General features: G+C 40.9%; 1 protein-coding gene across 1 annotated transcript; it reads left to right on the top strand.

Moving 5' to 3' along the window:
- Window positions 1-44,348: 44,348 nt before the first annotated feature.
- Lyplal1 (lysophospholipase like 1) lies at window positions 44,349-69,450 on the top strand. Its single transcript, XM_057769843.1, has 5 exons — window positions 44,349-44,461; window positions 47,467-47,566; window positions 56,850-57,019; window positions 66,504-66,619; window positions 67,299-69,450. The coding sequence occupies exons 1-5, from the start codon at window positions 44,368-44,370 to the stop codon at window positions 67,536-67,538; spliced, it is 720 nt and encodes a 239-aa protein (XP_057625826.1). The 5' UTR covers window positions 44,349-44,367; the 3' UTR covers window positions 67,539-69,450.
- The last annotated feature ends 2,639 nt before the right edge of the window (window positions 69,451-72,089 follow it).

Raw genomic sequence — 72,089 nt, 5'->3', positions numbered from 1 at the left:
CCAACCTCTGGACTAGATGATCAGTGATCTGGGCTCTTTGTCCTACTAATTCCACCACAGCCACGGCAGCATAATATTATCTTTAGGCTTGTGATTATTTTATCTTAAAACATCTGTAAAATAAGTGATGAACCCATATCTTTGTTTAGTCATAAGGCATTTCAGAAAACAATTTCTATAAGAATGTAAAGTCCTTGCTTTCAAACCTAATTTTCTGTTGTGTAGCTAGTGCGTTACTGAGTGTGGGGGATTCACTTCATTGGGAGGCTTGAGAGGCTGAGTCAGGAGATAGCCATTCTGGTCTAAATAATAAGAAAGACAGTGTCTTAGTAAAAAGAAAATAAAAGATGAGCAGGAAGTCATGGAGAAAGTAGAGAAGGAGGAGGAGAAACGAGGAAAAAATGTAAAGCCAAAATCCATGATTAAAAAGAGAAGTACCCTTCATCTAAAATATAAATGAGGTTTGGATGACCACAAAAGTCGGGAAGCAAGAAAGGGCCCACAGGAAATTTAGGAGGTGGGGGTAGGGAGTCGGAAGGGACTTTAGTAGGGGACACAGAATACATGAGCTATAAAAGCAGATGGGGGAATTACAGGGGGTTGAAGGTTAAGTGAGGACTGGGGTGAGGAGAGAGAGGAGAGGAGACAGTGGGGCAGTGGAGTAACCCAAACTAAGGCTGTGTAAAAACACTTATGGAAACACACTATTTTTGAGTTAATTTAAAAATTGAATTATTTTTTAAAAGGGAATTTGAACATAGGTATCCTGCATTGGTGGACAGTGATTTCCTTAGAAGACATGAAAATCTCATTGCCCAGATGTGGGATGCTTTCCTATGAGTTACTAGTTGGGGACCGGGGAAAGTTTCAGGGCACAGACTTCCAAGATAACACAGGCTACTGCTGTGGTTCTTGGCTGCCCACCATAATGAGATGGGAAGACTGTATTGATAAAGCTACAGCATGCCTTGATTATCAGACATGGAGAAATCAAGCTAGAACTGACTCAAAAACTTCCTGCCTGATGATTAGTTTTCTATTGCGCTATAAAAAATGCAGCAGAGCACGACTTTAATCCCAGCACTCAGAAGGCAGAGGCAGGTGAATATCTATGAGTTCAAGACCAGCCTGGTCTACAAGAGCTAGCTCTCCAGGCTCCAAAAGCTCCAGGCTACAGAGAAACCCTGTCTCAAAAAAAAAAAAAAAAAAAAAAAAAGAATTATGCTGGCCACAGAGAGAGTGCTGTGTCCTGGAGAAGCTGATGCAAGAGCAGAGAAGTCAGCACTGGACTCTGCTTCTGGAGAACTTGGGAAAGCTTTGAAAGCTGGGCAGTAGAAGTAAAAGTAACATTGAGGTGGCTGAGAGTTGATAAGGAAAACCGCACCTAGGCCTCAATGACGTCATTATCACTAGGTTTTCAGCAGGCTACAGCACTGTATCTAAACCCTCCTGATGTAATGAAAGGGATCATTTAAAAGGATCAATAAAATAACCCCTTAAAACAATAGAGCAAACATATTCCACATGTTTTAGGGGAAATAAAAACAAAATTAGTTAAGACGTAAGCTTGTTTAGGTCTCTTATGCCAGGTTTGATTAGTAAAAATTCGAAGCAGAAGTAAATGTTATTCTTCTAAAGTAGGGAGAGTTTACAGATCAAGAAGATGCAGGCAGTGTGTACGAGAAAGCTGGCAGTCTTCCGGTTACTTTGTTTAGTGTAGGTACCACAAGGGGTGTGTGTGTGTTTTGTGTACAACTCAAGGTCTTTTAATTAACTTTCTATTGTCTATAATATTAATCATATTACAACCAAGTTTCTTCTTTGGGCTTCATAAATATATCATATGGAATCTAAATGTATAATTTAAGACATTTTAGTGATATAGCAACAAGTTCTACAATGAAACATAAAATATACCGTAGTTTAAGGAGATGCTAAATCTCGCAGACACGCACAACGATCAGAGAAAGCTGAGACCTAAGTCCTTGGCATAAATGAACTCATTTGTTCCCTGAAAGTGACTTACCCCCGTCTGATGAGTGAGGACACAGAGGCCTGGAGGCTTTGGTGAGGTTCTCCAGGACACAGAGATGGGAACTTAGGCTTGAGTTGGACCTCTGCTGGCACTGGGCTTTCAACCGTTACGTTGCATAGCCATTGCATAGACAGGAGCGTGAGTGGCCAATGGTGAAATCTCAGTTTAACATATAAAAATAGCATACTGTACGAGAAGAGGAGGCTGTGGTGACTTGTATGGGTGGGAGGGAAGTTAGGAGAGTCTTCCTTGGAAGTCGAGTTAGAATTTGTTGAAATGATAAGTCAGAGCCGGACATTTCTTGTAGAAATCCATGGTGGTGAGAGACGGCATGTGTGCATTTGGGGAGACAGAGATAATGAACAGATGTCTATGGTACACTAATCAGTGTGTATGTGTGTTACATGTGTTACGTATGTATGCAGGGGGATACAGGCATGTAGAGGACAGAAGGCACTGGGTGTCTTCCTTAGTTGCTCTCTGCCTAAGCTTCTGAACCCTGTTTTCTCATTGTCACTGGACCTCACCAATTCAGCTCCAATGGCTGGCCCATGGCCCGCACAAGCCCATAGACCCATCTCTATACTGGTATTATGAGGCCGTTGTCTCTGCTCCTGGCTTTTTCTCAGGCCCTCAGACTTATACAAGCACTTTACTGCTTGAGCTGGCTCCCTGACTCTGCATTTATTTATGTTCGTAGCTGCAGGAGATTAAGTGAATATTTATCTGTTATATTTAATCTCTTTAATATTTAATAAAAAATATTCCACTTAGGTACAGGAGACTGCCCTAGTAACTTTTAGAGGGAGTAAACAACTGCTTGTTGTTTTGGAGATAAATTTTGTCTCAATGGACAAAGTGATTGCCTGACATCTCGAATCAGCAAAAGAGAGTACCGGACTCGATTCATCAGTTTGTGTTGCTTGAAAATAGGTTTAGCATTTGCTAACTTTCACACACTACCTGCAGAATTCAGTCTTAGATATATTCCATCTTCTCATGGAACACAGATCCTTTGTTAAACAATCTCTGTTTTTAAATTATTTGAGCAATATTTAATATACTGCAATATGGCTTGTTTTCCTACCAACATTTTTAATACAGGGTTCCTCTGTCTGTGTTTCTTGTGTTCTCTCCTTGCTATTGTTTGCCTGTTTGATTGTTTTCCAGAGAGAGAGAGGTGTGGAGTTGGATGAGTGGGGAGGTGGGGAGGATTTAGAAGGAGTTGGGGGAAGGGAAAGAGGAGTTATGGGAAGACAAATTATAATCAAAATGCATTGTATGAAAAAAATAATTTTCAATAAAATTTCATTAGCCATTTTTAAAAAATAGGGTTTGTTTTAGCCTAATTGTTCTCTGGCTCATTAGCCCAGGATGACCCTGAACTTATGATCCTCTTTCCTCTACCTCCCAAGTGCTGTGATTACAGACACTGTGGGTGCCACCATAGCCAATTTATGAGGCTCTAGGAGGTATAAGTCAGGGCTATGTACAGGCTAGGCAAGCTTCTTACCAACTTAACTACAACCTCAGCCCAGATCCAGCTCGGGATGGCCTCAAATTCATGATCTTCTTCATCTCTTCCTACTGGCATGTACCAACATCTCCATCTATAATCTTTAATAAGAAGCTTACACTATAATAATTCTATAATAAGAATCAAACACTATAATGAAGATAGATTGTTAAGATAGGTTAAGTATCAACATATTAAAATCAGCCAATAACATTTTAAAATCTGTCAGTTCTCATCTTTAAGAAATCTAAGAGCTTTATATGCTTCTTTTAAGATATGAGATCATATTCTTAGTAAAATAGTTGAAATGCTTTGAAATTTCATCTAAGAAGACATAATGGTTAATGGTCTGGTGAATAGTCGGTGCCCAGAATTAAACACATTAGACAGTTGATACTAAGATTTACAAAATGTAATTCTCGCTTCCCATCACTCCCGGAAAGCCTGCCAAAACACCACTCCTATTTAACTCACTGATGTTTTCCTGCAATGAAACTGGGCCTCGAGTTTGGAGGCAAGATGTGGGATGTGATCTCTCAATTTAGGTCATCACATGGTTCCAAATAATTTCAATTACCACTGCCGCCTGTGCTGCTGAGTCTCTGAGCAGTATGGCCTCTGAGCGGAGACTCTGGGGTTTGCGCCCCTTGCTAACTACATCTCTGGTGCTGATTGCTCTGAACATAGAATGGAGAATCTGAGTCAGTTCTGTCTTTGAAAAGTTCCTAGTTTACGATTCACAGAAACAGCACCCCCGCCACCAACCACCTTTCAACACTGCCTCCAGAAGGGCTCTGAATGAGAAATTACACAGTTATTCAATAGTAATAATGAAAAGAATAACAAACAAACAAAAAACCCAACGTCTTGTCTGATTCTCTCTACAGATTGGGAATTGAAGGGCTCCGACCAGTCAGTCTGCAGAGGTGCTACTAGACCTTGCCGCTGGACCTTCTTAGCACACCTTCTAGCTGCTAGTCCCAACAATGTGGTTTCCCTATTACTATCCTCTCTTCAGAAAAATGGGCCAATCAGAACATACACCAGTTTGCCTAGAAGCCAATTAATGGCAGATACTTGTCAACCTGTTTTGCTATAACAAAATACTATGAACTAGATATTTAACTGTTGGAAGATCTATTGTGTAGCACAAACTCTACTAAGTGTCAGTAAAAACTCAGAGTTGGCTATTAGGGGGTGAAAGCTGAGAGATCAGAGAAGCAGAGCAACCATCCACCAGAGAGCCCTTTGACCTCTACAGAATCCTCAGACCAAAAGGGTGATCCTGCCCTCAGACTGTGTCCTCTGACTGCTTCAGACTGCATCTCTGGACTGTAGCCCAGGACTACAATGGAGTCCTATCTCTTCCCGCCTTGTATTTTTCTCTCCACATGGCCATATCCCTTCCTGTCTCTACTTCCCTAGTGCTGGGAATAAAGTTGTGGAACTCCTAAGTCCTGGTATTAAAGGTATGTGCCACCACTGCCTGGCCTTTAGTGGCTTAGCTATGCCCTCTGATCTTCAGGCGAGCTTTATTTGTTAAAACACAAACAAAATATCACTACACTGTTGTCTGACAAGGGTCTACTTGTTGGTTTGTAATGTCTTCTTGTGTTGATGAAAAGACAAGCAAAAGGCTCCCCAGGGTCTCCTTTTTTACATTACAATCTATTTCTAACCTCTACCTTCATCACATTAGGGTTCTATCCCTACTACATGGGATATACTATCCCATGAACCTGGGTAGAATATGATCTTGGAATCCCCCCTCCATGGTCTCCTGAAACACATATGTGTCTTATACACAACATGCATCTATTCCATCTCAACAGCTCTAACCCATTTCAGCCCCAATGCTGGATCCAACTTCTCATTCACTGATTCCCTCAATTAGACAGGGACAACACAAGAAACACAGCTCATCTAACACACACCTTACCTTCAGCAGTGAGCCTGTGAAATGAACCAAGAGAAGTGCCAGCAAGCAGAGCATTAATGTTGCCATTCCAAAGGGGAGAAAAGGAAACAAAAGCAAGGATAGGTTCTAACCAAGTCCCCACCTAGTAACATAAGCACCATGAGACGGTAAAGCTGCAGAATAACTCTCTGCGGTTCAGCATCCTGCCCACTAGGCCTATCAGCACAGTACCTCTATACTTTGGATGGTCCTTGCTCACCGTGCAGCTCTCTGCAGAAGGCTATACGTGGCTTGGTTCTCTGTCAAAGAAAGGTCCCAGGTATATAGTCCAAGTATCCATTCTGTCCCTCAATGACCAAACCCTCACAAAGGGACTCAAATCCAGAAACTGTCTCCATCATAGTCCCTTGGTTGGTGGATATTGTCAGACTACGATGTTGCCTTTGAAAAATAAACGATGAGATAAGAAGGAAACTGGTCCTCCCAGAACACCTGGACTGCAGTATTGTCATCCTCCCAGAACACCTGGACTGCTGTGTTGTCGTGTGGAGTCAAGTACAAGAAACTTATATATCTTTAAATAAGAAGGTATTGCTTGGTGAGAATATTTTAGTAATAATGCATTATTTCTGATACGTAAGGGGTATGTGTCTTTGCCTTTTCATCTTTGCATAAACTACAGTTCTGGGTGATTTCACACAAATTAGAAAACAGATAAACTGCTAATTTCCCCTCTTCTCATTGTACATCCACTCTGCCTGTACATGCATGTCTGTGTCTATGCGTGTGCACATGTGGAGGCTAGAAGTCTACATTGGATTTGTCTTTATACTGTTCTCCACTTCATCACCTTATCTTTTTAACTCAATCTATCATTAAGGTTTGATAATATCACACTTGGATAAAACACACTGTGATAACACTCACCCCCACTGTCCTCTCAACTCCCCTGCCCTTCTGCTGACCCACTTTCTTTTTCCCAACCAACCCCTCTCCTATGCCTGTTTCATAGCAATGGCAGAGCTAAGATGTGTATGTTTATGGGGAGACATCTAAAAACAGGGACAGTAAAACACATCTAATATGAAAGCAGAAGGAGGGAATCGTGGAGAAGGAGAGGCGTAAAGGTAGCTAGACATAAAGGGTAGGGGAAGGATGTGAAAGAGGGTCAAGCAAAGTCAAAGACAGATGAACAACCATATAGAAACTATAAGCTAACTCTTCCTGGGTGAGATAGACTATCAAAGTAGTTTTAATTTGCATTTCCATGGTTGTTAAAGATGTTTAGCAGCTGTTTTTACTTCTGTTGAGAACACTTTGTTTAGTACTACAGGCTTACTTTTTTTTTGAGTTTCATGATGTTTGGATTTGGGGTTCTTTGTATATTCTACACTTCAATTCCCTGTCAGATACACGGCTAGCAAAGATTTTCCTTCATTCTGTAGACTGGGTCAAAGCTCAGTTGACCATTTCCTCTTCTGTACAAACTCCTTTTAATTCCACAAGAGCAATCAGAATTCCATTCCAAAAGTCCTTATTTCCACCTATGCCTCACACTGTACTTTCTGCTTTTGTCTTTAGCAGCTTCGAAACAAAGATCTTAAAATCCACATGGAAACAGCAGAGGTCCCAAGTGGAAAAAGCAGTCCTGAGTAACAGGAACATTGCTGGAGACCAAACCATACATGTCATACAAATTATACTATAGAGACACAGTCATAAAATCAACATGGCACAGACCAAAATCAGACTTAGAGATTAATGGGATAGAATAGAAGGCTCAGATATAAGTCTATATAACTACAGAAACCTATGGAGTTTTTTTCTTTCTTTCTTTTTTAAAAAGATGCCAAAAGTATACATTGGAGAAAGAACAGTATCTTCAATAAATGATGTTGGGAATGTTGGCTAGCTACATGCGGAAGAATGAACTAATCAACATCTCTCATGCTACACAAAATTAGCTCTGTGAAATAGCTTTAGATCTGGTAGAGTAATCTAGCATTGTGCTTTTTGCTCAGGATCCAGTGTCTTTTGTACTTCCATTATAATGACTTTTAGGTTTCTTTTTTTTTCTATTTCTGTGAAGATGTTATGAGAATTTTGCTTAGGATTGCACTGACTCTGTAAATTAAATTTGGAAATGTGGTCATTTTTAATAATATTAATTCTTTAAATCCAAGGGTATGATTCTATCTCCTAGTGTCTTCCTCAATTTCTTTCCTCAGAGTTTGGAAATTTTCACTCCCATTGTTAGATTTATTCCAAGACACACACACACACACACACATATACACACACACACATATATATGAAGATAGATAGATAGGCAGACAGACAGGCAGGCAGGCAGGCAGATAGATGACAGATAGATTAGATAGATAGATAGATAGATAGATAGATAGATAGATAGATAGACAGACAGACAGATAGATGGCTATTATTTCTCAGTGTGTTAGGCTACTAACTTTCCTATGTTAATTTTGTCACCTGTCAGCTGAAGGAGTTATCTGTCTACCTTACTTCTTGAGACAAGACCTCTCACTGAGCTTCCAGTTACCATTTTGGCTCAACTGGCTGGCCAGCAAGCCCTCAGGACACAGGGAAGGCAATTGTCTCTCCCACTCCTAGCTCTGGGATTACAGGGAAACAACATGTTTTCCCAGCTTTTGTGTGGATCCTGCAAATCCAAAGTCAAGTTTTCATGATCCTGTAGCTAGTACTTTACATACAGAGTCCTCTTCAGGGTCCCCGCCCCCTTGTTCTGATGGTAATGGGGAACTAACTCAGACTCCTGTGCATGCTAAATAAATGCACTACAATTGACCTACACTCTCGCCCCTCATTATGCATTCACCTTACAGTCACTAGAAAACCCTAACTGATCAGGGACAAAGCCCAGTTAGCCCAACCTTCTCTTCCCGTGGATGACTACTAGTAGAAATGCTGTATTAAGATTTACATGAATGATAGTTTCCAAATATCTTCAAAATGAAACCAACTGTCTTCTGAAATATACTTACATGAATATTAATTGTGTGAATTACACATTTCTTTTAATAGACTCATCCATACCTTGGAAAATCAAGTCTAAAAAAATCTACAGTACTATATATAATTAAACTGTGGTAAAAATATAACATACTTTCAATTTCATAATAACTTAACCTAGGGGCATGCTCCTTGAAGGCACGGTGCACATATTTTATTTACTTTTAAATCTGCTTGAACCCGGTCATGTAAGGAAAGCGCCTTAAACAAAACTGAATAATGATAAACGAATCTAAAGAATATGTTCCCTTAAAATGATTTAAATTCAATATACTGGATAAATTCAACCTCAACATTTCAAAATTTAGCTTCTTTGTAATTGGTCCAAATTCCCTAAGGTTTTCAATGTATTTGAATTATTCTGTGATGAATTTGATTACTTGAGATTAAAGAGCTAGATTGGTAACCTCATTGTAATACATTACAATGATCTGGGCTCTACACATCATATAAAAATGAAAGAATAAGGAAATTGAGAAAACACACGATTACAGAAGAATAAACTGGAACAGGCTTACCAGAAAATGTTAAAATATTTTGCTGGATTTGGGTTTTGTAAAATTCTTAAATATGTTTGGCCTAACACATTTCCCTTTAATTCCCTTAATATGCCCTGTGGATTTCCACAGAAATTTGAACCATATGTTTCAGATTCGTTTACACTTAACTCATCAACATGTTTGGGGAGAATAATGTGAAGCCCAAAAGCCCCATGAACACTTTTTGTGGGCGCTTTCATTTTAGTTGGTAAACAACTGGAACCTGAACCCAGAAATCCTGGGTCTTCATTTAATGCTCAAATTCCACCCGGAATTAGGGAGCTCTAAACGGGATGGGGCACACTTTGCTTTTGACGCTGCCTGGCTCTAAACCTTGCAGCTGGGAGGAATTATTTTGATAGTTCACTCTCCTCTTGTCGCTTTCATTTTAGAGGATGTAAGTAAGTCTTTGATGCTTTAGAGCTTGTGGTGTCCCTGCTCAATGACACCCTGTCAGCTCTATTTGTTTTTGTTCTTTGAGAATAATGCTGTACCTGCTGTAAGCTTGCTCTGCAATAAGAAGAATTAAGCAAAGCAGTTCAAAAATCTTATTCATGCCCTACCCACTACAGTTCGTTTGCGTGTGTAGACAGAAGGGAATAGAGACAGAAATTACTACCTGGCTTTCTCTGGTGTCTGTTCGAATGAGTAGAAAATTATTTAATGGCTGTTTTTACAAGTTGATTATTCGCATCTGACTCTACGTCTTTGATACAGAATGGGTCCCATCTATTTCCTTTCTCTGTCAGCTTAGGGGAATGTACCCTGAAATTCATGTCTGAGTGGTTAATGGCTCAGCATGATGAACACTGGCTTTGTTCTCTGCCGTCTATCACTCTTCTCATTAAGATGGCTGGCATCTCAGTGTTTAGGCAATTAGCAGTCCTGTCTCTGCTTCTTCCTCGTGGGCATTCCAAAAGAGTTGTAGGTCTCGGATTTCCTTGTAGCCTGTATTGCCAAAGACCCTTGCACTCTGTAAAACATTACAGATAATCTTCTAATAGTGGGGTACCTGCTTTGTCTTCCACCCAGCCCCACTACCTTCTCTATTATCAAACTTCAAACCCTCCCTGTTACTTTTAAAAAAATCCTTTGGAAACAAGATCTGGGGTCTGAAAGCATTCCTTTCCTTCTGCTGCCCATTGCAAATCAGAGGTAAAACCCCACTGGCATATATATAATATATGTAATTTCTGTATAAGGAATGCAAAAACAGAGGATTATCAGACTGAATGAGAAGACTCCAAAAGAAACTCTGTAGGAGGGATGTATCTCTTTCATCATCTCTCCCAGGAATTAAAGAGAGATGAACCAGAAAAGTGTGCTATTTAGAAAAAGAAAGAAAGAAAGAAAGAAAGAAAGAAAGAAAGAAAGAAAGAAAGAAAGGAAGGAAGAAGGGAGGGAGGGAGGGAGGGAGGGAGGGAGGGAGGGAGGGAGGGAAGGAAGGAAGGAAGGAAGGAAGGAAGGAAGGAAGGAAGGAAGGAAGGAAGGAAGGAAGGAGGAGAGAGAGGAAGGGAGAAAGAATTGCTGTGGGTGCTCCTTCTTCTCCTTCAGCCAATAGCCTTTAAGATACCAGCACACTTAGACTTGATCTCTTATACTATACATGCAGCTGTAAAGCCTGCACTTGCTCTCTTGCTTCTGGCTCTCTCTTGCTTCAGGCTCTCACTTCTGGATGCTAGACTCTGTTCCTGTTCCCTGTTTGTGCAAAGAACTGTTATCCAGGACAGTAATCTGCAAGTCTCCCCTAAATAAATAACCCTTTATTATATGTAATTCTCAACTAGTGTGGGATTATTTTGTAACTTCCACCATCATCTGGTGCCCAAACGTGGAAACCAGTCCACACTTTTTGGGGTCAGTCCACCAGCCGCATGGTGCATTGGGCACTGACTCTTCCACCCACGGCTCTACTTGGTCCTCAGAAGCAGCAGGCTGCTCTTCAGCACTCCCCGGTTTGTGACCCACACGTTGCCTCTCTGTGCATTACACACCAGCCCACACACTGCTGCCTGTGATCCCCGCGGTATACACAGTCTATAACTCACACTGATGGAAAACTTTGGGGTTTCTTTTTCTTCTTTTATCCCCTCTGGGATCCAACTCTTACAATCATTAGATCACCTTAATAAGTGCTCTTAATTTGTTAAACAAAGCACATTTTCCAGTACCTAAGCAAGCAACATTTGCTGTTTGCTGCAGCTAGCATCTCTCGGCCATGTGGCAGCAACTGCGACACCTTCTGGCTGATACCGATCATTACACCTACTCCAATTCATTGTAATTGCTTTACAACAGGTAAGATCAGAAAAACTACAAAAACTGACTGATAACATCCAGGAGTTCAATAATTATTTTGCTTATATTACGGAAGGTATTGTGTAAGACTTACACTATTTTCCTTCCCTTTATTTGATTCTAGAAATTAGCTTTGTTTTCAATATTATCTCATTAAAAATGGTTCAACACTACTACCAATTTGACAAAATTATCTGAAAGAATTTGTGCTGTTAAATCTAACTATTAAAATATGTTGGAAAGTTATGATATATCCAAGGATGAGACATTATCTTTACTTGACAAGTTCCATACCTTAGACCAGAACACTGGAACGAATATTCAGACTTTTTAAAAAGGCAGTAGTAAAAAGATTTGAGAAGACTGAGGAGGAATTTATTGAAAATGATGAGCAGGAACAGACGGTACAAGGACAGGATTTAGCCTCATCAGTATTGTCAGATCCCGGGTTGACTTACACAGAGTTTCAACTGCATACCTGGTAATTTCCTCAGAAAGATCATCTGGCACAAAGTATCCTAAGGTATTTAAAGATTATGCATGGGAACCAATACATATGAGTGATCTAAAAGAAATAAAGCAATCAATGGTTTCTTATGGGCTTCATTCACCTTTTATCAGGGAAATAATGAAAGTGTGGGCTTCAAGCACTAAGGTTACTGCACACAACTGACTTCAATTAATTTCAGTGGCCCTTGAAAATGGACCTCACCTGCTTTAGAAGTGTTATTGGAGAGAAGAGCCAAAAACTTTAGAGCAACAGGGGAAAGCAAAAGGATTTGAGACTTTCCAAGATCAAATTCTTGGTGAGGGTTATTACTCTGATCCTCAAGAGGATTGAGTTATATATTAGAGTTAAACAGGGCCAGAGAGAACCCTTTACTGACTTATTACAAAGATTAACTAAGGCTGTACAATTAGAAGTAACAGACCATGAAGCTAGATGTGTACTAATTGAATCCTTGGGTTTTGAAAATGCCAACTTAGAATGTAAGAAGATCCTTGGGCCTTTAAAGGTTAGATCAGCACACATAGATGAATGGATCTTGCATACAATGAATGTTGAAACATTTGACTATAGTACTGAAGTTTGTGTAGGGGAAGTGATTTCCAGTGGTATGAGGAGACACCAAAATGCCAAATGTTTTAACTGTGGAAGAATAGGACATCTAAGAAGAGACTATAGACAAGGAATTCCTAAGAATAATGGCTCCTATAAGAATAGTGAGAATAGCCGGGCGGTGGTGGTGCACGTCTTTAATCCCAGCACTCGGGAGGCAGAGGCAGGCAGATCTCTGGGAGTTCGAGGCCAGCCTGGTCTACAAGAGCTAGTTCCAGGACAGGCACCAAAGCTACAAAGAAACCCTGTCTCGAGAAACAAACAAACAAACAAAAAAAAGAAAAAAAAGAAAAAAAAAGAATGGTGAGAATAGGAGGACTCAGCCTTCTGATATATGTTGGAGGTGTGGCAAAGGCAGACATTGGACTAATGAATGTAGGTAAGCAAGAGAAAAACAAGGCAACCTGATACCACTAGGGAATTTCTTGGGGGGGGGGGCCTCTCAAAGGTTCTGATGTCAAACAAGGCCCAGTCATTTCCAGTCACTGTGGAGAACATGTCTCACCAGGAAAATTAAACAATCTACTGCCTACTGTAAAAAAAACATACTGTCCTGAATGATGGAATAGACCTGGAGGGTGAGTCAAAAACTTCAGTAGGAAATAGGAAATGTATATTTTGGCAGACTTCTATAAATGATCAAAGACCAAAGCTAAGAGTGTATATAAATGGCATTGTAACTGAGGGATTACTAGACACAAGTGCAGATGTGACTATCATTACTACATAATCTTGACATCTAAATTGACCTCTTCAAGAGGCAGATATTCAATTCCTAGGAATTGGAACCCTATCTCAAGTAAAACAAAGCACGGGGTGGGTTGAATGCATAGGGCCAGAAGAACAGAAAGAAAGGCTGAGGCCAATGCAGCTAATATTGCAGTGAATTTGTGGGGTTGTGACCTATTGCAGCAATAGAATACCCAGGTTAACATTTCTGTAGTCCCCAAAACTCATGTTTCTAGGAAGGATATTATAAAATATTATAAACAAAGGTCACCAGCCATTCAGGCTGTACAAGAACACAAAACAACTAGCAAACCTTCAGAGGTACTAACAGCCTTGCCTTTAAAATGGTTAACTGAGAAACTCATGTGGGTTAAACAATGGACTTTAACAGAAAACAAACTGCAGGCTTTAGAACAGCTGATACAGGAGCAATTAGATGCTCAACATATTGAGGAATCAACTAGCCCTTAGAATTCGTCTGTATTTCTTGTTAAAATTAAATCTGGAAAATGGAGGATGGTGATAGATCTAAGAGCTGTCAACAAGGTTATCCAACATATCGGCCCTCTACAGTCTGGAATACCTCTGCATTCTCTATTACAAAAAGAATGGCCTCTTATAGTTATTAATTTAAAGGATTGTTTCTTCACTATACCTTAACAAGAAAGGGATTGAGAAAAATTTGCTTTCACATTGCCTACTTATAATAATTCTCAGCCTACTAAGAGATTCCAGTGGACCCCCCTCCCACAGAGAATAGTCCCACACTGTGCCAATACTTTGTAAATCAGCCATTGGAAATAACACACAAGCACTTTCTTAAGTCTGTAATTTGTCGTTATCTGGATGACATTTTGTTATCTGACACAAATGCAGAAATTTTAGAAAGAATGTTTGAAGAAGTAAAAAAAGTTTTGCCTAAATGGATATTACAATTGCTCCTGAAAAATTACAAAGAGGATACCCTGTCAATTACCTAGGTTACAAAATAGGTTTACAGAACATTAGAACACAAAAGGCACAAATTAGAAGAGATTGATTGCAGACTCTCAATGACTTTCAAAGATTGTTAGGAGCTGGGTGGTGGTGGTACATGTTTTTAATCCCAGCACTCAGGAGGCAGAGGCAGGCAGATCTCTGTAAGTTCAAGGCCAGCCTGGTCTGTAAGAGCTAGTTCCAGGACAGGAATTTTAATGTAGAGGGAAGATATTATTTTAGACTAGATCTTTTGTTTTTACCACATAAACCAAGTAAAAATTTAAAAACTTATGTGGAAAAAGTCTCTGAATTAATTATAAAAGGAAAATTGAGACTTCATCAACTAACAGGTATAGACACAGCAGAGATTATAGTTCCTTTTACTGCTGGTGAAATTTTAGAAAAATATTGGAAGACAATGAATGTTGGCAAAGAGTTTGTGCTAATTTTTGGTAGAAATTAATAGCAATTATCTCAAAAGTAATAGAAGTAACTTTATAAAGAGAACTACTTGGATTTTTCCCCAAGTTGTACATGATGCACCAATAACTGGAGCCCATATATTTTATACTGATGCAAATAAGTCAGGGAAGGCAGGTTACAAATTAGAAGAATTAAGTAAGGTAGAACAAAGCCTTTATAATTCTGTCTAAAAGGCAGAATTATATGCTCTTTTCATGATGCTAAGGGATTTTAAAGAACCTCTCAATATAGTTACTGATTTGCAATATGCAGAAAGAATTGCCTTACATATTAAAACCACTGAATTTATACCAGATGATACAGAATTGACTTCATTATTCATACAGATCCAAGACATAAACAGGAATGGGCTTTGTCCCATATACATAACATACATCTGATCCCATACGAGGCTTCCAGGTCATCTATCACAAGGCAACGCAGAAATTGATTGATTGGTTGAAAGGCCTCAGAATTTCATAAGAAACATCATGTCAATAGCAAAGGTTTAAAGAAAGAGTTTTCTATTACATGGCAACAAGCTAAGGAGATTATAAAGAGATGTCATACTTGCTCTTTCTATAACCAAATATCATTACCAGCAGGGAATAACTCAAAGGAATAAAATCTGGCAGATGGATGTATTCTATTTTACAGATTTGGAAAATTAAAATATGTACACCACACCTCTGACACTTATTCAGGTTTTCAATGGGCAACTGCCCTGAGTTCAGAAAAGGCTGATTCAGTAATCATGCATTTATGAGAAGTTATGGCCATCATGGGTATACCTGCACAAATAAAGATAGACAATGGTCCAGCATATGTGTCTAAGAAAATGAATCAAATATTTGCTTATTATAATATAAAGCATATTACAGGTATACCAAACAATCCTACAGGTCAGGCAGTTATATAAAGATCAAATCAAACTATAAAGAATATGCTAAACAAACAGAAAGGGATGGAAACTACCCCCAGAAATAGATTGCATAATGCTTTATTAACCTTGAATTTTATTAACACTAATGAGAAAGGAACAAAGATAATGGAGAGACACTGAACAATAGAAAAAACTTCTGAATTAAATCAGTCAGTATATTTCAAGAATGTGTTGACCTCACAATGGAAACCAGGAGATGTGTTACATTGGGCAATGGGTTTTGTCTTGTTTCCACAGGGAAAGAAAAACTATGGATACCATCAAAATTAATAAAGATTCAGTTGGAAAAAAAGAAACCTCTTAAGAAAGAGAAATGACAGCTCATCCATAGAGGTAACAACCATAAAGGTGGTAAGAAAACCTCATAAGGGTTGGAGCAGGGTTCTGTTCTTGTCTTTGCAGAAAAATATTCAACTTCAAAGAATGGAGAGACTTTGGACATCTAGATGCCTAAAGATAAAAAGATAATTATCCAGAAAGAATCAACAAGCAAAGAGAAATCTGCCTTATGATGCTGTATTATCTGCATGGTAAAATTTGATTATCTGTACATGTATATATATCTCTACTTAAAATTAAGAGCTGGCTTTGGAGTTGGACAATGGCTATCCTCTAAATCCAAGCATGTTGTTAAAAGAAAAATTCAGAATTTCTGTCTCATGGCAGGAGCCATCTAGCATGGGACAGAAAGAAGATAGATTTAAGAAAATATTTTACTTTTCTCCATGCCCATTTTGTTTATATCATATTTTTCATTGAATATATGTCTATAGGGATAATGCTTAAGTTTTCCACAATGAGCAGTAGATTTTCCTGCAGTAATCTTTGAAGCTTTTAGGAAGAAGATGGGGCCTCAGAACAATGATTCCACCTGGTTGATATGACATCATGATGTTGATAGCATTACTACGAGACTGGTTTTTGGGTACCAGCTGCAGAAATGGTGCACCTTCTTAAAACGTTCTGGCCAGAACTCCAAATAAGACTTCAAAAAACAAATGAACTAACTAACAAACAAAAACCCTATCTACTACCCAGAGACTATTTGCAATTATACAAAACTGCAATCTTGAAACTTAACCATCATCTTATTTTTACAGAATCCCATAGAAAAAAACATTGCCCCCATGACAACAGGAAGCAATTCTAGAAAGTGTCATTTTGTCTCCCAACAAAGTTTGTCCTCACGGTTAGAGTTACCATTTAGGGGTTGATTATTACTCACATAGGAATGGAAATTATATAGGCCTAGAGATCTCAAGGGAACAAAAAGGAAGATTGAATGGGATAATAGGTAATTTTGTGCGAATTTATTCACACTAATAATAATAACAATAATAAAAATAACAATAGTGAGTGATAGAGTGAATACTTGTGAGCTATTATTTATGGATAATTTACAATGGCATAGTTTTCTGTATATAGATACAAGTTCAAATATATTTGTTATTTCTGTTTACAATATTTGTACAACTATGCAAAGCTATTTTGTCATATTGTATGTTTGCATGTTTCTACCTCTGTTTAAGACATTTTGTATATTGATACAATTTTAGGATATGTTTATCATATTGCATTATGTATTTCTACCTTTGGTTAAGATATTTATACATTGTTTACATTTTGATGTCATTGTCCTCCTTTACTGTACAGTTGTTTAAAGACTATTTAATATTCTGATATGAAGTCTTAATTTTTAAGTTATATAGGTATTAAGTATTATAGGTCAATAGTCATTCATGTTTGTTATACTTTTAGTTAGACTAATTCGTTTCTTTAGATACATAAAGATTGTATTACTCATAGATAGGTAACCTTCAACTACTTCAAAGATCTATAGAACATGGTATTAATAACTTAGGATTCTGTTGACAAGAGACATGATTGCTCCTGGGAACACCAATCTATTCCCAAGGGAATGTTGAGCACCAAAGACACTCCACTTGAACTTTGTCTTCTTCTTGGCACAACTGGCCTTTGGGTAAAAAATTGTCCATGCCTTGACCACTGACAAAGTACACAATGTCCAAACTGGACAAGCAGGATTCAAGAAAAAAGACTGTCAAATCTTACCAAGACAGGGTACAATGGTTCTTAAAATTTTCCTGCCTCTGAAAATGGTCTGTCAGTTACTCGAGGCCTTAGCCAAAGTTGGTTTCTTCAACATTGCAAATGAGACTTTGAGTGATTGCCCATGTAGCCAGTTGTCTCTGTCATCTACTGCACATTTTGGAAGCTGCTTGATTGCACTTCCTGCCTACTCAAGTAATATTATCTCCATTCTCAGGCCTTCGATGGGATTGAAGATTAGTCATAGTTACCATCATCTTATGATCTAGCCAAGCCATTTCCAATAGAAGACTTAGACTCCTTAGGATAGAATGTTTATTAAAACAATTAGCATACATTTTTTGCTTAATATTGTTTATGCTGGTTGTAATTCTAATCCTATACTTGGTATCTGTTCCTAGTGTATATAGTTTTGTATTGGGTTTGGAACTCTCTTATTGAAACAAATGGGGGAAGTGTTGTGGGAGCTCCTTCTGTTCCTTCAGCCTTTAAGATACCAGCCCACTTGGGTGTGGTCTCTTATACTATAAATGCATCTGTAAAGCCTGCTCTCACTCTCTTACTTTTGGCTCTCACTTCTGGCTGCTAGATTCTGCTCCTGTTCCCCGTTTGTGGAGAGGATTGTGATCTAGGACAGTGATCTGTAAGTCTTTCCTAAATAAATAACCATTTATTATATGTAATTCTGAACTAGGGATTATTTTGTAATTTACACCATCAAAGAATCACTTTTCAATCCACATCATAAAAATCTACCTCCTGAGTTTTTTACAAATGAAGGTCCTGATCATTTTCTTTTCATCAAAGTATAGTGGAAAATGTAATGGGTTGAGGAGCCTGTGTGTGAGAGTATATTGAGGGAAGCTGCAGGAAAGGGACCTGAGCACCTCAGTTAGAAAACATTCCTGTCCCAAGGTGCTATGGATATTTAAGGCACCAGGGATGGAAATAGATTGCCCCCCACTTACAATCATTAAGGACTTTTATTTCCCTGTCTCCATAAATCATTCTGCCCTATTAAAGTAAAATTCTGTGAGACCCCACTCCAAAGTGGAAAGACGAGTGTTCTAGGACATCAAAAACCTACTGGGTTTAGATTTGTCTCTTAAAACATTATTTTAAAAATGTGTTGTATAATAAGATTAAGATATTTCACTGTGCAGGTATATATTATACACATGACACACATATAGTGGGAGAATGGCTCCAGAAACCTTTTAGATTTATCTGTTTCATTTTAATGAAGAGCTGTAGGATCAGAGTATGCTTGGGGCACACCCACAGATGCTTTGTCAAAAAAATACCCTGGACTTGTAACCATGGAACTGGGACACAAACCTGTTACCACTCAGTTGCTTCCTGTTGCAGAATTTATTTTGGTCTCTGATTCTCTTTCTTTATTTTTTTCTTTTATTGAAGTGTTGGGAATTAAATACAGGTCTTCATGTATATTGGGCAAGTGCTCTACTTCTGGGCTCTATTTACAGATCAACCTTTGTGTACTGAGGTTAAAGTAGATATTGCCCGAAGCCCATCACAAGAATACTAACTAGTTTTTATGCAAGCTTGGTAATTGTAATTTCAGGTCTAAGAAGATAGCCCAAGCAATAAAGTCCTTGCCACACAAGCATGTAATCCTGTGATCCCTTGAACCCATATGTAAGGGTTGTATGGTGTCATACTTTTACAATCCCAGTGCTTTTCACAAGAGACAAGTGGATTCCTTCATAGAGTCACTAGCCAACCAGTTTGGAGCACCTACAAGAAGAGTTATAGATCAATGAAAGATCCTTTCTTAATAAACAAGAGGTATGGCACCTGAGAAATAAAACATGAGGTGAATCTCTAGCCACTATACATGCTGACCTGCACACTTACAAATCTACATGTACACACACAACATATATGTATGTGTGTATATAACACATTCATCTAAAGACATACACAAAATAGACACACACATACACACATACAAACATAGGTATACATGCACACACAATAATACATACATATATATTCAATATATATGCATACTCATACTCACGCACACACTTAAACATATACACACGTGCAATCACATAATACACACATGCTACACATGCACACATATGCACATTCATGAATAGACCCAGACATACATGTGTACATACATAAAAAAGAAATTTCACTTCCACAGTAGTGAACAAGTGAGGATGAAGACAAAGAGACATGGAAATCTTATTCTGTTTCCATTGTTTTCTTTATATGTTGTGTGTGTGTGTGTGTGTACATGCATGCATGTTAGTGTAGCTTTCTTCAGAGGCCAGAGGGGGCAGCAGGTACCTGGCATGACTGCTGTCTATGAGCTGCCTGACATGGATCCAAGGAACCTTATTTCAGCCCTGGGCAAGAGCGGGGTGCTTAACTGCTGTGCTGCATCCTCACTCTTCAGTGAGGTCACCACTTTGCTGTAAAGGGCAAGGAAGCAGGTTCCAAACACCTCGGGATCTTGCCAGTTGGTGACATTTGGGGCAAAATAGCGAATACACTGACGGGAGGGAAAGTTCTTCATGTAATAAATCAGGTGAAAACACAGCTGTGGAAGAGGAAGGAAACTTAGCTACCCTGGTGAGAGCCAGGCCTGTTGAATTTCTTCTAAGTTTTGATTAGTTACATCTTCATACTTCCACAGGAAACTTCTTAGATGTCATAGCTTTATGAGTGTGAGATCAGCTTGGTCTACAGAGCAAGTTCCAGGACAGCTAAGGCTACATAAAGAAACCTCCTTGAAAAACAAAAGCAAAACAAGCAAACAAAAAGATCTGACTTTTTTCTTTTTTATCTCTTTCTTTGAGTGCATGTTTATACTGGTGAATGTGCACATTTATATGCATGTATTTATATGTACATGTAGTAGCCTCTTACTAGGCATAAACTTGTCATACAGACTAGCACGACTGGCCAGTGAGCCTCGGGGATCTGTCTGTCCTTCCCTAGCCCTGGGATTACCTATAGATCAACATCCTGACTTTGTCAGAGGGTTCTGGTCTTTGTGTTTGCAGAGACAAAAAGATGGGGCATCGTGATAGGGCCATCTTCCCAGTTCCTCAAGGTCTCTTTTCTTATAATACCATACTTCCTTTTAAATTATTATTTTGGGATACATCCATGGTAATGTGGCAGCATGCTGGTTCTTAAACCAACACAACTAATCAGGTTCTGAACACTAACACCACCACTTAGTTCAAAGAGTAGAATATCATTCTTCACAGAATCAAGAGATGCTTTGAGCCTTATCTAGCCTACTATAGTTTCAGTGTTTTGGTAAACAAAGGCAGCATTTGACTAATTTTAGGTCCTCTAAAGTTTAAGTAGAATTTATCGCAGTCTCCAAATGTACTGAATGCAGACCTGAGGGAAGGAGTGAATAGTGATGCCGCGCAGAAGCTGACCTGAATCAAGATGCTCTTGGAGGAAAGTGCCCTGTGCACTGTTAGTATCACTCATTCCTGGGCTGTGTTGTGCAAGACGAACCCTCTGGATCCACTTAGATCTGTGAGACCTAAGTTTACTCTTTGCTTCTGAGTTTTGTTTAGGATGCTATTTGCATCCTCAGCTCCACTGTTTATGGGGCTTTGACAGTAGAGGTTTTACCATAGTAGGGAATAATTAGAAACTACCCAGAAATAACAGCCATATATCAGCCACAATGTATTAAGCACTTTTGATATTCAGCATTTTATAGATTTATAACGATATAGTTCATTTAATACACTTATTGGTCCCTATATATCAGGTACTATTATTTGGTTCATTTTATAGTCAAGGAAACCAAAGATTCAGAAAGGTAATTTGCTCCCTCATGGTTACACAATTATTAAGAGGAAGGGCTAAGGTTGAAATCTGAACACTGTGGTTTTAAGTCCACAAGCTTTGCAATGAAGCTAACCTGCCCGCAGGGGTGGAGGAATGATGCAGAAGAAAGTTCTGGGTTTGGAGAGAAAATTCTGTGTTTAAAGAACTTGCTGTGTAAGCAGCAGGTGAGAATACTGGAGTTAGATCTCTAGAAGGTGTGGTGGCCCACAGAGTCGGAAGTTCCAGCACACTGGGAAAGGAGACTGGGGGGCCTGGAGCAAGCTCTCCATCTAGACAAGCTACGTCAATCATCTCTGGGTTCAACTAAGGGACCTCAGTGAATAAGATGGAGATAAATCCAGGAAGATGCCTGACACTGGCCTTGGATATCCTCATGCACATGCTTACACCTGCAAACACACACACACACACACACACCATGCACAAAGAAAAATAAAAGGAAGATCTCTGGAGAGTTCAAATGAGAAAAAGACTATTGTGTTTCCATTTAAAAAAATATTTTTGAGAAGTTAATGACATGCTTCTAGAGCTGTGAGCTTCTAGAAGTCTCCGAGAACCTTTTCGGAAACAACCATTGCTCAGTAGTGTTTATCTACATAATGGTACCTCCTGGAATCAGTGTTGTCCCTAGTATATCTTAGCAGAAACTGTCAGTCAAGGAATTTGAGGTTTCTATGCACGTGAACAGAATTCGAAGTACCCTAGGTAAGGCATAGATTCATATGACAAGTTGAGGATTACATGTGATACCTAAAAGAAAAATTACAATGTGTGAAAAGTGTCCATTGTCCTCTTCTTCACTGTGGGCAACTGGAATGTCAGCCCTCTCATTTACTTGTGTATCTGAATGTTCGTTCAGGTCTTGTGAGAGTTATCAGAATAAATGAAATTCAAAATAGAGATTGCATACTGTGTCGTCTGGGTGGGCCTAAAGTCTTGTTTATAAGGTATCTTAGGCTTGGGTTAGGACAGCCAGGCTCACTGCTGACAGGGTTTTCCTCAGTCTTCTAGGAAGGGGAAGGCCTGAGATCTGCTCAGTTGTTTTTCTCACACCAGGGTCTTATCTGTCTCCCAGAGTTCCATCTGCCAGAGAGTTAGCCCCAGTGGAAATGCTATTGAGATATGTTGGAACTTTTGGGAAGTGTAGCCTCAATGAAAGTTTTTAGGTAAGTGGGCATGTGGCCTTGGAGAGGACACTAGGGACACACAGTACCTTCCTGTTACTATTTTATCTCTTCTTTTGCTTTGGTTGTTTTGCTTTCTGGAAGTATGATGAGCTTCATTACCTCTCCCAAAGAAAAGACTCAACCAAGCATGGGCTGAAACCTCTAAAACCATGAGCCAAAATAAACCTCTTTTCCTTCAAGATAATGATCTGAGATATTTGTTATAGTGACAGAAACCAACTTACATAATAATCATAGTGGTGACACCCAATTATCACCGCAGAGGACGTACCACATGTGTTTTACAATCTGCTTGGCTTCAGTAAGACTTGAGGAATTCCCATCTGTTGACCAAGAGAATGGAGCAGTTGAGAAAGAAGCTTGGACCCAGTTTTACTCGTGTTACTAACATGGGCCATGTAGTTCACATCTGTAAGCACTTTCCAAATGCCTGTTTCATGCCACGCACCAGGCTAATCCCTGAGGCATGGTATAGGTCTGGCAAGACATATGGAAGGAGTGTGCAGTTGGGCAAGGAGAAAGGGAACAAGGCAGATCCTAGCAATGAGATCTGAGAACACACACAGGAAAGACTGTAAGGTACAACACTGCTCTAAGAGAATGGACTGGGGCCTGATTAAATCCCCAAGGCAAGCTGTAGCCAAGTACCTTGCCCCCAACTGGATAGAATGAATTCTTTTCCAAAATAAATCCCCAAAATAAAATTGACAAAAGTAAAAGGTCTGTGGAAAAAAATAGACACACACACATACCAAAATCTAATTCTCAAGATGAAAATTTCAGCACAACTCAGCGTGTATTTAACGTGAAATGTGAAGTACTCCTATCAAGAAGGTTCAAAGCTCTGCAAATGAAATTGTTTGACCCGTTTGGCAGCAAAATAAATACAATGGGTGGTCTGTTTCAGGCTCCTGTCCAAGTCCAATCACATTGCATTTTCATAGTCTCAACATTTAAAAGCCCCATCACTGTTGTGTCAACAATGGCATATGGGGACATCTCCCAAACACATGGCAACCAGCACATTATGCAAACACGTTTGCTCCGTGAGCCAGCATCGACTGATTTCCAGAAAATGAAATCTCACTAAGTGACAGGAGGATTTTCTTGTTATAGACCAGAGCCCTGTCATCTGAAACACAGCACATGAGCTGAAGAGTGAAGATCCACTCCATGAACAGGCAGTTGACTTCCCACAATTACGAGCTCCTTTTCCAGCTCAAATCAGGAAGTAGAGGCTAAAATGCCAGGTCTCTGAAATTTGGTGCTTTCCATTGCATCAGATGCTTTGCTTAAGTTTTTCATACCACTGAAGTCTGAGATACAATTAGTATACACCCATCAATGTTTTCCCCTTTTCATTATTTAAAAAGCAAGTAATATAGGACAGAAAGCTTAAATTTTGGTCCACAAGCTGGCCACCATGGGTCTAAATAAATTGGCTAATTTTTCTAAACCAATTTTATAGCTTACAACTATGTGGACTATACTGAAGAGGTTTCCAAAGACAGAATGAAGAGGATCACAAATTGCAAGCACTGCACAGATACACTAGTCTTATGAAGAAAATTCACTTCTCTGACAGGGATTAAGAATAGGGGTGTGGGACAGGTAAATTGTTCCCACACCTGAGGTCCCAGATGCTATCCGTGAGATCCAGGTGGTGGAAAGAAAGAACCAACTCCTGTGGGTTGTCCACTGCCCTCCACAGTGTGCTGTGATAGACTTGCATGTGTGCATGCACACACACAAACGCACACACAAATAAATAAATACAATTTTTAAAGAAGCATATTCAACTAAAATTCCTTGGGGAAAATAGGAATCTTAATCAAGCGTGTGACTTAATCATGACTACTGAACCAGAGATCAGCAAGACTTTCTCTGTTTTCTGGTCCAGTGACTCCCTGGGCACAGCCTGGAACCAAACAGATGTTCACAAAATACTTTCTACACGCAGTAAGCCGCAGAAAACTTGAGCTACATATTTTCCACAGATGTCTGGATGCCAGGGTACCTGCTGACTTCACCAGTATGCGTGAGGCTAGGTAAGCAGATGCATTTATACGATCCTAGTGTTCAGTGTTGCTCACACGCTGGCTAACGGGTGACACTCGTTTGGACACTCGTTCACTGTACTGGGCCTTGCTCTGGTCCAGTCTAGCATACGAAGAGTTATGTTTTAGCCTTCAGGGTGGAGCTTACTTTTTCATTCCCATTTCTCAAAAAGTCAGGAGACCATGGAGACATCTACAAGGCCAAGGAACTTGTTGCAAGTTCATCCTGTAAATCCTCTCTGGGACTCACAGATTCTGAGGGAGTACTCCCCTGCCAGACCACTTCCTGTGTTACATCCTGAGGCCTCCACATTTTTTGGCCCCTCTCTCGAGCAGGCCCTTCCCTTTACAGCTGGTCTGGCTGACAACTTTCAAACTAAATTACTACATGTTTGAGACATTTTATGACTACTTATTTGGTTGAATACTGCCCCTTTTCTCCAAATGGATGCCCCTACCTCAAATATCTGAACATCAGTCACTATTTGAGTAGGTACAGCATCTTTGCTGATGGAATCAGCCTGCAATTTCAAGTAGAAATGATCTAGAATTGAGAGCAGGTGCTACATCAGATGACTAGTGTCCTCACAAGAGAAAAGCAAAAATTTGAGAACCAAAAATGGAAGAACCAGAGATACAGAGAAGAACATGATGTGAACACAGATACCAGCTCTGCCACGATGTAACTGACTATAGTTCTGTGATGTAACATTGTGGCCTGTGCAAAGAGTAATCACAGACACGTACATAGAGTTTCAGAAGGCAAGATGGACCAGGTGACGCTTGGCTTTCAGACTTCTAGTCTCTAGGGTTGTAAATGGATATGTTTGCCTTTCTCAGCCATTGTGGCACTTGCCCTCAGCCATGTCTTAAGGCAACCCAAAGAAATTAAGGCATCACCCGACTGTTTATTTCATAAAGAATAAAGAGGAGTACTTAGGGCCTTTCAAATCCACTTACGGATGAGAGATCCCAACATAGAACTGAAGTAAAATGTGCAAATCATACTGTGCATGGAGAAATCGTGATGGGAACCACACTCCACACGAGGCAAACACCAGCGATTGCTGCCCAACATCCATTCTGGTTTTTGATGCACTATCATCTAAAAATTAGCGCAAAGTTGACTTGAAGCGAGAACACCCCCCCCCCATAGCATACTTCCATATAAAGCAATATGTTCTCAGAAGTTACATTCCAGTTCCATTAAAATAAAGGAAATATCTTAGGAAAAACTATTATAAAAGTCTGACATATTTTTTCCATGAAATAACCATTTCAGAAACTGTCTTCCTTACTCTAAGTTACTACTGATCTTCCTGGCCCAGTTTTAAATCTGCTGCACAGCAAATTTCACTTTAAATATTCATTCATGTACACTTTCCCACATCCAAAGTAACTAGGAATCATTTAAACTAATTAAAAAACTTAACCAGGTCCATTCATGCACTTTCAGGTATTTTTTCTCCTGGATGCAATAGAGAAAAAAAAAAGACCTTGATTTTTAACTTATTAGGAAGTAGAAAAATGCCTTTTAAAATGCATGCTTGGCAATCAAAGGTAGTGTTCTCAGCATGGTGTCTGCTACCCACATGCAGCCGTGCCTGAAAAAGAAAACGCAATGTGTGATTAAATGGTCTTTTTCATATTATCCTCTCCTGAAAGTTGCTAATTGGAATGCAGCCATCATTCACAGAAGCCAATCTCTGGAGACCACTGCTCCAATGGACCACATGAACCAGCCAGCCTCTGTCTTCTCCATGCTGTAAGAAAAGTTAGCTACTGATGGTCTCTGGACAGTCAAGGGCTTCTCTACACATCAATTTTAGTAAAAAGAAAACATGGCAAAAGCTCGGCTTATGTGTTTTACATATCCCACGACATCCTATGGAACATGCGTTTGTTTGCTTTCCCCACAACCCAAACAAGCAGCACCCTGGAGGGGTCCTTCAGTTCCTGTCACTCTTCTCTTGTTTCTTCACAGTCCTCAAGGTGTGTGTGTGTGTGTGTGGTCAGTTTCAGGTGTTGCCTTCCTCAATTACTTCTCTACTTCTTTTTTTTTTTTTTTTTGAGACAAGGTCCCTTACTGAACCAGGAGTTTCTTGACAGCTAGAACAGCTGTCCAACAAGCTATAGAGATATTTTCTCCTCCCCAATTGGGGTTACAGGTACCCAGAATTTTACAACACTGCAGAAGGTCCAAACTCAGGTCCTCATGCTTTTTCGGAAATCTTTTTAAAGACTGACATCACCCCAGTCCCTAATGCTGCTGCCTCTTGCTTGAAGCTGTCTCTGCATCACTACAGCAAAAATCAAGCCTCTGAGTCCTGCTTCCTGAGTCTTCTAGGTGAGTCTCTGCAATGACTGCCAGGCTCTGTCCAGCTCCAGCTAACTTTGTCAAAAGCATCATGCAGCTTGTGACATCCCCCTGCTGTGTTCCCTCATGGCTCCTGGATTTCTCTGTAGAAGGCTGCCATTCTGTACGTCCATTTGAATATTGCCTATTCTTGGTGAGACAACGGCAAGACACAGCGTCCCCGTGGCCGGTTCGCTTTCTTTCGGCACGGATGTCCCTTCTCAGGTCTCATGAAGACTCTTCCAGTGTCCCCACTTCTTCTTTGGTGTGACCACAGATCATCCTCCTATCCTCCCTCGTAAATGTGACCAGTTTTTGAGAGCCCGCATGCTCTCACTTGCTCAGGAAGCCTTCTGATGCTTCTACTGCACTCAACGCAATGGCCTCTGACTCTGCCGCCTTGGATGCTGTGTCCTTTCTCACTTCCTGCCCTGCTTCTCTCCCTCTCTCCTCCACACCAAACCATTTCAAAAAGCCCACTGAGCTTTATCTCCTCATCATTTCCCCAGCATATTGGCCCTTTCTTTACTTACATCTCTCCTTGTCTACAGAATAAATGTGATACTCTTACCCATCCAAACCAAGCACCTTACCCCATCGCCACCTTCACATTTAGGATCTCCAATGCCAGAGCAACAAACCCTGCCCTGTTTTCTGGTTCTGAATCTCTTTCCATTATGTAATTGAGGACAATGTAGATTAGCTTTATTGTTTTATGCATCCATGACTAAGTAGTAGCTGTTCACACTCTCAACTCTTTGTCTTCAATCCTTTACATACTTCTCTTAAGTCACCGACCTTTTCCCCCATTAATCTCATTCCTAGACACGACCTAGGTAACTAGATAGATAGATAAATAGGTAGATAGATAGATAGATAGATAGATAGATAGATAGATAGATAGATAGATAGATGATAGGTAGGTAGATGATAAGTAGGTAGATAGATAAATAGTCAGATGATAGGGATAGATAGATAGATAGATAGATAGATAGATAGATAGATAGATGATAGATAGATAGATAGATAGATAGATAGATAGATAGATAGATAGATGATTAAGATACAGTCATCTTTCTCTAGATAGGATCTTACTATGTAGCCTAAACTGGCCTCAACTGCCCAGACAGTCCAGGCTAGACTTGCACGTGTGAGCCTTTTGATTCTGCCTCTTCAATGCTAGTACCACACATGTGAGAGCCGGAACCTACTTCTAACTTCCACCTTGTTAGTTTCAGAAGCATGTTGCTGTCTCAGCTTCTCCATCACATCCTGCTCCATCTGAGCATGGTTTTCCTTCCTTGGTGCAATGCACCCTCAAATTGTGAGCCAACTAAATCCTTTCTTCACTGTGTTCACTTCCTATAGAGCATGTGTCACATGATGAGATGAGTTAACTAATATGGCAGCCTTGTCACTTTCTGGAGTTGATGCGTATTGAAGCCTCAATTGACTCACTACGTACACTTGTTAACAGTTACAGCTGCAGATGAACTCTGACTGTTGTACTGAATCAGTTTTCCAAAGCGTTTTCGTCATCTCACTTCCAGCTCCCAAATCCAATGGCCCCATTTTGCCCACTTTTGGCAACTTCCACCTGTCCCTCACATCTCAAAACAGCTGTCTGCTTTTCTACATTCCGTCCCTTTTATCCCCCTACTTCTGTTACTCTCCCTGTGGGTGGGTTTTCTTCCTGGGACTGTCCTTCAGGTAAGATTAATGACTCTTAAATTTTATTTCCTTCATCAATCTAAGCTCTAGACCCTCATTTCTTATCTTCAATTTCTGTTTGACATCTCAAAATTCCACCAAAAGTTGAATGCATTGTATTCATGCCATTCTTTTATTTGTATACCTTGCCTTCTTAATCTTGCCAGGACACTTGGAGTAGACTGTTAAAGCTAGTTTCTAAATTTTCCTGGGCAAGTTCACTGGGTCCCCTACAACTTGGCCTTTTTCATTTATTCTTTTTTACCCCATTTGGTCTATGGAAACACAATTCTAATGAATCTCTCCTCGTGGCCTTTTCAACACACCCTTATTTAGTCCTTAGATATATTTTTATTTTGTCCAACTAGCTCATTAGATACATGAATATGTCACTCAAAAAAAAAAAAAACCAGCCCAAACTGGTGGAAATTTTCAATGGCTAGCCTGTCTTTTGTGTCTTCCCAAGTAAGGTCCAGATCAAAGACCACTACGGAGACCATGCATGACTTTGGCTCACATGATTCTCTGTTGAGAGGTAACCTCTATCTACTTCAATTGCATACAGTGCTAGGTGCTACCTGTGAACCTCTTTCTGTTCTCTCCAGATTCAGTCCCTGGCTCAAACACAAAGCTATGCCTTTCAGGGCTACAGGCCAGCCACATTCACCTGTGGTTACCTTTTCTTGTACCTCCCAACCATGGTTAAGAGATAAAAGACACTCTTCCATAAGCTTTATTAAATACCACAGATTTATTTATAAAGAAAAGAATAGAATTTCCATTTGGCATTAAAATTAGTGCTGTTTTTGAAAATGCCTACAGAAGCACCTTGGGTCCTGTCTTTCTGTCTAAACCAGCAGTTCTCAACCTGGAGGTTGCAAACCCTTTAAAGGTCAGTGACCCTTTCACAGAGGTCACATATCAAATATCCTGCATACCAGATATTTACATTGTGACTCATAACAACAGCAAAATTACAGTTATGAAACAGCAACAAAATAACTTTATATTTGGGGCTTGCCCCAACATGAGGAAATGTATTAAAGGGTCCAGCATTATGAAGGCTGAAAGCAGGCCGGGTGGTTTTGGCACACACCTTTAATCCCAGCACTTGGGAGGCAGAGGAAGACAGATCTCTGTGAGTTTGAGGCCAGCCTGATCTACAAGAGTTAGTTCCAGGATAGGCTCAAAAGCTACAGAGAAATCCTGTCTCGAAAAAAAGCAAAAAATAAAAGGTTGGTCTAGACAAAAATTATGATTACCATAATCTAAGTAATTCACCTAGTTGAATAGGATCCTAGACTTTCAAGATGACTTTCAAAGATTCCTAACCACCAGTGTGCACTGCAGATGTTCAAACAAAAACCATCAGTTAATTCTAATCAAGACTGAAAAGTACTTCCTGGCTGTCAGGGCCAGCTTGAGCTCTCCACAACGAGTCTTGACAGAGAGCTCTCCCCTCCTGCTGTTGCTGCAGGTGCCTGGGCATCTTTTGCAGTCTTGTCACAGAGCTTCTTCTCCCAGTCTGCCCTTCCACAGTGACCAGTGCTTAGCAGAGGACTGCAAACCTGACCCTGCACTGATAGATAAGCCGCTCACACAGCACAGACACCCACAGCATCATCTGACTTCATCTGTCCTGCTTCACTCAAGAGAATGTTTGAAAAAGAGTCTCCTCCTTGTTTCTCACATGTGAGAGTGAACAGAAAAGAAGCTGAGGACCAAGTTTTTAACCTTAAAATTGGTAACCTGCCAGCAGTTATTGAAAGGTCCTACCTACACTACAGTAAGTGCTGAACCACATTCTTTCTGGATATGACCAACCTCTGTGACATCAACCTAGTTCTGTCCCTCTGAACACGCTCTACGTTTGAAAACTGACATGGAGTTTTGAAGCTCTTTCAGGGATAAGTGTGTTAAAAGTTAAGCAGAGTTCAAGTCTATTGATCTATTTTTTTTTTTTTTTTATCTGTTGGCTTACAACTCTGAACATATTTTTCAGGCAAGGTCCTCATAGGTATATGTTCCAGGAACTGGGATCAGTGAACGCTCTCATTAAATAGTTAGCTAATTCGCTTCTGGCTTTAGTTTTCCTCTCATCACTTAGCCGCTAACATTTCTTTAAATGAGCCAAACATCATACACCACTGATCACTCCCTTGAGTTATGGCTCCATGTTGTACAGGCTAGCACACATAGTCACAACATCACAATGTAATTTAGAAAAAGAAAAAACCTTCCTAAAGAAAAGCTATAAATTTAAGCCAATATAGACTTGTCCCCTTGCTCCCTCTTCATCTCCCAGCAGGGTGTGGTGCTGCACAGCTGGGAGCTGAACTAATCAGTGTTGAAAACTGAAAATGCCCCCTTCCCCCAGCATCACAGAAACTGGCAGAAGGGCTACTTTTATCCCTACCCAGTTTTTACAAACAAACAGCAAGATGTAACCTTGCAAGGAGGAGACTAGGAGACCATTGAGGCATACAGAGGTATGGTTTGGGACGTTTTGTTTTGTGAATAGTAATCAGATGTGTCTTGCCCTTATAAAATTGAATCACTTTTTGATTGCTTTTGAACCTTGTTGGCATCATTTCTAGGAAAGCTGTTGGGAACACTGTACAATGGTCTATTTGTCCAGTGGAGAAACACATCTGTACCTTTCACAAGGTGACTGAGCATTCTCTGATTATCTAAATATTGGCACCCAAGTGTAGGACTTGAGACTTCCAAGAAGCATCAGGTTCAGCTTCTCAGCATTTGAAGAACAATGTTAGGCTTCTCCTTAAGTGACATGAAGCAGTGCAGTCAGGACCTGCTGTTTGCCTCAGCCACTGGCTTCCTAGCTGATGGTCACCCTCTCCTTTACACACTCAGCTGCTTATAAGTCAACCGTTCAACATCCAGTAATCCCACATCTATTACAAGTTTACAATCTGTCAGCCACGTATGTTTAAAAAGTCCAAAAGAATCATCACATTATCATACCAAGATCTGGCCAGTTAATCAGAGAGGGAATTGTGTTATTCTTGGGCTTGAGATAAAATGAGATGGAGGCAGAATATGGAAAAGAGGCAAAGAGAGGCGACAGAGAGTGTCACTGAGGACATTGATTTGCTATAGAGAAATGCCGACCTTCAGTGGGAGGAGAGGATGTGGCTAGCCCTGTTCTCTTGGACTCCATTGTCTGAGAATTTCTACTTTCTTCTTTCTCGTTTCATAGGACTGTGGTGTTTATTGTATTGGAGCCTTCTCTGATTTTATGTTACTATAAACTTATTGTTTTCCATCAAAACTTGAAAACTTGCCCTGTCCCCTCCTTTAGTATTTATCATTTACACCATGCTGTTTTTCTTACCACATTTCCCCCTAGTGAGTATAAACACTGCAAGGACAAGAGCCTAACTGTCCCTCACCAACAGTACTTCACACTGCATTGGAATAGGGGATATTCTATTGAAACTGATTGAAAAAAGTTCTCAATGGATTCACGTAATGCTGCGGGACAATTAATTCTCTTGTACTTGTAAATATCTGTCACATGTGTTAGTTTAATAAAACACTGATTGGCCAGTAGCCAGGCAGGAAGTATAGGTGGGGCGGCCAGACTAGGAGAATTCTGGGAAGAGGAAAAGCAGAAATGCAGTTCCCAGCCAAATATAGAGGAAATAAGATGAGAGTGCCTTACTGAGAAAAGGTACCAAGCCATGTGACTAAGCATAGATACAAATTATGGGTTAATTTAAGTTGTAAGATCTAGTAAGTAATAAGTCTGAGCAATAGGCCAAACAGTTTATAATTAATATAAGCCTTTTTGTGTTTATTTGAGACTGACTGGCTGTGGGTCAGAAACTTCCCTCTTCAATGTAATGTAATACCAAACACTCATTGTACTATAATAACACTTGTTACAGAGATGTGTGGTGAAAGCAGAAAGGCACAAGTATGGCCGTCATTTGGGAGGAAGGTCATTTGAATAGTCCAAATCATGTGCAGATTCCCGGCCCACACCGGGCAGAAACAAAGACATTCTAGTTCAGCTTTGAAGGCGCCAACTTACATCGAGGAACCTCTGCGAAGTGATCTACTCTCGTCGCTAGCACATTTCTGATGTCGCATAAAGTATCCGGGAAATCTTAAAAATAAACATTTTGCTGTCTGTTGTAGGTTTCAAATATTAAGCAGATCATTTAAACGATACCTTTTCTCATCAATAAGTTTCTTCTTTTTCTCTTCCTGTTTATAGTAGTTTATGCATATTTCCTATTTCGTACATTTAGGCAATATATTCCAACCACATTAACCCACCATTAGCCTCCTCCGTCTCCTCCCAGTGTGACTAACCTCAGACCCTCACAACTTCTCATCCTCTCTGAGTGTAATTATGCTGCCCACATGCACGTGGGTGTGTGGGGCCATCCACATGGCCATTTCCTCGTGGCCAGGTCCCCAGTGGACAGTGACTCTCTCTTAGGTTTCCTTACATTCTAAAGAAGACTTAACAAGAAGAAGTCCTGCATCTGGAGAGATGGCTCAGTCATTAAGAGCACTGATTGCTCTTCCAGAGGACCTGGGCTCAATTCTCTGCACCCACACAGCTGCTCACAGCTGCCTGTAACTCCAGGATCCAACATCCTTGCACAGACATACATACAGGCAAAGCACCAGTAAATTAAAAATAAATAAGTTTTTTTCCTTTTATTGTTTATTTATTTATTAAAGATTTCTGCCTTCTCCCCGCCACCACCTCCCATTTCCCTCCCCCTCCCCCATCAAGTCCCCCTCCCTCATCATGTAATCCTGGTTCCCTGCCCTGTGGGGAGTCCAAGGACCATCCACCTCCATCCAGGTCTAGTAAGGTGAGCATCCAAACTGCCTAGGCTCCCACAAAGCCAGTACGTGCAGTAGGATCAAAAACCCATTGCCATTGTTCTTGAGTTCTCAGTAGTCCTCATTGTCCATTATGTTCAGCAAGTCCGGTTTTATCCCATGCTTTTTCAGACCCAGGCCAGCTGGCCTTGGTGAGATCCTGATAGAGCATCCCCATTGTCTCAGTGTGTGGGTGCACCCCTCGCGGTCCTAAGTTCCTTGCTCGTGCTCTGTCTCCTGCTCATGATTTGGACCTTGAGATTTCAGAAAGTCCTTTAAGAGTGCATATCTGTCAATTATAGCTTACCATAGAAGAACCTATTCTACTAACAGATGAACAAACTTGAGTGTAAGCAATCTCTAGGAAATGATATCTAGATTAGTTACATAATGGAAATAAAGACTGATTAAGAGACAGCAGGAAGGCCATCTCACCGGGCCTCCACATCATCTCTAGGACAGGAGCACTGAATCCCAACTGCCTGCTAGGAGGAATAATTAGTGAGTCAGTATTTTTGACACTTGGGCTGTCCAAATTTAGAAGATGGCAAATATGGGGCAGTTTTAAATTTCTGGTTATGACACATAAGTGCCTATTTTGAAGTAGTACTATAATCATGATTTTCATCTGTGTGAGACCAGGAGACATTCAGAGCTATACAATTCCACTGAACTCTAGAGAGCTTATATAATTCAACTGCAAATAGCAGAAACAGAAAACAATCTGAGAACAGTAGCCCCTACCTCAATCAACGGCAATGTCACAATGGGGGGTGGGGGAGCATCTCTGAGTAAGGGATTTATTTAGTCAAGCAGAGGTCAAATAGGACAGTACTTAAAACCAAGAGTGGCCTCAGAGACAAAGGCCAGAGACAGAATACAGTCCTGTCTTCAGATTTTTTTTTAAATGCCATAATTGGCTTAATCTTTGACCTTAAAGAACCATCTATTTGTCCTCAATAAAGATCAAACTTAAAAGAAGAAACACTTTTCTTCTGATTTAAATAAATCAGTATGTAACAAATGCACAAAGCACTAGGTTTCATCAGGTTGTTCTCAACCATGCATAAAACACACTTTTTTAGCACCCTTCTCCTATTTCCTTCTCACCTTTCTTGCGCGTGTCCCCTAGTCCCCTTCTTCTCTAAAAGCCTCCTTCAATGTTCATGCCTTTTTCCCCCGGGTTTCATATTAAGGCAAAACATATGACACTTGTCTCTCTGAAAATTCATTTTATTTCACTTGACGTGAAGAACGCTAGCTCTATCTATTTTCCCACAAACCACACAGCTTAATTCCTCTTTGTGACTGAATATCTCATGTATACATTTGCCAAAGTATCCATACATTTAGTTGTGGGCACCTATCCTGGTGCCACAGTTTGGTTGGTGTGGCAACCATGGGAATACAAGTCTTTCTTTTTGTGCAAACTTTGATTTCTCTAGATATATATATACTCAAGAGTTGTACAATTTGATCACAAAGTGGCTTTTTAATTTTTTATTTTATGTGTATTTATTGTGTGTATATATACTCATGCATGTATGTACATGTAGTGGTTCTTTATTTTTAGCTTATGTGTTATTATTTTGTGTGTATACTCATGCATGTATGTGCATGTGTGGCATACATACCATGACTTGGGCTTGGAAGTCAGAGAACAACTGGCAGGTATCAAGTCTCTCTTGCCACCCTGAAGATTTTGGGCTTGAACTCAGGGCACCAGCCTCCGTGTAAGAAGATTCATCCACTGAGTCATGCAGCTGGCCCTGGCAATTCTGTTTCTGCCTTGGAAGTGCTTCCATATTGGTTCCTACAGTATTTGTGCCATGCATCCCCTGCCTCCTGTTTTATTGGAACAGTAAACAGCCAGGCCTTTTCCATAACACTGTCTTTCTTTCACTCACAGTCATCTTTGAAATACCACAGATCTATACAGATGATCATAGAAACAGAATGAAAGCACACCACCATTAGCAAACTCTGCGTTAAAGAAATCCCCAGGGAACATCTTTGACCGATGCTATCAGAGATGCCAGAGAGATCTGCAGAACACAATTGAGACAATAGCTGTTTATTGAGACAGAGAAGAGCTGGGCTTTTTCTATCACTCTATGGCTGTCTTCTTCTATATTCAGAGATGAACACGTCTCCCAAATGACATTCTGGGAGACACAAATGTGATTTATTACACCAACTGCAGGAATAAAAGTCATGTCTGTGCTTCCAGGGCCAACCCAAAAATCCTGCACTGAGATCTTGTTGCTGAACAGTTCTGTTTTCTGGGCTTTTCTGAGGCTAAAGAACACATTTATTGACTTTAATCTTTTCAGTGGCTTAATGAATGACTTAAAGGCAGTGATGAGATTCTAAGTCTGTGAGTGCTGGAGACATGGAATTTACCCTTTCCTTGCTGAATAGTGTATCTACTCTGAAAAGCAGCAAGCTGCAGGTAGTTATTGCCTCGTGTGAGCTCCAGATGTTAGCCATACATTCAGCAGAACCAGCCTTCAACAAGCACAGCAAGATTATTCTCAGCATGTATGATTATTTCAATAACCATGGAAAGTCCATTCTGCTGATCAACTCCACCTGTGTGATGTAAAACACCTGTGTGGATAAGATATTTTCCTACGGGAGAAAGGCAAGCTTTAAATCTATGCAGTGTGCGCTTTGTATTTATAAAGAAGAAATAAGTCAATGAAAACTAATCATAACTTATCCTTTAATGGTTTATATATTTTGTATTTCAAGATATCTATGCCTATGATCTAGTCAGGAAGTTAAATTCTTATAGTCTCTGCTAACTGAAGGACAGTCCTTTGGGTGCTTTTTATATAACATAATAAAAACACACTGAAATTACTTTCCGCTAAAATTAAACATGGATGCAGTTCATATTTGCTATTAAGAAAACTAGTTGTGTAGGCTGTTGTTCTTGTGGAACTCCTGACGGGGGAGTGGGGCTGTCTAATTCTCTTGCCTACACTTGGGACCCTTTTCCTCCAACAGGGTTGCTACCTCCAGCTGTGATACCAGGGTTTGTGCCCAAACTTATTGTATCTTGTTAGGCCATGTTTGGTAGATATTCCTGGGAGGTCTGTTTGTTTGCTTGTTTGTTTTGGAGGAAACAGAGGAGTTGATTTGGGGTAGACTATAGGTGGGGGAGTGACTGAGAGGAGTTGAGGGAAGGGAAACTGTGGCTGGGATGTAATGTATGAGAGAAGAATAAAAGTTTAAAAGATCACTAATTACGCATGCTCATGAAAATGAAGGTGATTTTTAAAATGACCTTCTTGACATTGTATTATTAAGATCAGGGTAGTCCAGGGGTGGCATTTCTTGCTAGGAAGAAATGAAACAATGTTTTCATTAGCATCAACCCACTGTCTTCTTAGGAAAGCATTAAACATGCACATACATTTGGACTTCAGAATATTTGTCCTAAGAATATAGACAAGTTGTGAGAGCAAGGAAATGATCAGGGTGAACCTGGGATATGAAGTGAGACCTTGGCAAGCCCCACCTGCAAAGAGGAAAGAAAGGAGGGGAAGAGAGAAAGGGGGAGGAGATAAAAGAGGAGACAAGAAGGGGAAGGAGAAAGAGAGAGAAAAAGGAGAACGGGGGAAGGGAAGGGAAGGGAGGAGAAAAGAAGGGGAAGAGACGAGGGGGGAGGGGGAGAAGAGAAGATAAAGGAAAGGAGAGGAGAGGATGGAGGGGGTACGAAGAGAGAGAATAGGAGGAGGAGAGAAGAAAAAAAGGAAGAAGGGGAGGACAGGATAGGGCAGAGGAGGGAAGAAGAGGGGCAGAAGAGGAGGATGTTGATAGTTTTTCAAAGTCACCACTGGTACTAACTGAAACATTTAAGTAACAATTGTTACTTCAGGTCCCAAAAGGAGAATGTTCAGATTTCCTTTTTAAATTAAATTATTGAGTGGTGTATTTCTTATTTCTTTTACTTTTTATTTTGAAGTAGCAGTTTGAATCAGAGGTTTTAATAGCCATTTGTGTATTACACAATCCATAATGCTTATCTGTAGCCACACTGGCCATGTTGGTAAACAAACAGAAGGGGACCGATGGAGGTACAGAAGGTAGACCATAAAGGAAATGACCAAGGCTGTGTGTGATGGTACATGTCCTTAAACCCAGCACAAGGGAAACAAAGGCAAGCAGATCTCTGTGAGTTCAAGGCCAGCCTGGTTTACATAGCAAGTTTCAAAACAGCCAGGACAGCCTAGTAAGATCTTATCTCCAAAAGGAGGGGGACTGGCTAGCTGACTAGGGGAGATGAGGCAGCTGGCAGGAGACAGAGCACCATGCCTGGCTCACTGTTGGTGTACAGCACAGCAAGAGGGAGGAGACAGGGCTGCAAACACAAGCAGGAAGATCAGCAGCACCCTGTTCCAGAAGAACGCTTGGAAAGTTGTCATCAGTGCCTGGCAGCAGGGGCATTGCAAAGGCATACCTTAAAAATGTAACTCTTCACATATTTTTATACAAATTAGACACTAGCATTAGCAAGATGAAAAAGTCCTGTTTGTGTGTAGGAAAGTCACAGAAATTCATGAATAAAATTCACATTATACCATAACTAGTTAATCTTATAAATTTAGACTTTGGAGATAAAACATTTGTATTTTCTTAAAGGGGGGCTTTCCCATAAAAATTATAAAAATGACTTTATAGTCTCTTGATTCTACACTTGGACTTGTGAAACTCTCATGTGTCTTGTGAATTTTACTAATTCTGATACCTATGAGAAGGAGTCATACAGTATAAACTGTCTTCTAGTGAATTTATAGATCTGTGCACATGAGAGCATGTGGCATGCTTCTTTTGCAAAGGCTGGATAACATCCTATTGCCGTCTTTATAGACTTTTGGTTTCTTTTCTCCCTTTGGCTTTCAATGTATGTAACTGTGAATGTATACACAGCTCTCCAAGAGCCTCCTTTTAGACATATAGATAGCCTTACGCTCATTTTCAACCTACACAAAGAAAACTTGCTCTGTTTTAAAAATATATTTTATTACACTAATTAACTAATTTGTATGCGTGGGCATGGGTGCACCAAGAGTTATATGTAGGGTTCAAAGGATGGGTGGCAGTCCATTCTCCCCTGCCCACATTTGGGTTCCAGGGATCAAACATGTCAGCAGACTTGAAAGCAAGTACTTTTACACATTTAGCCATCACACTGGCCCAAGAACATCTATCTGTTTTTAAAGCTTGACCTTACGCCGTTTCACAAGAAAGCAAATTATTTGAAGACACAGTCTGAAAGAGGAACGGTATCGATTTGCTCTCACAGTAAGAATCAATAATAACTCCCAAAGCTTCTTTGTTGTCTGAAGATATGGTTATGATGCCAGGAAATCCACCATCATATCCTCACATAGACTATTGTTCAGGGGTCGATGGTTCACACACCACCACCACCACCACCACCCCTGAAAATAGTTGATGCTGGAATAAAATAATTGGCAAAGATTGCCTTCAGATCAGCCATCCATCCTATATTCTTTAAACTTTTAGACATCCCATGGCAATAGAGGAGAGAGTGGAATGTGTGAGTATTGCACAGTCTGAAAATCAGTGAATTGGTGGGGTTGCCAAACCCGGTTCCCTTACCGTGCATCTGGAGAATGTGTGCAGTAAGCCACAGGGGTCTCTCTGGTGTCACACAGCTGCCATCCCTCCAGGGACTAGAAACCCTTATTCCCGTTAGAGCATTTCAACATCCATGTACTTACACAACTCTAATAAAAAATGGGGCCGAGTGTGAAAGTCTAAACTGTACTGACAGTGAATTTTCTTTCTGTTTTCTCTTTCTTTTCTTAGATAGGATTTCTGGGATGCAGTGACTTCCCCTCACCTCAGGAATTTAAAGGACTAGCCTCCTTCCCTCAAGAGAACAGGGCCCACTCGGTAGCTACTGTTGAGTCTTCCTTTGGATTTGATGTCCACAAAGAGCTATTATCAGGAAGTGAGATAATGATATTAGAACGCCTGGGCTAATAAGACGAATGGAGGGGTTTCTGAGAGTCCCCTGGACTTGGAGAAAGCAGAACAAGAATACTTCCAGGAATAAATTGGGAATCTGAGAAACAGTCCCAGGGAGTGATCAAATGGGAGAATCTCTTTCCTAAGGAAGAGAAGAGGCATGAGGTAATGTGAAGATTAAGACTTGGGTGCCAACTGGGTGGTGGTGGAACAGGCACTTGGGAGGCAGAGGTAGGCAGATGTCAGTGAGTTCAAGGCCAGCCTGGTCTATAAGAGGTAATTCCAGAATACCTAGGGCTGTTACACAGAGAAACCCTGTCTCGAAAAACAAAACAAACAAACAAAAAAGACTTGGGTGCTGAGGTTTGCACTGCCTGTGCCAGGGCACTAACTATAAAACCTTCCACTACTGCCCCACTCCATGGCTTTGCTTGGGCAACTCCTCTGTCATAATTCCCGTTACCATGCCCCAGGTGACCCAGAAGAAATCCTGCATATCCAGAGAGTGCTATGGTGGTGAAGACAGGAATGCCACACACTTGTATCTAGAAGGCCAGAATCAAAACGCTTAAAGCCCCTAGAATGAAGGTAACAGTTACATTAACATTTTAGCCTCATTTAAAAAATACTTCACTGTTTGACAAGAATTCAGACCTTTAAGTCTCCTAGTTTCTTTCATAAATGGATAAGGGAATTTACTTTCGTTAGTTTGTAAAATATATTAAGTCACCCCAGTCTGAGACTGACCATGAAGTGTGTATTAATTATGTATGTTTATGCTTTCACAAAATAAGTAGTAGATAAAAAAAAAACATGCCAGCAAGATGGCTGAGCTGGTTAAGCACTGACTGTGCCAGCCTGCTGACCTGACTTTAATTCTTGGGACCCACTTAGAAGTGGTAGAAGAGACCTCATTCCATAAAGTTGTTCTTGAACCTCCACATGTATGCTGTGGCATGTTGGACATCCACATGTGTGCTGTGGCATGTTGGACGTCCACATGTGTGCTGTGGCATGTTGGACGTCCACATGTGTGCTGTGGCATGTTGGACCTCCACGTGTGTGCTGTGGTATATTGGACCTCCAAGTGTGTGCTGTGGCATGCACACTCACATGGTATTCACATGCATGCACGCAACAATCATAAGTAAAATGAATAATTAATTGAAAATCCAACCAACAGAGAAGATAAATTCAGACTCATACATGAGACAAAGGGCAGCTGACATGACTTCACGAAACTGTGACCATGTGCTGACATGTGTGACCATGTGCAACAACAGGCACTGTGCTTCAAGGGGCCCTCACATGTTCTCCAAAGACAACATAACACCGGCAAGAATTGCTAAACACAGCATAAGAAACTAAACTCTGACCCTGCATCTTTTTTTTTTTTTTTTTTTTTTTTTTTTTGAACAGGGTATCGCTATGTAGCTCCGGCTGTACTGAAACTCAGAGATCTGCCTGCCTCTGCCTTTCAAGTCCTAGGATTAAAGGTGGGTGTTACTATGCCAATCTTGACCTTGTATATTTTTATCCCAATAAACATGAAAAATTTGAAAAGCATAAGATTGTTGTTGGTTTTTTTTTTTTTTTCTGATTCCTTTTCTTTGCTTTTGCTTGGTTCTCTGTGCTAGGTTTTTTGATTTAGAACTGAAGTTATCATAAGGGATGTACCAGGGTAGATAAGCAGACTGGCTAAAGGCATACGAGCAGTAACAAGGAAAGAAGAAGGTATGGAAAGGGTGAAAGAATGTAGGAATAAAGGCCCTCCAGGAATATCCCATCCCCGATTCCATAGAGCAAAAGATTCATCATAAATGAGGCAGCCACCCAGCCTGAAACCTAATTACATTTCAAAGTATGACCCAACATGAAAGAAACAAAGCATCTATAGTGTGCTTACCAGATGGCATCTCCAAATATATAGGAATATAAATCCCTCTGTTTGTTCCATAACTAAAGATGAAAAGGACAGCGACAATACCTTTCTATTCAAATCATGGAAAAATGGAAGAACACAGTGATTAGGTTTGGAAGAATCGGCCTCAATCTAATAGTGATTGTGAATCCAGAAAGGGTCACATTCTAGGTGAGAGGCCAACTCCTAGCCTGCATGCAGGAATCCATTCCCCACCGCCTATCTGTTGTGACTGATAGTCATTCATCTGGAGAAAGACAGAAGGATATTGTGCCAAGGCATCTGAGGAAAGCTCAAGAAATGCTTAAAAACAAAATCATACCATAGTTAGTGCTCTTGCTTGGTATCTGTTGCCTGCTGTGACAATGACCAAAAGCAAATCGGAGAAGTAAGGGTTTGATCCAACTTCCTCTCCAGGTACCAGTCCATCCTCAAGGAAGTCAGTGCAGGAAGTGAGGCAGGAAGAAACCCTGAAGGCATGCTGTGAGCAGGCTTGCCTCAGGGCTCATGCTTAGCTAGCTTTCTTATATAGTCCAGAGTCACCTTCCAAGGGAATGGTGCCTCCCACAGTGTGCTGCACCCTCTAAATCTATTAGCAATCAAGACCATCTCCCACAGACATGCTCACAGGCCAGCCATCTAAGCAACTCCTCAGCTTAGACGTCCTCTTCCCGGGATACTGCAACTTGTGTTAAACTGACAATAAAAACTAACTAGAATGGTTATTGTATGTCCTGACCTTATATTTTGTAGGTCAGGGTTTGACTGTGGGTACAGTTAAGACCCTGGGCCCTGGAGCGACACACATGTCCGCCCAGGTTCTCCCACAGACTGGCTGGATTGTACTGAGACAAGTTCCTTATCCAGTGAGTTAAGCTGCCAAGCATAGGTAGCCAGAGTTCAGTTATGGGTATTTATTTACATCAGGGTTCGGCACTGTGTAAGTACTATGTAAACAGGCTGCTTATTAATAAGAGTAAAGATTATATTAGCAACAGCTACTAAACCATGCTGCTCTTGACGATTTGTCTCACAGCTTCAAGGTGGATCACAGCGAGGCTCCGAAGGAGTGAATGCAGTTCTAGGTGGAGCCCACTGCTCTGCTTTTGCAGGGCTCTCAAGAGCTCTCCAGATGTGCCCAGAAGAGGGAGGTCTAGGGAACAGTGCTCAGACATCTGTCAGAGCAGAGCCAGCCCTGCCCCAAACTCCTCAAAGACTTCACTCTCATTACTCTCTATGGGATACAGAGAACCGAGTCGAGCTCTTTTTACTCTAGCTATAATGGCAATAATGGCACGGAGTGGTATTCCCACTGACAGCATCGGTACAAAACCATGACAGCTTCAGGTGTATCCTAGCAACGAGGAAGTGCTACTAAGCAAGCTTGTCATTTAGGAGCAGGGCAAATACTTCAAAACAATAATATGCAATTTGAAATTGCTTAATTATGGTGTATATTGATTGCCACGTGGTTTAGTCACATAAACTCCCCCTGGGGTTGTTTTGTCCAATTTTGCATAAAGAGAGAGCCACTTGCTGGGGATGCTGTCTTATTATTAAAAGTTATCTATGCTTAATATTTATGCAAGTGATAATTTCATATTTTTGCATATCATTATAATTAGAATAAAATAACAAATCTTATTTTACTATTCTAACCATTTTAAAGACACAGTCCCATGAGATTAAATACCTCAACAATTTGAGCGAACCATCCCCACTGTCCCTTTCCAGAAAGGAGTCAATACCCCAAATAGAAGTTCTGCCCTGATTATACCCCCACCCCCATTGTGGCCCACCCTAGTGAGGTAAGTATTCGTTTACTGTCTGCCTTTATAAATTTGTTCTTTCTAGATAAGAAAAACAGATGGATGGAGTCAGTTAACCTTTGTCTCCTTCTTCCTGGCCCATTTAACAAACAATCTATTTTGTACATGAATCAGAATTCCACCTTGTTAGGACCGACAGGTACTCACTGGTACACATATACCAAGCATCCTGTCCACCCATCCATGTGGAGATGGTGTGGAAGTTGTTGTAGCCTTTGTAGACCGTGATTACCACTGTAGACATTGGTGTACGAGCCTCTGTCTTGAGTTTCTGATTTCCTATCTTTAGGGGGGGCAGTGTATCCAGAAGTTGTGGGTCATATAATTCCACACTTATTTTCACAGTACTTCCTGCTTCCATCAGCCATGAATAACAATCCCCAGCTTGTACTCATTCCCACCAGTCATTGCCCACATTTTTGGTAACAGGCATGCCAAAGAATGTGAAGTCCTCCCTCATTAAAATTAGATCTTGTCTGTGAACTATTAGAAAAAGAAAAACAAAATAAATACACAAAAAAATAAATTACTATATGGCTGACTCACCCTGTATGCAAAAGGTTACGAACATCTGGTGTAAGCCTCCAAGTGGATGGTTATAAAAAAATATGATTATATCTGTAAAATTCTGAAGGCAGTAATATTCTCCAAATGGGGTGATTCTGAGCTTTAGAATTGCAGTTTAAAACCTGCAGCAAATTCTCGGGACAGGGGTCTATTGTCGATCATTGCATAAAGCAGCCTGATGCTAAGGGATGCAATTCTCAGCAGAATGCAAAGGTTGCTCACTCCCAACCTCAGGTGAAAGAACAGGCTGCCTTCCTCAGCGCATGCGCAAACCCATGCTATCGCTGCGTGCCTGCCTGCGCGGCCCCGCGACGTTGAGGGCGTGGCCACTCGCCTTGGCTTCTGGGTTCCGCCATGGCTGTGTCACCCAGCGCGGTTCGCCTGCAGCGCTGTGTGGTGTCGCCGGCCGGGAAACACAGTGCCTCGCTGATCTTCCTGCACGGCTCAGGTGCAGTGCACCCTCGTGGTCTCTGCTGCGGCTGGGGAAGCACCCTCTCCTCGGTCCCCCAGAGCTCCCTAGGGCTCCGCCTGCACCCAGGATCGGGAGGGGGGATGCCACCTCCCGGGAGGGTGCTCTCTTTGTCCATGGCAGTCTTTGCCTTTATCTTGCTGCCTTTCCTAGTGTCCTGGACCCCCCCCCAGCCACAGCATGGTCACCTGGGCAGTCTTTAGCCAATCCCAGGTTCAGGCACACCAGCCCAGCAGTGTGAGTCTCCGGGTACAGGGACCAACTACTGTTTTCAGTGTCGACCATCTGTGAGCAGACCTGTATACTCAGGCTCCACAGGACCCCTAGAGCAGTGAACTTGGAACACATTTTACAGCACTTGTCCACGAAGGTCCCCATACGCTTCCCACCTGTCCTTTTTGATGTCTTTCCTTCTTGATTTCCTTTTTTGTCCTCTCTTTAAATCTCTGAGGTAAGTACAAAGACATCTCCATCCAGGGAGTACCCCTAGAGAAAGAATAAGGACCTGTGTTTTAATTTTTGCATCCACAGTTCTTGGCTGGCCCAGGGTAAGTTCCCAGGAAAGAAAAATAATGCTATTTTTTTTTTTTAAATTTTCTTTTAAAGAAATGAGATCCAGCCGGTGTCCTCAGGGGGCCTACCTAAATTTAAAAACAAAAACAATTCAATTAATTTGAGTCAGCCTTGGACAGGGGATCACAAGATGGTGCCTGAGCTACTGCCAAGTGAATAGTAAGGAAAGGGAAAAAATGTGGTTGGACATTAATAAGGCATTTGCAACTGAAGGGCTTGTTGGAGTTTTCCAAGAAGGCCTTGTTTGAGCTGAGACACGTGCAGGCTTAAAGGGAATGGCGGCTAGAACACCCAAGCGAGTGGAAAGAGTGTTAGCAACAATGTAAGATGGTCTCTTCATTTCAAAACTGGGTCTAGAAACGTTTGCTGCTGCTGTGAGTGGTGGTGAAGCTGGGATTTGAACACAAATGTCTGATTCACAATTAATATTCTGAGTGGGAGGGTGAGGGGAACCCAGAACTATGATGTATCGCTTTGGAAACAGAAGATGAGGGTTGAGCACCTGTGAACGGAAAGACTTGGCTGATGACTTATGGCTTTATAGCCAGCTGAGCAGTGCTTATTCAGGACCCCAGGAGCAATCGGTGATGAACATCCAGAATTCCCACATACTAATATCTTCTCATAATTAATTCAGTGTCTTTAGAAAGAACTAGCATTCGTTCTTTTTTTTAAAACCCTTTGGACCACTTTGCTTAATGCTTCCTATTTTTCAATTTCAAATCATTGACATTTTTATAACCTATAATGCATGTCTGAAATCAGAGTCATTCATTCTGAGTATATTTTACACATTGCACACGTGTGTATGTGTGTGTGTGTGAGTGTGTGTATAAAACTTTTTATTTTGTACATTGGAAAAAGAATTCATCTAAATAATTCTTCCAGATGTGCAGATATATTATTCTTATACAATTAAGTCTCCGTTAAAAGACTCCTTTCGGCATAGGCCTGTCCTGTTAGTTTTTATTGTCATCTTGAATCAGGAGTCCCCTGGGGAAAGAGAGTCTCAATTGAGAAACTGCCCAGTTCAGGTTGGCCTGTGGCTTTGTCTATAGTGAATGGTCTTGACTGTTGATTGATATAGGAGGGCCCAGCCCACTGTGGCCATTGCTACCCCTGGGCAGGTATCCTGGGCCATAGAAAAAGACTGAGCATGAGCCATGGGGACAAGCCAATAATCAGCTTTGCTCTGAGGTTTCTTCCTCTGTTCCTGCTCAAGTTCCTGCCCCGACGTCCCCTTGGTGATGGACTGCTAGCCGGGAGAGTTAGTTGAAATAAACCCTTTGCTCCCAAGTTGACCTAGATCTGTTTTATCATGGCAACAGGAAGCAAACTAGAAGGAGGCCTTGGCCCTCCAGGTTGAAGGGCAACAATTTCACATTGGACTTGAGCACGTGTTTGTGTTACAGGTACAGGAAGTATTTGGCTTCTGGGTAATACAAATATAAACAAACTAATTATATGGTTTTACCATGGGTTGGAATAAGGTACTAACTTTTTTTGTCATTTAAAATACTTTCTTGAGAATTTCATACATAGAGACAACGTGGTCCTTGTGAGTGCGTGGCTGAGTGAGGTTTTCTATAATTCAGTTGTCTCTTTCACCCAACGCTCAAGAAGTGTTTGGAAACAGATCCCATTTAAAAAAGACATCTGGTCTAGAGTATATGGGTAAGAATATGCCTGCAAGTACTAGGGCCTGAGTTTGGATTTCTAACATCCAGGAAAAAACTGGGCACCACTTCTTATGCCTGCGACCCCAGCACTGGGGGAGACAGGCGGGTCTGTGGGACTTGCTGAACAGCCAACTTAGTCAAAACAGCAACAACAACAAACAAACAAGCAAAAATCTATGAGCTCCAGGTTCAGGGAAAGGCCCTGTATTAAGGGGTAAGGCAGAAAATCATGTAGTGGGACCCGATATCTTCTGACTTCTGCACGTTTACATGGGCCTGCCCATTACACACACACACACACACACACACGACAAGGACAAAAAGCTAAAAATCTAAAGTCGTGAACTTTAACACTTTCTCTTCAGTCATATGTAAGACACACTTAGATCAGTGGAGATGGGAAATGAACAGTGTTGGACAACAGCCGAGCAGAGTTCCTCTCTAGGAGAATCGATTGTACCTGTTATAAATAAGGGAAACTGAAACCCAAGCCTAGGTATGGGCTTATAACTGATAAACAATACATCCGGATGTACAATAATAAGGATTATTTCTGCTGTTTATGCTCGGTGAACTAATTCTGCCTGCTAAATCTAAACAGCTCTTTTTGGCACGTGGAGATTTTTCGCAGTCTCTTTTCCAGCCCTTAAGTGATCTAGGAGGTACAAATCCCTTTGAAACACACTGTTATGAAGATGTTTATCTGACTGCGAATTCTGTAATTTTTTTCAGGTCATTCTGGCCAAGGACTGAGAGAGTGGATCAAGACAGTGCTAAACCAAGACTTAACATTCCAGCACATAAAGATTATTTATCCAACGGCTCCTTCCAGGTATGCAATGCTTAATTTCACTTCTCAGTAGAACTCCATGGCATAAAATATATGTATGTGCCAGCGAGATGGTTTTAACTTTAACTCTGTATTTAAAGTATTTTAAATTAGGGTCGTCAACTCCCACCTGTAAAAATGCATGCTTTACTTCGAAATTGGGCTCCTTGGCCAAGCTTTCCAGGCGCCGAGCCCTTCTCTCCTGCAAGCATGCTCTGCTGTTCTGACTGACCCCTTCCCAGCACACTCTGCTTCCTGCAAGCCTGCACAGTGCTCATGGTTTAAATGCCCCCCTTTATCTCACGCACCCCAAAAGCAAACTGAATAGCTTGTGCCAAGATAGTCTTTCTGATAATTTAGTTAAGCCCAGGTTCATAATCTCTGGAAAAGAGTTTTATAACATTCTTTCCAAACTTCAAAGGATGTTAAATACTGTTGGACTCTTTGAATCAGCAAACCAGGATAGACATGAGGCATGGGCCTACTTAATATTTAGAGTGGAAATCTGTAGGTTCATCCAACAGAATTCATAATCACGGGAGTGGAATAGTTTTGAGGCCATGGACAGCTTTTTATAAATATTAAATAATCATCCACGTAGTCTTTTTCACAAACTCCTTTTTGCATAAACAAATATTGTATTGTGTCATGCAACCCAATCTGATTTCTCATGATCTGTTCTCATTATTTTTCTTTAAGCCTGCTTAGTATTCACAGAATTGCTGGACTTTGATTTTTCTGTCATCCTTGTACTCACAAGAAAATAAACCAGGATTTCAAGAAACTTCTTATATTCACCAATAAGAACTTATTTCTCTAGTTGAACAGTTATAGAACAGACTGTAAAATAGAAGATTCAAAAGTTATTTTAATATAGCTAAGCTTAGGGGGTTGACAGCGCCCACAGATATCTGTTGGTGGATTGATGCTAAGAGCTTGCTTGCCTCTGGTGTCCGGGGTAGGTGCAGTGGGAAGGGAATGCTGACATTTCTGTAGGAACCGAAAGGATAGTGTGTTTTAGGCTGGTTGTAAACGGAGGTGACTAAATAAGGCGTTTGAGACGTGAGTCCGAGAATTTAACAGTTTTTATCACTTGCTAAGAGTTTAATGATTATTATCTCTTGACTTTCACATGTTATCAATTGTAACTTGAATTCTAGGTCAGTGTTTTTCAAACTTTAAATCAGTAGTATTTCCTATTTACATATCTTCACATACACTGTCATTTGTGGGTGTTTGGAAGTGTTTGTCCCTCTAGGTTTATATTATATCTTCTTGAAATGTTTGATAGCACTTAGAAAAGTCACCTGAACTTGAAGTTTTCTTATGAGTTGTTGGCAATGCATTTATTTTCTTTTGTAGAATCAAGTTTTTCAGATTTTTCTGTGCATTTTTAAGGCAGTGTCAGGGATTTGGTGGAATTTGTCTTTGACTTCATAATGCTTATTTTTATTAATAAAATTTCTGCTTACATATTTTATTTCAGTTCTGATAGTACTATTTTATTATTGTTATTGTTATTATTATTTGTGTGTGTGTTTTGTCTTATCAAGGGTTACTAGTTGATCTTTTATAGAACCAGTTTAGGCTTGTCTCTTTTCTATTTGGTGGTAGGTTGAACACAGAATCTCACTGTGTAGTCCAGGCTGCCCTAGAACTCATGATCTTTCTGTCTCTGTCTCCTGAGCGCTGGGATTACAGGTGTTCACACATCCAGCATCATTCTCTCTGTTACTTTTCATTTATATCTGTTAGTTTTCTTTTTCCATCCTATTTATATTAGAGCAATAATTTTATCACTACTCTAGCCAAATACCATCATGTTTTTTTTTCTGCTTTATTTATGTTGGAAGGTTTTCTATCATCTTCATGTGCCCTGTATAATTTTTGTGTAACAAATCACCCCCAGCAACACGTTTATTATGGTCACAAATTTTGTGGGTTAGGAACTCAGAAAGGGCACAATAGTGGTGACTCAATCCCAATTCTGTTGTTTTTGGGGCTTCTCCTGGGAAAGCTTGAAGACTGGGTGTGGCTTATGATTTGTCTGCTGGGAACTGGATCCCTCATCTGAAGGCTTACTCACATAGCTGGCAGTTGATACTGGATATTAGCTGGGGCTTTCCTGCAGCTTCTGCACCCTGGACCCTGTATTGGGCTTCATCATTTGGAGATATATATATATATATATATATATATATATATATATATATATATATATATATATTGAGTGTGTGTAATTGTGTGCATGTTGATGCTTGTGCACATGGAAGCCTGTTGATTATTTTGGTGTTAAGCCGCATTAAACCTCTAAGGGTCCAGCTAAGATTTACTATAGCAGGTGAAAATCTTTATGTAAATTTGACTATTAAAGCAAAGAATAGATGTTACTGCGCTAAGGCCTCATGGAAGGTCATTCTGTTGCCCATGCGGGAGGAAGTTACACTGCTGAGGTGTTTTGGGAATGAATCCCATTTTAAAGGGAAAAATTACGGCTTCACGACGTTTTTACAGATTTGACAGTGACCTTTCCAAGGGACAAGTGTTCCCGCAGCTTTTCTGAATGGGTTTCTTCGTGTGAGTGTGTACGTATCCACTTCCTGTGGAGCTGTCTGTAGGCCTGTCAGCTGTGCATTTACTGTGTAATGCTCGTGGGCTCCAACTGAAGCCAGAGGCTATTCTCCACCTTGCTTTTTGAGACAGTCTCTCTCGACCAACCTGAAGCTCACCAAGTAGGCAAGATTAGCAGGCCATCAGGCTCCAGGGACATGACTGCCCCTTTCTTACCTCCTCCCAACCTCAGCACTCTTGGCTTTTACCTTGGTGCTGAATTCAGATTCTCGTGCTTATATGGGACCCATCTCCCTAGCCCACCATTGGTAGTCCTGAGCTGTGTCATAGCCTGGAGGCGTGGTTCCCAGTGGGGATCCCCTCAGAGAACTCAGAAGTGAGCAGGGGCAGAGCTTATGCACAGGGAAACCTGGTTAGAAGTAAAGAGTGCAGGCCTTTACCTCTTGCAAATGTCAGCCACGCTGTGGAAAGGGTTTGTATGATCACCATTCTGACTGGATGCAGTCAATGTAATTCCTGGACCTTCTAAGTCAGGAAGCCACTTAGAAGTCTGTTAGTGATTTCCATGAATTGAGGGTTATTGCAGGTGTCTAATGCTTGCTGATTTCTAATTTCATTTCATTGCTATCAGATAAAATATTCTATATTTTCGCAGTCTTTGGATTCTCCCTGCAACTTTATGGCTTCACGTAAGTTCTATCATGTTGACTCTCACGTATATTTTTATGTATAGCATTGTATGTATAGTCCAAGGTGGCTGATAGTATTACTGAAATTTTATATATGTTCGATAATTGTTTTTAAGTAGTTCTAGGAGTCATGAGGAGAAAGCTTTAATAAATATCTTTTTCTTACAAAATGATTACTCTTAACTTCTGGTAACAGCCCAAAGTGTAATTTCTGTAATAATTATATACTGCCCAGCAGCTTTACTATACTTATTTTACAAATTTTCCATTACTGTATGTTACTTTAGTTACTGTTGCATAGCAAACCTCCAGCCTTTTACTTTTAGTTTGTTTATCCATTAAAATTATTTAAAATGTGTTTGTTACAGATGGCATATGGCTGAGCTTTGCTTGTATATTGAACCCATCTGATAGCTTCTGTCTCTTAAATGATTTGTTTATCCATTTATATTTAATGTAACATTGAATTTATAAGTTTGAATACAAGTCTAGTTTTCGCCTGTGTTCTATTTTCCTATTTTTTGCACCATTAAATTTTTTAATATTTCAATTTAATTAATTTTCTGTTCTTTTTGTTCTTGATTGTGGTAAAGCTCAATATAAATCACAGACCTTCCCACTTCAATTGAATTTTAGAACTTCAGGTCACTTAGGCTCCTTTTCCTCGTCCACTTTATGACTCCCATGCCTTTCATCTACACATGCTGAGAACACATCAAGCAAGGTTATAATTTTGTTTTTCGTAGTAATAAATGCCACAAATAACCTAAGAGTGGTCAGTGGTTTATTATGTTTGCTCAGCGTAGTCTGTAATGGCATGCCATTGTATTTTTGCTAAATTGTGAATTACTCTTTTGTCTATAAATACTCCTTTTCCTTTGCTATAAATTGGCTAAGCATCAGTATATTAAATAAAAGTCAACAAGAGTTTGCTTTGTTAATTAAAATGGAAAAATAAAATAGTATTTTTTCATTATGTTAATTTGGACTCTTTAACTGGAAGTACCCAATAAATATTTTTATTTTTGTGGCATATTTTAACTGTGTTTACAACCACAGGTTTTCTTAGTTTGGATCTAATAACAGAATTTCCATTAAAAATTAACAATGTTTTATAGTCCATTTATAATTTTCATGGATAAATTCTCTTGGTGATTTGAAAAATTCTAAATCATCAGGCTTGTGTATGCCTCTACACGGTGACTACACACTTTCCCACATACAGTGAGTGCTCAGCATCCGCAGTAAGCGTGTACTCTAAAGCAGACTTAGATGCTTATTTTATGGGTTTATATATTTACATGTTCATATGGGGAGTACACATATAAGTGGCATGCACATGCATCTGAATGCAAGTACATGTGAAGGCCAGAGTTCGTCTGCTCATGCAGACTGAATAAGAAAGGCAAACAATTACAATTTCAAATAATGATGAATGCCATGAAGGCCTTTAGAATAAAGAGACAGAGTCAACCTTACAGAATAGAGGCAACACTGGAGAGTCAAAGGGCTCCTCTGAGAAGGTGACTTTGGGTTGAGACTTAGTGGGAGCTCAGCACAGGACAGGAAGAACATGCAGGGAAAGGAAGACCAATGTGATGCTCCTGCTTCAATGGTGAGCTGGTCCAAGTAACTCGACCCTAGAGCATGCTAGGGGAAATTGTGAAACCAGGACCAATAAAGACTGGGGCAAGGTTGCTATCAAAAAGGCTGCAGATGGACTTTTGGCTTTTTTAATTTTAGGGGAGTACAGACCAAAATAAAAATGGATATTCAGCTGAATGCCATTTTATTAAAAATAAAAAAGTCTTTGGACATTTATTCTGGGCTAATACTTTACCAGTGTGTAATGGTCGATTGATTGATTGATTTAGGAGTCACACAGATGCTCCTTGCTGAACATATTTGTTTATTGTGGTAATGTCTGAGCTGCTTTTATACCAGCTAATAAAGTGATTTATTTGAGGAAGAAGTGAATGAATGTAACACATGTGCCAGGCCTTTCAGCTGTTTAAAAAACAGTCTTTTATGCTTTATTTAAAGGTTATTCTAACATCTTTGAAGATTTATGTACTCTTGATTGTTTTCTTAGCAAAAAAAAAAGTTCTGAAGTCTTTTTATCCCATTAAATTATCCTAATGATTCCTTTTGCATAGAAAATTTTAATTTTTTTTCTTATAGAAATGAGAGACCAAAACCCTCCAGCTGGGTAAATTGGGATTTACGTTGGGCTGTGTACACCTCAGTGGATCCGTCTAGATTAATTAAATAAGGCATTGTCAAAGGGAAAACGAGGAAAGAGAGTATCATTTTTTCCCATTAATGGCTGAGTTCCCAGAATGATTCACATTTTAGCCTATGATATCATCCTTATTTAAGTGCTTAGACAGACAAATAAACAGTCAGAGAAAAGCAGAGGAGAGTGGAGAGGGGAGCCGGAGTTGACTCAAAGGGTGACAGTCTGATTGGAACATAAGCGAGGGCTGTGCGTCTGCTCTGGAGCTGGGCTTCCCTGACTTCAGTGGCAGTCCCAGTGAACTCAGGACTTCGCAGTGTGTGACAAGGATTTGATCGGAGTACCTGCTTTTCATTTGCAGTGGGCTCGGGGTTAACCTCGACGGGGCCTCTGGAGGAGGAAGGGTTGGATGATTTATGCCTTCTCAGTGTACCTGAGCTATCTAGAGTCGAGCAGCTTCTGGGGTCAGAGGTGCAGTGGGATCAGAGGGGAACTGAATTGAGCTACAGTGGAATTTTATCTTTCCCACAGCAACTGAGGAGATGGGCAGAGAACAGTGGAGGAGAAGCCTGGAGGTCTCAGTCGGCAGGTCTCCCCCAACCCAAAGTTCTCTCTTGCAACATCAGTCTCAGATAATAATGCATACAAATTAAAAATCCCAAAAGACTTCTAAAGAGAATTATCTGAGAGTATTTCAAGCTTTTCCAAATGTTTTGATTGACTTCTTTACTAAATAAGGAACCATGAGGTGGTGGTCACTGTGTCAAAAGCTTTTGAATTTTGAACTTAAAACTGAGCAGGGCTTTATATGTTAACCCAATAAAGTTTCTTGTATAATTTAGTCAGCACACTCAAGCAAGAATAGGTGCCTCCACCAGTACCGGTTTCTACAGAAGCTGTAGGAAGGTAATCTTCTGATGGGAAAGTAGTCTTCTGTGGCAGAATGGTGAACTTTCATCACCTTTGCCGAGGCCATTTTGAAACATATATTAAGGAAAAAACTGTACCTTTCATTCCAACAATATGATTCTTGGTCTCTGTTCCATAATTAAATATATATGTTTATTTATGTCACCCCGTCCACAGGGACAAGAATCTAGGTACTATGTAAGTGATCATCAGGGGAGAATGGGAGATTCAATTCTAAAGTAGCTTCTCACCTTTGATCATAAAACGTTTATGCAATTATTTGGATTTATGGGGGTAGGGATGGATTCATAGTAGTCATGGCAGGGAAATGGGAGAGGGGCCAAAGTGCACAGAGACTCAGATGAAACTAAAAGAATAGCATTCAGTCGCGAGGGCCCGCGGCGGGTGTTGACGCGATGTGATTTCTGCCTAGTGCTCTGAATGTCAAAGTGAAGAAATTCAATGAAGTGCGGGTAAACGGCGGGAGTAACTATGACTCTCTTAAGGTAGCCAAATGCCTCGTCATCTAATTAGTGACGCGCATGAATGGATGAACGAGATTCCCACTGTCCCTACCTACTATCCAGCGAAACCACAGCCAAGGGAACGGGCTTGGCGGAATCAGCGGGGAAAGAAGACCCTGTTGAGCTTGACTCTAGTCTGGCACGGTGAAGAGACACGAGAGGTGTAGAATAAGTGGGAGGCCCCCGGCGCCCCCCCCCCGCCCCCCTATATCAAGAGCACCATGGGCAAGCCCCAGTGTCTTTACTAGGATGCCCCAATAAACCTTCGTGCTACCCTAAAAAAAAATAGCACTTGCTAAGGAAAGGGCACATAGGCAAGGGCTGAGGTGGAGCTCTGCGAGGGCTGTGGAGAAGAGCGCACTCAGCTTCCAAGCAGAAAGCGTTTGTCAGCTTTGACAGGCAGCAGTGCTCCAAGGAAAAATAGTCAGGAAAGGTTACGTTTTAGTATATGTGAAGGGAGCACTGGAGGGAGGGGGCGGTCCAATGCTTAAAATCGTTTTCTACTGTGCAGAGTGAGGTCTGTAAGGGAAAGGGTGAGGAGATGAGCAAAAATTAAATCAGATTTATTCTCTCAGAAGCCCAAATAGTATATCTAGGAACTAAACTAATCTGTATGTGTATATTTAGTAATACACAGTGGCACATCACTGTGTTGGTCCATGTTTTTATATATACACAAGGCAGGGAGATTTCCAGTGTGTATGCACTGATGGGAATGTGCATCCCGTGCATTAGAACACATGCAGGCTCATCCTGCAGGAGGAGATTGCCAGTGTATATGCACTCATGGGAGTGTGCATACCGTGCATTAGAACACATGCAGGCTCATCCTGCAGGATGGGGAGATTTCAAGTGTGTACGCACTGATGGGAGTGTGCATCCAGTGCGTTAGAACACATGCAGGCTCATCCCGCAGTAGCATCCATCGCATGGTACCATCAATCAGCAGAAGATGGCTGCGCTTACGTTTTGGTTTCATCTGAGTCAGGGCACCTTTCTTGTTTCTAGGATTCTCTCAGCTTCTCGGGGAAAGTGTTAAATACAAACCAGGTTCCCAGAATGAGCGTTCGTTTTCAGAAGTGCCATCAGCAGGGAAAAGTGGTGGCATGGACCTGTCTGCCAGCGCCAGCTGCTGCCTGGCGCACGCTGGGGAGGCCATTGGTTATGTTGCACTTCCCCATGTGGTTTCAGAAGAGAAGTGCAAGGAAGCAGGTCAGGGCCCAGCTGGTTCTCTTTGTTCCTGTCTTTTATGGTTCTAAGTTACACACTTTTTTCTTTTCCTTTTTCTTTTCTCTCTTTTTTTCTTTTTCTTTTTCTTTTTTTTTTTTTTCAAGTCAGGGTTTCTCTGTAGCTTTAGAGCCTGTCCTCTGTCCTGGAACTAGCTCTCGTAGACCAGGCTGGCCTCGACCTGCCTGCCTCTGCCTCCTGAGTGCTAGGATTAAAGGCGTGTGCCACCACCGCCCGGCCACATATTAACTTTTATCTACATGGCTTGGATAGTGAGTGCCTACCTGAGTCTGAAAAACAAAGTGGTAGAGATAGAGTTGAGTAGCCAGCATTGCAGAGAGTCACTGTGATTGGTTGAGATGCCTTTCAATCATAGTGAGTCTTCTGTTGCCGCTAGCTCATCTGTGGCGTTCTTACTCATAAAGCAGACCATGCATTTTATTATTAAGTAAGAAAACAAGAGCTCACCAGGAAAAGGGTAGTGCCTCTGATCAAACCTCCTGCCCCTTTTCTTGGGCAGCCCAGCCTTCTCCATGTTTTAGCAGCGCTGCCCCCACACCACAAAGCATCTCCCAAATTGTCTTTACTCTCCTTCACGTTTACTTCTGATGACCTAGAAGTTATACCTGAGACCTGTGAGCGCATTGAAATTGGTTTACAAAGATTTGGAATGTGCACAAGTATGGGTATAAAACTGGAAGTTCACTGCATAGCATTAATGCACATGAATGGGCTATAGTCATAGCACCATAATGGTACTACCTCCTAAAAGTAGGTAATGGACTTGTGAGATGGCTCAGAGGCTGAGGGTGCTTGCCACAATGACCGAAGGCCCGCGTTCTACCCCTGCAACCTTCGTGGTGGAAGGAGAGAACTCACACGTGCAGATTGTGCTCTGAATGTCACATTGCCCATGACACGCCTCCCCACATAAATGAATGTAACCATTAGACAGTTCAATAAAGACGGTGAACCAGCTTAGGAAACATTAATGGAGTAAATATAAGAATGGTGGTGTAGGCATTTTCCATACAAATTCTTTAACATAAAATTCAGCAGAAATAGTAATTAATCCTTCAGAAATTAAAGCAGCCATTTTAATACCACTTTTTGTTATTTGTTTTAAACAGGCCATATACGCCTATGAAGGGTGGGCTTTCCAATGTGTGGTTTGACAGATTTAAAATCTCTAATGACTGCCCAGAACACCTTGAGTCCATTGATGGAATGCGCCAGGTGCTCACCGAACTGATTGATGATGAAGTCAAAGGTGGCATCCAGAAGAGCAGGATACTAATAGGTGAGGTTTTATAACATTGGCAATCTGTCCCACTTTTGTCTAATTACATTTGGAGTTATATTTGTGACGTTGTTTACAAGTACGTGAATATTGCTTGCCGCATTCACAGTTTTGGATAAGCTACACATGCAGCTTTCAAAAATATTAGAGTCATAAACAACAGCTCATGAAACTTTCATTGATTTTCATTTTTAATAATGACTCCTTTCAGCTTGTTTATTTGTTTTAGACAAGGCATTGCTGTATAGCCAAGACTGACCTCAAAATTCCAGTTCTCTCTCTTCCACCTCTCCCGTACCCAGCTATAGGAGTGCCCCATCATGCCCTAGCTGTTCTGCCTTTTTTATGATAAATAATTTTCTACTTTAATTTTTAGCTGAGATTGTCTATTGCAATTAAAAAATAACTTTTCTTTTATGTAGCTGGGGTCTTATGAATATAAGATTAAACTGCTCATGCCATGATTGAAATAGTGTGAGAATGTGTTGTCAGACTCATGAGCACAAAGTCTCTCTAGTGAGTGTCACAAAACTAAAACATTGATAACCTTGTGTTAAACATGTCACAGTGAACCCTGTTCCCAAGGGCATTTAAAGCTTTGTGTAGATTATGTACTGAATTCTTCTTTGACTGAACTCATCAAATATATAAACTAGAGAAATTTCTATTTAATATATACATATGCAAGAGGAGATGTGTAATGTCTCTAGCACAGAATGTTTTGGTTGTACAAACTTATAACCACTGTATTTGATGATGAAATTATAATGTAAATTAAATATCTCCATCATGTGCTAAGTAGCATCAAAATATACTTAGAAATTTTCTAGAGATTGGATTAAAGTGTTAGTGCTCACTGAGGTGCTGTGCTGTTGAGTGAGGTACCGAGTTCCTTCCTGTTCACTGTTCAGGGATTGTTTAAACACAGATTACTGCACAATGTCTTCCTGCTGGCTTTACTCTAACGTGTCTGTTAGAGTCTACACCAACTGCTGAAGTCTGTGCATTTGCTCATGCGTGCACATCTGTGTGTGTGTGTGTGTGGAGAGAGGGGGGGGGAGAGAAGAGACTCAGTGAAAAATCGGAGTTATACGATCATAGCACATAGTTGCAAAGTGGAATAATCTCTGTGATTTGGAAGACAAAAAGGAAAGCACCAGGTACAAAATGGTTTATTTCTTCTTTCTATGCAGTGATGACCAGAGTTCTGACTTCTTATGAGACAGGTGTTCTAGGGGACCCTGTCTCTGAGATTATAAGAACAACCATTGATACTTTGTAATAAGTACCACTTCAGATCTGGGGCAGGTGACAGCACATCCTTTCCCTGTGTGTCCTTTGATTGTGTCGGCTCAGTTACAAAGTTTTTCATACTGTATGTGATCTGCCAGCTCTTCCAGGGAGTCTGTCTAAAACTGGAATGGTGTTTAGCCTTTTATTCCTAAATTGTTCATGAAACTTCAGGGTTGGAGTAGTAAAATTTCTCAAAATCTCCAATGGGATAGGAACAAAAGTCAGACATTCTAATGTAGGAGTATTGTTGGGGAAAAGACTGGAATATGTGGGACAGATTGTATGGAGAGAGAAAAATGGTCTTAGGGGCTAAGGACTTCTTCCAAGAAAAGATAGCCCTCCAGCTGATCTGAAAGCAGGGCAAGAATTTGGTAAAGTAAGAGAGAAACCTGCTTGTGGAAGAAAGCAAGGGACCCACCGCATTCCCATTGCAGGAAGTGGTGTTTTGGTGTGCACGCCAGGACTTAGCATCACCAAATTATACACAGAGAGCAGGTGATGTGTTGGGATGTTCACTTCACAAAGACACCAGCCATGTCATGGAGGTGACATGCGAATGTCACTGGGACAGCAGGAAGGCAAACATGATAGAGAACGAGATTCATAGAACAATAAGCTGACTGAGATGTGGAGGAGACAGATAAGATGATTCCAGAGAAGAGTACAACTGACTGTGTAGCAGGCCATTAAAATGCATTTTCCAAGTTTGATGCAAAGGACTCACATTGTTCTCTTAATAGAAAACAGAAAACCTTAGAAAGCCTCTGTTGTAAAGAAAGACGTGGGTGCGGCACATCACGGCCGTCTGCACTCTATACGCTGCTATGCAGTTCGTGAACCGGGCAAGGGGCTGGAGACTGAAACACACAAAGACACACAGACAGGGACACAGGTCATTCTTGAAACAGGAATGCCCCCTTTATTGTGTACCAGAGCCGTTTGTATAGGGATTCTTAACTGATAGCCACGCCCCAACCAAACGCGCCAGAAACCACTCTCCTGCCATCAGGTTCCTGAGGATCTCATGCTCAGAGCAGCTGCAAGCTGTCTCAGAGCAGAGGAAAACAAGTTGTTTACAAGAAGTTCAGGATCTGGAGGTTCACAGCTCCCAACACCTAGGCAAAAGTTTTGCTGGGGTCACACGTCTGATACATAGCTAAGTCTGATACATAGCTAAGTCGATTCGTGGAGACATTCATGAATCCTCACTGGGGGCATTAAAAATATAAGGCAGTGTTCATTCTGCTTGCTTTTTGTACTATTTACAGACAACACAAGTCTAAAAGGTTATGATAAAACATAGTCATGGAGTTACTAACTTTCCACTTACTTTCTGGAAGTTGACCAGATAGTCCCTGGTAGAAGCAGTGCTGAGTCCTGTACTGTGAGGAAATTTAACAGCATGAAATTGGCCTGTGTTCTGGCTTTCTCACACATTCATTGGGAGTGCCCATGTGTGAAATATGAGCACATTTTATAGCCAGTGCACACCTCTCAGGTTTATTTCATGTACTTCTGTATGTTTTTATTTAAGAAGAGAAATAAAAATGGAGAGCAGGAGACTTCAGTGCGCACTGTTGTGCTGGGAGAGCTAGAGGTGACGGCAACACTCTCGGTTAGCTGACGCTGGGCTTGTCAGTGTGCAGTGTTGTGCTGGGAGAGTTAGAGGTGACGGCAACACTCTTCATTAGCTGACACTCAACCCATAGCAGCCATTAGACATCAGTGTTGTGCTGGGAGAGTCTTGAAGTTGTAGGCTTTTCTTCCTGATGCGGTTGTCCATTGAGCCTTGCGGTGAGAAAGGTAGGAGAGATGATTGTTTTCATTTCGCCAGTGAAAGGACTAAAAGTCAGAGATTTGCAGTGACAGAGAGGGACCCTAGAACCCAAGCCCCTTTGATTTCGTCAACTTTCTGCCATGATCAGAATCCATTCATGGCCACTAGGTGGTGACAACTTGTTAAGAGAGAATATTGATATAGTTTAGGTTCCGTTTTGATCTAGGATGTATAGAATCTGACATCAGAATTTTGATCCTATGAGCACATGATCCAGGTCTTGCAGTAGGGGGAACGAGTGTTTATAGGACCACACTTATGTCACATGTGTGACCTACGTACTCATCATGAGGGGCTCCCTTAAAATCATCATGGTCCATTAATAAAACTGCATGTTATAAAGCCATTAAATTTGCTGCCTACACGTAGAAGGCACTCAGGAAATGTTTATCCGTTTTTAAATTTAGATCTTAACTTTCATACATCTTACAATCCCATGGAAAGATTTCTCATATGAGAGATCCACATAAGAAGGCAAGATACAATTTAGATGAGTCCAACTGTTAAAACAAAATCTGACAACCTGCTAAACGGGTTTAGGTACTACAAATTTCAGGATTGGTTTCCTTTATTTGTTATATCTACTCTATAGAGGAAACACTTTACAGAATGAGTGTGTGTTAATATATTAACATTATAATAGGATTTAAAACGAAAGTAAAGTGGGCACCTGGAATTCACAAGATGCAATCATTTTTCTGAGCCCCACCTCGGGTCCTGCCTGGAGCTAACACGTGGGATGATGGCATGGTGGCTTTGTTCCCTCTACATATGTGCAAACACATGGGTTTTAACTAACTGAAATGACTCGGGATCCTTTCAGTATTGCTTGCCAGGCCTCCAAAGGCTTGGTTGGGATTGTTGTCCTAACACTTTTCCATAAAAGGGTGGAGATATTGTAACTTGCAAACTTGATAGGGGAGGAAATGCAGAAATAAACACGGTAGGCATAAGTCATTCCCAGATCTCCAGCCTTTTCTTGCATTTGCAGAGTGCTAGAGTGCCATGGGATAAAATAGAGGGACTGAAATTTGGGATGGTGGTGAAGTTCATTGCCTTAAAAAAAAAAAATCTGTTCCCGTGATAGCAAACTTCATGGTTTTTATCATTAGGAATTTGCATTGAAGTTGAACACATTAATTTTCCCAGTATAGATTTTTTATAGATTGTTTCTGTTTTATTTTATATAAAGAGTTCATAAAGCCAAGTTTATTATTTTTTAACATGTTTTATTCAGCTTGTTAATCTTAAGTATATGTTAAATAGTTACCTCTTAGTACCTTAAATACTTCACCAGCGCCTATAAATGTCCACCATAACCGTTACCTACAATGCGTTTACTATTTTCTATTTACTTACTGAGTAGTCTGTTGTGGGCTGTAGTTTAGACTCCTAGATGAAAAATTGACTCAATAACTGGTCCTTTGTGTTCAGTTTTTTCCTTGGACAGAAAATATACAAAGTTCCTTTTCATAGTGTCCCATGATAGAGGTGACAGTGCTGTCAAAGGCAGCAAGTGGGGAGCTATGATTACCTCACAGGATTGTAAATGGGTTAGGGACTTAAAATGGGATCTTAACAACATTTTGATATGCCCTTGTCCCTTGTTTTCTGTTGCGATACACACACACACACACACACACACACACATACACACACAAGACTGAATGCCTGTAGGAAATCTTTATGTGTTTTCTTCTCCTTTTTCTTTTTCTTCTCACCTCTGACTCCTTTTCCCCACCTCCCAGCCCTCCCTCTTATTTCATTCCCTCCCTCAAGCTAGTCTCATCAAAGGACACTGACACCACACCAAGGCACTAGATTTCCTACTTAATAAAAAGGAAAGGTCAAAGGTGCATCATGGGTAAAGTTTTGTGGTTTTATAACCACTTTAGAACACGTTTTGGCCTATTTGTTTGCTTTATGCCACACTGTTTGATGATCTTTATCTTAGTCTCAGGATTATCTTTTATGAATTAATTCCTCTAGCAAAATTGGATTTTGAAAAGTTGTTTTCTCTGGTACACTTAGATGCTCTTCTCTGTTTAATTCCTCTAGCTGAACTGGATTTTGAAATGTTGTTTTCTCTGGTACACTTAGATGCTCTTCTCTATTTAATTCCTCTAGCTGAACTGGATTTTGAAAAGTTGTTTTCTCTGCCACTAATAACTGTGGCTCTTTGAATTCAAATTTAGGCTACCTAACAAAACAATTTAAAGCTTAGTCTCCCATCACGGTAGCTGTCCTTAAGTGGCCATGGGCAGTGCTTGAGAAGATGTAATTCAAGCTCTTGAGTTTCTCAGAAAAGAACAGCTCTGTTGTCCTGATGTCCACAGAAGATGGGTCCATCCCAAATCATGGCCATGCTCACATTTAACCCGTGATGCTTAGCTTTGACTTGCTCACCACAGCAGCTGTAGGTCCCAACATCTAATCCATGGCATGGGCACACTTTAAATCTGACGTATGTGGTGAGATTTTGCTAGTGGCCTGGGACTGACGTTTTTAAGAAGACAAACTGTAAATGTTCGGGGCTGAGCAGACTGCTCACTCACTCTGAATTTCCTTTTCTGTTGTGATGCTGTCTTGTTCAGGTTGACCTCAGACAGTCCTCCTGCCTTCTCCTCCTTAGTGCTTTGATAACAAAAATACCACCATTCGCAGCCTCAACCATAGAGACGGTTTTTGAAAACTTTACTATCATCTCAAATTAAATTGCCAGAAAATGACATTTCCTGATGATAAATTTGCCTCCTTGCAGAAATATCGTTTTCAAGCTTCAGTTTCCATTAACTTCATTTATCCAGTGAATATTTATGAAGCTCCTGCTGTGCCCGGCCTGCTCTAAGCATGGGAGATCTTTCTTCTCCAGTGCACGCTGAGCCGCAGTGCTCTGTATTGAAGACTGCTTTATTAAAGTGTCAGTAGCAGAAGTGGCCACATGCACAGTGTCTGGCTTTTGAGTTTTATGTTTAATAAAGATCCACTTAATAAATTCCAGCAAGAAATTAAACGCTAGGAACAATTTCTGGCATGATTTATTATGATTCCTTCTGTGAACGAATATTGCCTTGCTACAGAGGAACAGTTAAACCTCCAGCGATGGCTTGAATTATCACCCTGCCAATATCACGGCCTGCTCCTTCCCTCTCCTCCTCAGCCTCACACTTCCTCCAGGTGCCCTTTGCCTCCTCCTTCTCTCTACCTGTGTGTTTCTCTCTGTGTCTCTGTTTCTCTGTGTCTGTGTTTCTCGATGTCTCTCTCTGTCCCTGCCTCTCCATCTCACTCTCCCTTCCTTTCCCACACCACCGTCCCCCATGCACCAGAATCCTTTATAGAGGCATAGCTCATGCTTAACAGTGTGCTCGCTTTACAGTTTATACAAATGCATAAGACCCAGAGGAAGAGGTCGAAGAGGCGGGCCTTCCCGGCCCCACCCATGAGGGTGGAGGACAGCTGCAATTCTCCCTGAGATGTTGATCCTGCCCCTTGGCAAAGGCAGATTAGTATACTCATGCTAATGTAAACACGAAAAGCCTTTGAAGATTCAAGTTTTAGCACCAACCATACACTGCTGATTCAGAATCTGATGGAAATTCTGTCTACTCTAGCTCTCCAGTATTTCTGGAAATTAAGTCTTGGATTTTCATGAATTTATTCAGACATTCAGGTGAGACATGGCACAGGCAGACTAGAAGAAAGGTTCCCATATTTTCAGTCCAACCATCTTTCTACCAAATTTTAAGTTAGAAAATATTAAGAGAGGCTTATAAAATATCAATTTCTAAAATACCAAATTAACAGACATTTTTGGTTAGTTAGTTAGCTGGTTTGTTGGTTGGTGCAGAGACAGGGTCTCACGTAGCCTAGGTTGACCTTGAGCTTCCGGTCCTTCTACCTCTATCTCCTTAGAGCTGGCAATATAGGGACACACCGCCAACGTGGATTCAGTCATACAGACACACTTATTCAGTAGCCACCATGTGCCCGGCACTGGTCTGGGTGTTAGATAAACTGGCTAATGACCACATGCACCGGAGGGCACCGGCACTGCCAGCCGGTTGTTGTAAACACTCAGCTAGTTTCTGACAAGTGAAGGAAGACCTGCCTCTTCCTCTCGAGTTTGCTACATCGAGAGCACTTGTGTGTCTTCTGTAGATCAAAATGAGAATTTCTGCTCCAGACCCACGTAATGTTGACTACTCTGTAGAGACTTCAGGAGAAAGAGGCCCAAAGCTAGAACTGCAGCAAAGTCATGTGAAAATAACGATGCCGAGATCCATTCTGCGGATCCACACATTCAATAACTGGGAATGCTTAGTCTGTGCCAAGTTCTCGGGGCCACATCGAGGATGTATCATTGCGCAGAGCAGCTACAGCCCGCTGACTGCTCCCCCTGGGCAAGGCTCGCATATAAAGGCAAGCACACAGTGTCTTAAGATGTGCATCCTCTCCTCCCTGGCTGAGCTTTTCCTGAACCTTCCTTCACTGTCTTTGCATCCGGGCATGGGTGGATCTGTCATCCTTTAAGGTGGTTCTTAAACCGGTTCACACCGGTTTAGCCACTAGGACACTGGATTCTAGTGGTATAGGTGAGTCCTGCTATTTCTTTCTGAAATAATAAAATTACAGGCATAACAGTCATTCTTATCATACCTAGTTATTACTTACAAATTGTGCCTTTTAGGAGAAATCTAAACTTTGGAATCCGGTGCCCTAATTAATATCAGCTGCCTTCCCCAGAGAAGGAAATCCTCTGAATAAACAGCAAAGGTTAAGAGAAGGGACATTACGCTCTGGGACAAGGATCTGGGTCCCAAAAGTCTTGACTTTACCCATAAAATTAAGGACACATCTCTAAGCAGGTCACCTGCTTTCTCAGGTCCCAGTCTTCTTGAATGCATGGAGGGAGAATCTCCTAACTTCACAACCTTCTGAGGAGGGCTGGGGTTGTTTTTATTAGGTGAAATAAGGCAGTAGGCCAAAAATCAGGAGAGTGAATTGTGTAGCAGGCATAATTGTAAACCCTGTAAAGTGTGCCTTGCTTTCATTATTTCTCATAGAATACAAACAAGATGCCCCAACTCTCGCTGAAGGCTAGGACCACCACACGGAGCTCTGAGCTCCAGCCATGTGTTGCGTCCCTGCCTCTCTGCTCTTTCCCTGCACGCCAGCTCTAGTCTGTGCCACGTGTGCTTTCTCCTCAGCGTTCCCCTAAATACCGTGTCTCCGTGTGCTCTTTTCAGCTGCCTGTTTCTAGGGACTGGCAGTGTTCTGCACTTGAAGACTGAGGCAGGAGCATCATGAGTTCTGGGCCACCCTCAGGTTATTCCAGCCCTTGGAGCCCTTAAAGTTGTTAAGTAAATAAATGTGTTTTTTCTCATATAGATGAGTTCATTTGATTTTATCTTTCATTTTACAAAATAATACCATAATCCCAAAATGCTTCCCCTAGATCACCAAGGTTTTTAATCACCGTTCCTGATGCAGAGGTCACCAGGAGTCTGTTATGAGTAAGACAGCAGAAACAGAAGTGTTTGTGGGGCCCGTGGCACAGTGACTGACACACTGAAGAACGCGATATTAACTGCAGGTGTTGTGCCAGGGTTCCTAGAAATAAATCCAAACTCGGGCAGACACTGGAAGTTTAGCTAAGTCAAATTCGTACTATGATTATATTTCCAATTATGATAAATATTTTTCTTGATGGATGTGATTTCTCTCCTAAATCTGGCCCCTTTGGTAATCCATCTCTTTACCACTGATGTCTTGGCATTAATTCCTCACAGCAGGGCTGGTTCTCTGAGACCTGAAGAAGACCGGTGGCTTGAATACAAATTGTCCCCAAAGGCTCATATATTTGGATGCTTAGTCTCCAGAGAGAACTGTTTGAAAGAATGAGAAGGATTAGGAGGTGTGGCCTTGTTGGAAGAAGTGCATCACTAGGGGAGGGCTTTGAGGTTTCAAATGTCCACACTAAGCTCAGGCACAGTCTCCCTGACTCCCCTCCCCCATCTCTCAACTTGAGGACCAGCGTGTAGTTCTCAGCTGCTTCTCCAGCACTATGTCTGCTTGCCTGCCACCTGCCGTGATGATCATGGACTCACCCTCTGAAACTGGAAGTGAGCCCCCAGTTAAGTGCTTTCTTTTGCAAACATTGCCATGGTCTTAGTGTCTCTTCAGCCACAGAGCAGTGGCTAAGACGGAGACTACATTCTTTTTAGGCGTGTATTTCCTTCCCATCTCCAGATGTCTTTAAAATGTTTGTGAAAGATTGGGACTGACCTTATTCGAAGTACCATGTGACATGTGTGTTCCTCTTTTTCTCATAAGCATGTGCATTGTTTCCTTCAGGGGGATTTTCCATGGGAGGCTGCATGGCAATGCATTTAGCATACAGAAATCACCGAGATGTGGCAGGAGTATTTGCTCTTTCTAGTTTCCTGAATAAAGACTCTGCTATTTACAAGGTAAGTTCCAGATTTAAAAAACAAATACAGCGTGAAGCATAGACACATTGAATCCAAAATAAAGTTGATAGTTAAGCAATAAAATGTGGTACCTGGTCTGTATAGATTAATTGTCCCTGGACCCCATGAGCAGTTTTCTCATGGTGACTCCAGGAGGCCTCTATGTTCAGCAGTGCCACCTTGAAAAGAACAGTTTTAGGGAAGGGCATGCTTAGTGTTACGTGACTCCTTTATACAGAACTAGAATGGAGAAGACTGTCGTCAGACTTACGTATATTGAGCCTGCTTAGGTCAATTCTAAAGCTAATGCTTTGCAGCAGTATTCAAGCTTATGGCTGTTTGTTACAGCTCCATCACCAAAAGTCCAGCGGAGCATTTGAATCGACTTTTTCCTTCAGTTGGGCCTCAGCTTGGTACCCCTCTCTCTTTCTCTGCCTGTGAAGAAGTCCATCTATGCATTTCACTCCTTTGCTGAGGAAATGCCTTGTTGGCCTTTGAAGAGTCCTCAGTGGTGTGAACATAGGGCACAGACCCACACCACCCTCCCGGAGGCCCGCCCCCCCCCCTGCCCCGCTCTCTTCCACTGCACACCTGACCCTGTTCCTCCTCTGGAGACTCCCTCTCCTTCCCTCAGAGCAGCTGACATTAACTAGGACTGGTCTCTGTCTCCCACCCCCAGGACCTCCTGCAGGCTGACGGCACGCTCCCCGAGCTGTTTCAGTGTCACGGCACGGCAGATGAGCTGGTTCTTCATTCTTGGGGCGAGGAGACAAACTCAAAGCTGAAATCTCTGGGAGTGAGTGCGGTCTTCCACAGTCTTCCAAATCTTTACCATGATCTGAACAGAACTGAACTAGAGAGGCTAAAGTCGTGGATTCTTACGAAGCTGCCAGGAGAGACTGAAGGGCAGAACAAATGAATCCTCACTGCCATATTGAATTTTTTTCTTACACTTAGGAATATTTCCTTATTTGATCCTCACAAAAATCAATGTTTGTGAAACATCCAGCACTCCCATATTATTTGAGTGGAATTTATGATATCTGTCTGTTTTCTTTCAACAAAATTGCCTCAAGAATCACCCCGTTGTAAATGTCAGCTGTATTTTGTGGCTGCCCAGATGCCTTTTTATAGACACACTGTAGTTTGCTTGTCCATTTACCGCAGATTTGGGTCACTTCCTGTGTGTGACTGTCACAAGTAGGACTGTCGTGAGCATCCGTCCTCACAGTGGTGAGGCTGGGCAGTGTGTTGTATGGTGACCTGAACCTGTCTGGCTGTTTCTCAGTGTAGTTTTACCATTTTCCATCCCAGCCAGTAGGGTGGCCTCTGATGCCCAGTTCTTCACCATAATTCCAATTTGGCCATTCTATTGGCTGAGTAGTATTTGGTTTCTATAGTGTTTGATCTGTAAGACAGGGTTGATTTCCATTTTCTTAGTGCCAGTAATGTGATACAGAGTCCTACACTGGAGGATTTTCCCACATTTGTGAAGAATCAGTTTGTCCTCCCCAGTTTGTTTCTAGATTCTTTATGAAAAGTGATTTACTGTTAAATTATAAGAATAAAATACAAATAAATTTACTTATTAAAATTTCTAGTTCCATAAAGGGTAATATGATCATATTAAAGATAGAATTAATTGAGATCAATATCTGGCATTGTTTTTTAGATGAGTTATTATATACACTTAAGGATCTTTAAGTACTTTAAAACAAACATACAAAATAATAAGTCTTTTCATGGTTTTCACACCCTTGTATTGTACTTTGCTCACATTTTTTTCCTCATAAGCCTCCCCGCACCTCTCCCCACTGGTCCACTTACTCATGTCAAATAGTCCCTTCTGCTTTCATTTTATGTACAGACATATGCGTGTGTGTGTGTGTGTGCGTGTGCATGTGGGTATGTGTGTGTCTGTGTTGCTTATGAGAGAACACATGATAATGTGGCACTTGTTCTTCACCACTGAGCCATCTCTCCAGCCCAGGGTCAACCCAATAGTAAATGAATAGTTCTTTCAAAAGTGGGAGTGACAGCTACATGAGGGAATCAAAGTCCAAACTCTTTGGTATACCTCCAAGTAGAAGCCACCTCCCTTTGTCATATTGACAACCTCAGTTATACAGACTAGGAATTCCAAGATCAAGACACAGGCAGAATAAATGATCTGGTAAAGACTTGAGACTTGGCTCAAGATGGTGCTTTGCCACATGATGGGGGGGGGCAACAAACACCAGGGTGTGGTATTCGGTACTTGTTTCATTCTTGGACTTCACAAGAACTGGGTGAATGGTTTATGTTGGTTCATACATGGAAGATAGCTGGAAACTACCTGGTGTCCGGAAGAGCTCTTACCTTTAAGTGGGACTTCTATATATAACTCTCCCCACAAGGCTAGGGCGTCATGTTAGAAGAGGAAGAGGAAAGATTGTTAGAGCCAGAAGTAGTGGACATCTGCAGTTAAACTATTTCCTAAAATATGGCAGGACCATTGTACACATAAACTCACAGCAATGCATTCACAAGATAAGCCAGCAAAAATCCCAGCATGAATGGGAGGGGTTCACAAAGTTCCACCCCTAACTGGGGAGATATTAGCAACTGGTGATTGCTGGGAATGAAGCTTTCTTCAGACATGAAGCCCCCGAGAGCCTGCCCATGCCCCTACACCCATACACAGAAGGCAGTACTACGAGGACTCAAATGATTTTTCAAAACAAGAATGTCCAATGTGATGGAAAGACAAGAAGGACATAGAGGGAAAGGATTGGGGGATATAGTTGACTGAACGCATTGTATACATGTGCAAAATTCTAAAGCAATAAAGAAATGAAGCCTAGCTTTACAAAATTTACTGTGTTTTTATTTTTAGTCTTCCAAGCCAAATCCCAGTTTTTCTAGCCAGTTGTAGGCTTGTTCGGCTGAAATGAAGAGATACAGTCGATGTTTTAGCCACCTGACATGTTAATTCTGGAAGCCCTTGGCATGTTTTCTTTTACCAATGGGCTTGGTGGAATTGAAATTTTTAGATGGAAGTATTCAGAGAGATGGAGCCCTCTCGGATGTTAGGTATTTATTCTACAATGTTCTTTATCATGTGACAAGAGCATCAGGAGTGTTACAAAGAAGCTCAGTTGACAGGGGCAATGAGTAGCTCTCCTAAATACTTTCAAGAGCAATAACCGGCAGGCAGGCCTAGGCGGCGGAGGCACCGGCAGGCAGGCAAGCCCAGGCAGCAGAGGCATGGGCGTGCAAGCCAAGCGGCGGAGACACCGGCAAACAGACTTGACGAATATGGGATAGTACAAGCATGAAACAGTGAAGCCCACACTGAGAGCAGATCACCCCACTACAATTAAATCAAACCCATTAGATAGCATCGATAGGAGGAGATGGGCAGACGCCAAGTCAAGAATTCACCCAACAATCTGAAAAACAACATGAAAACACCAGAACCCAATGATCTTACAACACAAGGACTTGAACACCCTAACACAGAAGAAGAGGAAAAAATTGACTTTATGAAAGCAATAGAGTCCCTTAAACAACGTGTAAAAAACGCCCTCATAGAAATGGATGAGAAGTATAACAAAAAGTTTGAAGAAATGAGTAAATATGTAAATGATACCCTGGGAAACCAAGAAAAAACAATCAAACAGGTAATGGAAACAGTCCAAGAATTGAAAACTGAAATTGAAGCAAGGAAGAAAACACAAACTGAGGACCAGCTGGATATGGAAAATCTAGGTCAACAAGCAGAGACTACAGAAACAAGCATAATCAATAGAATACAAGATGTAGAAAAAAGAATCTCAGATTCTGAAGACACCATAGAGAAAATAAATGGACTGATCAAAGAAAGCACTAAAACCAACAAATTCTCATCACAAAACATTCAGGAAATATGGGACACAATAAAAAGACCAAACCTAAGAATAATAGGGATAGAAGAAGGAGAAGAGGTATAGCTCAAAGGCCCAAAAAATATTTTTCTCAAAATTATGGAAGAAAACTTTCCCAACATAAAGAAAGATATTCCTTTGAATATTCAAGAAGCATACAGAACAGCAAACAGACTGGATCAAAAAAAAAAAGTCCCCTCGCCATATAATAATCAAAACACAAAATATACAGATTAAAGAAAGAATATTAAGAGCTGCAAAGGAAAAAGGTCAAGTAACTTATAAAGGTAAACCGATCAGACTTACACCTGACTTCTCTATGGAAACCATGAAAGCCAGAAGGTCCTGGATAGAGGTACTACAGCAATTAAGAGACCATGGATGCAAACCCAAACTACTATACCCAGCCAAGCTATCATTCACTATCAATGAAGAAAACAAGACATTCCAGGATAAGAACAAATTTAAACAATACGTAGCCACAAATCAGCCCTACAGAAAGTAATAGAAGGGAAATCACAACCCAAGGAATCCAACATTGCCAACACTGCCTACAATAACTCAGGCATATAGCGACCCTTCAACAGCACAACTCAAAGAAGGGAGACACACAAACTCTTCTACCAAAAGCAATAAGAATAACCGGAGTAAACAACGACTGGTCATTAATATCACTTAATATTAATGGTCTCAATTCACCTATAAAAAGGCACAGGCTAAGAGATTGGATACGAAAAGAGGATCCAACATTCTGCTGTTTGCAAGAGACACATCTCAACTACAAAGACAGGCATCTACTCAGAGTAAAGGGTTGGGAAAAGGTTTTTCAAGCAAATGGTCCTAAGAAAAAAGCAGGTGTGGCCATACTAATTTCGAACAAAACTGACTTCAAACTAAAATCAATCAGAAGAGATCGAGAGGGACACTTTATACTCATAACAGGAACAATTCTGCAGGATGAAGTCTCAATCCTGAATATCTATGCCCCTAATATAAAAGCACCCACTTATGTAAAAGAAATATTGCTAAAACTCAAGGCAGACATCAAATCACACACACTAGTAGTAGGAGACTTAACACACCTCTCTCACCAATGGACAGGTCAATCAGACAGAAAACTAATAGAGAATTAAGAGAATTGTTGGAGGTAATGAAGCAAATGGACTTAATAGACATCTATAGAACACTCCACCCAAATAGGAAAGAATACACCTTCTTCTCTGCAGCTCATGGAACCTTCTTGAAAATTGACCACATACTTGGAAACAAAGGAAACCTCCACAGATACAAAAAAAAAAAAATCAGTGTCCACCTGTGTCTTATCAGATCACCACGGATTAAAGTTAGAAGGCACCAACAATGCTACCCCCAGAAAACCGACAAACTCATGGAAACTGAACAGTCAACTACTGAACCACACCTGGGTCAAAGAAGAAATTAAGAAAGAAATTAAAGTCTTCCTTGAATTTAATGAAAATATAGAGACAACGTACTCAAACCTATGGGACATGATGAAAGCAGTGCTAAGAGGAAAGTTCATAGCACTAAGTGCCCACTTAAAGAAA

The sequence above is a fragment of the Chionomys nivalis genome, chromosome 5 (genome assembly GCF_950005125.1).
Source record: "Chionomys nivalis chromosome 5, mChiNiv1.1, whole genome shotgun sequence".
NCBI lineage: Eukaryota > Metazoa > Chordata > Mammalia > Rodentia > Cricetidae > Chionomys > Chionomys nivalis.
The sequence above is the reverse complement of the archived record's forward strand: the minus strand, read 5'-3'. Positions and strand labels throughout refer to the sequence as shown.

Excerpts from the sequence above, each read along its gene's own strand:
- Lyplal1 (XM_057769843.1), top strand. The coding sequence starts at position 44,368 with ATGGCTGTGTCACCCAGCGCGGTTCGCCTGCAGCGCTGTGTGGTGTCG. Across the intron at positions 44,462-47,466 it reads GATCTTCCTGCACGGCTCAG|GTCATTCTGGCCAAGGACTG; the intron begins GTGCAGTGCACC and ends AATTTTTTTCAG. Across the intron at positions 47,567-56,849 it reads TATCCAACGGCTCCTTCCAG|GCCATATACGCCTATGAAGG; the intron begins GTATGCAATGCT and ends TGTTTTAAACAG.